Genomic DNA, 72,089 nt, shown 5'->3' with positions numbered 1-72,089 from the left:
CACAGTGCGGGACACAGTGGGACACAGTGGGACACATCAGGGGACACAGCACGACACAGCGCAACAAAGCTGGACACAGCGGGGACACAGCGGGACAGAGCGGGACACAGTGGGAATATAGAGGGGACACAGCGGGACACAGCGGGACACAGCGGGAAACAGGGGGGACACAGCAGGGACACAGCGGGGGACACAGCGGGACACATTCTACACAGCGGGAAACACCGCGAGGACACAGCGGGACACAGCGGAATACACAGCTGTGGCCACAAAGGGAAACATTGGAGACACAGCAGGACACTGCGTGACACGTCGTGGACACAGCAGGACACAGCGGGACACAGCGGAGACACTGCGAGGACACAGCGGGGGACACAGCGAGGACACAGCGGGACAGAGCGGAGACACAGAAGGACACAGTGGGGACACAGCGGGGACACAGCAGGATACAGCAGGGATAAAGCGGGACACAGCGGGGACACAGAGGGGCACAAAGCGGGGGACACAGCGGGGGACACAGCGGGACACAGTGCTACACATCGGGGACAGAGCGGGAACACAGCGGGACACAGAGGGACACAGTGGGGACACAGCAGAGGACAGCTAGTACACAGCGGGACACATCGGGGGACAACAGGACAGGGCGGGTCACAGCGGGACACAGCGGGACACAGCGGGGTGACAGCTGGGACACAGTGGTTGACAGCGGGGACACAACGGGACACAGCGGGACACATCAGGGACACAGCAGGGTCACAGCGGGACACAGACGACACAGCGGCGACACAGCAGGAACACATCTGGACACCGCGGGATACACAGCGGGACACAGCGGGGACACAGCTAGGACACAGCAGGACACTGTGGGACACAGAGGGACAGAGCGGGGAACACAGCGAGACACAGCGAAGGACACAGCGTGACACAGCGTGTGACACAGCGGGACAAAGCTGGGGACACACCAAGGACACAGCGGGAAACATCGGGAACACAGCGGGGACACAGCGGGGGACACAGCGAATTAAAGCGGGGACACAGCGGGGACACAGTGGGGACACAGCAGGACACAGGGTGACACAGCGGGACACAGCGGGGACATAGCGGAGGACACAGCGAGGACACAGCGGGACACAGCAGGACACAGCGAGACACAGTGGAGACAGAGCGGGGACACTCCATGGGACAGCGGGGACACAGCGGGACACAGCGGGACACAGCGGGAACACAGCGGGAGAGAGCGGATAAACAGCGGGATACAGAGGGGACACAGCAGGGACATAGCGTGGACAAAGCGGGACACAGCCGGGACACAGCGGTGGACACAGCGGGGAACACAGCGGGGGACACAGCGGGACACAGCGGGGGATACAGAGGGACACAGCGGGGCACTCAGTGAGTACACAAAAGGACACAGTGGGACGCATTGGGGACACAGCGGGGAAACAGCAGGACACAGCGGGACACAGCGGGGATACAGCGGGGACAATGCGGGACACAGCGGGGACGGAGCGGGGGACACAGCGGGGATCACAGCGGGGGACACAGAGGGAAACAGCGGGGGACACAGAGGGTGTAACATTGGGACTCAACGGGGGACAAAGTGGGACAAAACGGGGACACAGCGGGACTCAGCAGGACACAGCGGGGACACAGCGGAGGACACAGTGGGGGACACAGCGGGACACTGCGTCGACACAGCGGGGACACAGCAGGACAGAGCAAGGTACACAGCTGGGGACACAAAGGGAAACAGTGGGGACACAGCAAGACACTGCGTGACACATCATGGACACAGCGGGACACAGAGGGGGACAGAGCGAAGACACAGCGGGACACAGCGGGACACAGTGGGGACACAGCGGGACACAGAGTAACACACAGCGGGACACAGCGGGACACAGCGGGGACAAAGCGGGAGACAGCGGGGGACACAGCGGGACACAGCGGGGGAAACAGGGAGGACACAGCCGGACACAGCAGGGACTCAGCGGGGGACATAGCGGGGGACAAAGCAGGAAACCACGGGATACAGCGGAACACAGCGGAACACAGTGGGGACACTGCGGGGACACAGTGGGACACAGCTGGGGACACAGCGGGACTCATCGGTGAACACAACGGAACACAGCGGGGGACAGAGCGGGGGACACAGCGGGACACAGCGGGGACTCAGCTGGACAGAGCGTGGTATACAGCGTGACACAGCGGGGACACAGTGGGGACACAGCCGGACACTGTGTGACACATCGCGGACATAGCGGGACACAGCGGGACACAGCGGGGGACACAGCGCTACACAGTGGGAAACACAGCGATGACACAGCGGGACACAGCGTGGTACACAGCTCGGGACACAAAGGGAAAAAGCGGAGACACAGCAGGACACTGCGTGACACATGGTGGACACAGCAGGACACAGCGGGACACTGCGGAGACACAGCAAGGACACAGCGGGGGACACAGTGCTACACAGTGGGGAACACAGCGAGGACACAGCGGGACACAGCGGGGGACACAGTGCTACACAGCGGGGAACACAGCGAGGACACAGCGGGACACAGCGGGGGACACAGTGAGAACACAGGGGGACACAGCGGAACAAAGCGTGGACACAGAGGGATACCGCGGGGGACAAAGCGGGAAACAGCGAGGACACAGCGGAACACAGCGGGACACAGCGGGGGACACAGCGGAACACAGCGGGATACAGCGGGGACACAGCGGGACCCAGCGTGGACACAGCGGGACACAGCGGCGCACAGCGGAGACACAGCGGGACACAGCGGGACACAGCGGGGGAAACAGTGGGACACAGCGGGGACATAGTGAGGGACACAGTGGGGACACAGCGGGACACAGCGGGGGACACAGCGAGGACACAGCGGAATACAGCGGGACACAGCGGGGGACACAGTTGGGGACGCTGCGGGGACACAGCGGGTACACAGCGGGACACAGCGGGGACACAGCGGGAAACAGCGGGGACACAGCGAGTCACAGCGGGACACAGCGGGGTAACAGCAGAGACACAGCGGGACACAGTGGGACACAGCGGGGACAGAGCGTGACACAGCGAGAGACACATCAGGACACAGCGGGGACACAGTGGGACACAGTGGGGACACAGCGTGACACAGCGGGGGACACAGCAGGACACAGCGGGAAGCACAGCGGGACACAGTGGGGGATATAGCGGGGACACAGCTGGGACACAGCGGGACACAGCGGGGTCACAGCGGGACACAGCGGGGGACACAGTGAGGACACAGCAGGACACAGCGGGAGAAAGCGGGGACACAGCGGGGACACAGCGGGACAGAGCAGGACACAGCGGGGACACAGAGGGGACACAGCGTGACACAGTTGGTGACACAGTGGGTCACAGCGGGACACATCAGGGGACACAGCACGACACTGTGCGACACTGGTGGACACAGCGGGGACACAGCGGGACAGAGCGGGACACAGCGCGGACACAGAGGGGACACAGCAGTACACAGTTGGACACAGCGTGACACGGGGGGACATAGCAGGGACACAGCGGTGGACACAGCGGGACACAGCGTGACACAGCGGGGGACACAGCAGGACACAGCGCAAAGCACAGCAGGACACAGTGGGGGACATAGCGGGGACACAGCTGGGACACAGCGGGATACAGCGGGGTCACAGCGGGACACAGCGGGGGACACAGCGAGGACACAGCAGGACACAGCGGGACACAGCGGGGACACAGCGGGACACAGCGGGACACAGCAGGACACAGCAGGGACACAGAGGGGACACAGCGTGACACAGAGGGGGACACAGTGGGACATAGTGGGACACATAAGGGGACACAGCACGACACACCGCGACACTGGTGGACACAGCGGGGACACAGCGGAACAGAGCGGGACAAAGCGGGGACACAGAGGGGACACAGCAGGACACAGTGTGACACAGCGGGACACAGGGGGGACACAGCAGGGACACAGCGGGGGACACAGCGCTACACAGCGGGAAACACCGCGAGGACACAGCGGGACACAGCGAGAGACACATCGGGACACAGCTGGGATACAGTGGGACACAGTGGGGACAGCGTGACACAGCGGGGGACACAGCAGGACACAGCGGGGAGCACAGCGGGACAAGTGGGGGACATAGCGGGGACACAGCTGGGACACAGCGGGGACCCAGCGGGACCCAGCGGGACACTGCATCGGTACAGCGGGGACACAGCGGGACAGAGCGGGGTACACAGCTGGGGACACAAAGGGAAACAGCGGGGACACAGCAGGACACTGCGTGACACATCATGGACACAGCGGGACACAGAGGGGGACAGAGCGAAGACACAGCGGGACACAGCGGGGGTCACAGCCGGGGACACTGCAGGACACAGAGGGGGACACAGCCGGGGACACTGCAGGACACAGCGGGGGACACAGCGAGGACACAGCGGGACACAGCGGGGACACAGCAGGGACACAGCGGGGACACAGCGGGTGACACAGGGGGACACAGCGGGACACAGTGGCACACAGCGCGGACACACCAGGGACACAGCAGGGGACACAACCGGACACAGCGGGACACAGCGGGGGAAAAAGTGGGACAGAGCGGGGACATAGCGAGGGACACAGTGGGACACAGCGAGGGACACAGCGCTACACAGCGGGACCCAGCGGGACACAGCGTCGATAAAGCGGGGACAGAGCGGTACACAGCAGGGTACACAACTGGGGACACAAGGGGACATAGCGGGGAACACAGCGGGTCACAGCGGGACACAGCAAGGACAAAGCGGGGACTCTGCGGTGGATACAGCGGGGGACAAAGTGGGACACCACGGGACACAGCGGGACACAGCGGGGACACTGTGGAGACACAGCGGGACACAGCTGGGGACACAGCGGGGAAACAGCGGGACATGGTGGGACACAGCGGGGGACAGCGGGACGCAACGGAGGACACAGAGGGGAAACAGCGGGACACAGTGGGACAAAGAGGGGGACACTGCGAGACAGAGCAGGGAACACAGTGGGGGAAACAGGGAGGACACAGCAGGACACAGCGGGGACACAGTGGGGACTCAGCGGGGGACATAGCGGGGGACAAAGCAGCACACCACGTGACACACCGGAAAACAGTGGAACACAGTGGGGGACACAGCGAGGTACACAGCAGGACACAGAGGGACACAGCGAGGACACAGCAGAACACAGGGGGACACAGCGGTGACACAGCGAGGGACGGAGCGGGGGACACAGCGGGACACAGCAGGGATACAGTGGGGACTCAGCGGGGGACATAGCGGGGGACAAAGCAGGACACCACGGGACACAACGGAACACAGCGGAACACAGAGGGGGACAAAGCGAGGTACACAGCGGGACACAGCGGGACACAGCGAGAACACAGAGGAACACAGGGAGACAGAGCGGTGACACAGCGGGACACAGCGGGACACAGCAGGGTCACAGCCGGAAACAGCGGGGGACACAACGGGACACAGCAGGACACAGCAGGACAAAGCGGGGACACAGCGGGTCAAGGCGGGACAAGCGGGACACAGCGGGGACACAGCTCTACACAGCGGTTTACACAGCTGGGGACACAACGGGATACAGAGTGGGACACAGCAGGACACAGCGGGGCCAAAAAGGGAGACACAGCGGGGGACAGATCGGGACACAGTGGGGGACACAGGGAGGACACAGCGGGACACAGCGGGGACACAGCGTGGACTCAGCGGTTGATATTGTGGGGGACAAAGCAGGACACCACGGGACACAGCACAACACAGCGGAACACAGTGGGGACACAGTGGGACAAAGCAGTGTACACATCTGAGGACACAAAGGGACACAGTGTGGGACACAGCACGAGACAGCGGGAGACAGCAGGGACAAAGCGAGAGACACAGCGGGGGACAGAGCGGGACACAGCGGGGGACACAAGGAGAACACAGCAGGACACAGCGTGGACACAGCGGGGACTAAGCGGGGGACATAGCGGGGGACAAAGCAGGACACCACCGGACACAGCGGAACACAGCGGAACTCAGTGTGGACACTGCGGGGACACAGCGGGACACAGCGGGGGATACAGTGGGACTCATCCGTAAACAAAACGGAACACAGCGGGGGACAGAGCGGGGGACACAGCGGGACACAGCGGGGTCTCAGCTGGACACAGCGTGGTATACAGCGTGACACAGCGGGGACACAACGGGGACACAGCGGGACACTGCGTGACACATCCCGGACACAATGGGACACAGCGGGACACAGCGGGGGACACAGCGCTACACAGCGGGAAACACAGCGAGGACACAGCGGGACACAGCGCAGTACACAGCTGGGGACACAAAGGGAAACAGCGGGAACACAGCAGGACACTGCGTGACACATGGTGGACACAGCAGGACACAGTGGGACACAGCGGAGACACAGCGAGGACACAGCGGGGGACACAGCGGGACACAACGAGACACAGCGCGGGACACAGCGCTACACAGCGGGGAACACAGTGAGGACACAGCGGGACAAAGCGGGGGACACAGCGAGAACACAGCGGGACACAGCAGAACACAGCGAGGACACAACGGGACACTGCGGGGACACAGCGGGGGACACAGCGGGACACAGAGGGGGAAACAGCAAGGACACAGCGGGACACAGCGGGACACAGCGGGACACCGCGTGGGACACAACGGAACATAGCGGGACACAGCGGGAACACAGCGGGACACAGCAGGGACACAGCGGGACATAGGGGGGACACAGCGGGGACACAGCGGTACACAGCGGGACACAGCGAGAGACACAGCGGGGATACAGCGGGGAGCACAGTGGGACACAGCGGCGGACATAGCGGGGACACAGCTGGGACACAGCGGGACATAGCAGGGTCACAGCTAGACTCAGCGGAGGACACAGCGGGACACATCAGGACACAGCGGGACAAAGCGGGGGACACAGCGGGTCACAGCGGGACACAATGTGGACACAGCGGGACACAGCGGTGTACACAGCTGGGGACACAACGGGACATAGAGTGGCACACAGCGGTACACAGCGGGGACAAAGCGGGAGACACAGCGGGGGACACAGCGGGACACAGCGGGGCACACAGGGAGGACACAGCGGGACACAGCGTGGACACAGCGGGGACTCAGCGGGGGACATAGCGGGGGACAAAGCAGGACACCATGGGACACAGCGGAACACAGCGGAACACAGTGGGGACACTGCGGGGACACAGCGGGACACAGCGGGGGACACAGCGGGACTCATCGGTGAACACAACGGAACACAGCGTGGGACAGAGCGGGGACAACAGGAGGACACAGCGGGACATAGCGAGGACACAGCAGGACACAGCAGGGAAACAATGGGACACAGCGGGGGACACAGCAGGAAACAGCGAGACACAGAGAGACACAGCGGGGACACAGCAGGGACACAGCAAGATCACAGCGGGGAGCACAGCGGGACACAGCGGGGGACACAGCAAGGACACAGCGGGACACAGCGGGACACAGCGGGGGACAAAGCGGGAGAGAGCGGGGGACACAGCGTGACAGAGAGGGGGACACAGCGGGACACAGCGGGACATAGCGGGACACAGGGGTGACACAGCAGGGACACAGCGGGGGACACAGCGGGACACAGCGGGGGACACAGCGGGGACACAGCGGGACACAGCGGGGACACAGCCCGGACACAGCGGGACAGAGCATGACACAGCGGGGACACAGAGCGGACACAGCGGGATACAGCGGGAAACAGCGGGACACAGTGGGGACACAGCAGGGACACAGGGGGGACACAACGGGGACACAGCGGGACACAGAGGGACACAGCGGGGGACACAGCGGAGGACACAGTGGGACTCAGCGGGGTCACAGCGAGGACAAAGCGGGACCCAGCGGGACACAGCGTCGATACAGTGGGGACTCAGCCGGACACAGCGGGGTACACCGCTGGGGAAACAAGGAGACACAGAGAGGGACACAGGGGACACAGCGGGACACAGCGGGGACACAGCGGGACACAGCAGAACACAGCGGGGGACGCATCCAGGACACAGAGGGACACAGTGGGACACAGCGGCGGACAAAGCGGGAATCACAGCGGGGGATAGAGCGGGACACAGCGGGGGACACAGCGAGAACACAGCGGGACACAGCGGAACAAAGCGAGGACACAGCGGGACACCGTGGGGACACAGCTGGGGACACAGCGCGACACAACGGGGGAAACAGCGAGGACACAGCGGGACACAGCGGGACACAGCGGGGGACACAGCGAAACACTGTGGGACTCAGCGGGGACACAGCGGGACACAGCAGAACACAGCGGGGGTCTCATCCAGGACACAGAGGGACACAGTGGGACACAGCGGGGGACAAAGCAGGAGATAGCGGGGGACACAGTAGGAGATACAGGGGGGACAGAGCGGGGACACAGCGGGAACACAGAGGGGACCCAGCGGGACCCAGCGTGGACACAGTGGGACACAGCGAGACACAGCGGGGGATACAGTGGGACACAGGGGGGACATAGCAGGGACACAGCGGGTACACAACGGGGGACAAAGCGCGGACAGAGCGGGGACACAGGGGGACACAGTGGGGACACAGCGGGACACAGCGGGGACACATCAGGACACAGCAGGACACAGCGGGGACACAACGGGACACAGTGGGACACAGCGTGACACAGCAGGACACAGCGGGGACACAGCGGGACACAGTGGGGGACACAGCGGGACACAGCGGGGACAAAGCGGGAATCACAGCCGGGGATATAGCGGGACACCACGGGACACCGCGGGACACAGCGAGGGTACAGCGGGACACAGTGGGGACACAGCGGGGGACACAGCGGGACACAACTGGGGAAACAGCGAGGACAAAGCGTGACACAGTGGGGACACAGCAGGGATACAGCGGGGGACACAGCGAGACACAGCAGGACAGAGCGGGGGACACAGCCAGAAACAGCGAGGACACAGCGGGACACAGCAGAGAACACAGCGGGGAAACAGCGGGACACATTGGGATAGAGCGGGGGACACTGCTGGACAGAGCGGGGGACACAGCGGGGGACACAGAGGGACACAGTGGGGACACTGCGGGGACACTGCAGGACACAGCGGGGGACACAGCGGGACAAAGCGGGACACAGCGCGGAACACAGCGTGACACAGCGGGGACACAGCGGGACACTCCGTGACACATCGGGGACACAGTGGGACACAGCAGGACACAGCGGGACACAGCGGGGGACACAGTGCTACACAGCGGGGACACAGCGAGGACACAGCGGGACACAGCGGGGGACACAGCGAGGTACACAGCGGGACACAGCGGGAAAAGCCGGATACAGCGAGGGACACAGTGGGACACAGCGGGGGACATAGCCGAGGACACTCCATGACACAGCGGGGGACACAGCCAGGGACACTGCAGGACACAGTGGGGGACACAGCGAGGACACAGCGGGAGACAGCGGGGAAACAGCAGGGAAACAGCGGGGGACACAGCGGGTGACACAGCGGGACACAGCGGGACACAGTAGGACACAGCGGGTCACAGCAGGGACACAGCAGGGGACACAGCCGGACACAGCGGGACAAAGCGGGGGAAACAGCTAAACACAGCTGGGACACAGACGGACACAGTGGGGACACAGCGGAACGTAGTGGGACACAGCAGGGGACACAGCAGGACACAACGGGGGCACAGCGGGGGACACAGCGAGGACACAGCGGCACACAGCGGAGGACACAGCGGGGAAACAGCGAGACACAGTGGGACACAGCGGGGGACACTGCGGGACAGAGCGGGGGCCACAGTGGGGGACACAGGGAGGACACAGCGGGACACAGCGGGGACACAGCGGGGACTCAGCGGGGGAAATAGAGGGGGACAAAGCAGGACACCACGGGACACAGCGGAACACAGCGGAACACAGTGGGGGACACAGCGAGGTACACAGCGGGACACAGGGGGAAACAGCGGTGACACAGGGAGGGACACAGCGGGGGACACAGCGGGACACAGCGGGACACAGCAGGGTCACAGCCGGACACAGTGGGGGACACAGCGGGACACGACAGGACACAGCAGGACAAAGCGGGGGACACAGCGGGACACAGCGGGACAAGCCGGACACAGCGGGGACACAGCGCTACACAGCGGTGTACACAGCTGGGGACACAACGAGACACAAAGTGGGACACAGCGGGACACAGGGGGACACAGCAGGGACAAAGCGGGAGACACAGCGGGAGACAGATCAGGACACAGCGGGGGACACAAGGAGGACACAGCGGGACACAGCGGGGACACAGCAGGGACTCAGCTGGGGACATACCAGGGGACAAAGCAGGATACCACGGGACACAGCAGAACACAGCGGAACACAGTGGGGACACTGCGGGGACACAGCGGGACACAGCGGGGGACACAACGGAACACAGCGGGACTCATCGGGGAACACTATGGAACACAGCGGGGGACAGAGCGGGGGACACAGCGAGACACAGCGGGGACACAGCAGGGACAAAGCGGGACACAACGGGACACAGAGTAGGACACAGCGGGACACAGCGGGGACAAAGCAGGAGACACAGTGGGGGACAGAGCGGGACACAGCGGGGGACACAGGGAGGACACAGCGGGACACATCGGGAAACACAGCGAGGACTCAGCGGGGGACATAGCGGGGGACAAAGCAGGACACCACGGGACACAGCGGAACACAGCGGAACACAGTGGGGACACTGTGGGGACACAGCGGGACTCATCGGTGAACACCACGGAACACAGCGTGGGACATAGCGGTGGATACAGCGGGATACAGAGGGGACTCAGCTGGACACAGCGTGGTATACAGCGTGACACTGCTTGGACACAGCGGGACACTGCGTGTCACATCGGGGACACAGCAGGACACAGCGGGACACAGTGGAGGACACAGCGCTACACATCGGGAAACACAGTGAGGACACAGTGGGACACAGCGGGACACAGAGGGGTACACAGCTGGGGACACAAAGGTAAACAGCGGAGACACAGCAGGACACTGCGTGACACATCGTGTACACAGCGAGGACACAGCAGGACACAGCGGGGTACACAGCTGGGGACACAAAGAGAAACAGCGCAGACACAGCAGGACACTGCGTGACACATCGTGGACACAGCTGGACATAGCGGGATACCGCAGATACACAGCGGGGACACAGCGGGAGACACAGCGGGGGACACAGAGAGGACACAGCGAGACACAGCGGGACACAGCGGGACACAGCGTGGGACACAGCGCTACACAGCGGGGAACACAGCGAGGACACAGCGGGACACAGCGCGGGACACAGCGAGAACACAGCGGGACACAGCGGAACACAGCTTGCACACAGTGGGACACCGAGGGGACTCAGTGGGGGACACAGCGGTACACAGCGGGGGAAACAGCGAGGACACTGCGGGATACAGCGGGACACAGCGCGGGACACAGTGGGACACAGCGGGACACAGCGGGGACACAGCGGGGACACAGCGGGGCACAGCGGGACACAGCGGAACACAGCAGGACACAGCGGGGGACACAGCAGTAGACACAGCGGGACACAGCGTGGGACACAGCGAGAACACAGCGGGACCCAGCGGGACACAGCGTCGATACAGCGGGGATACAGCGGGACAAAGCAGGGTACACAACTGGGGACACAAGGGGACATAGCGGGGAACACAGCGGGACACAGCGGGACACAGCAAGGACAAAGCGGGGACACTACAGGGACACAGCGGGATACAGCTGGGGACACAGCGGGTACACAGCGGGACACTGCGTGACACAGCGGAGGACACAGCGGGGAAACAGCGGGAAACGGTGGGACACAGCGGGGGACAGCGGGACACAGCGGAGGACACAGCGGGGAAACAGCGGGACAAAGTGGGACACAGCGGGGGACACTGCGGGACAGAGCAGGGAACACAGCGGGGGACACAGGGACGACACAGCGGGACACAGCGGGGACACAGTGGGGACTCAGCGGGGGACATAGCGGGGGACAAAGCAGGACACCACGCGACACAACGGAACACAGCGGAACACAGAGGGGGTCACAGCGAGGTACACAGCAGTACACAGGGGGACACAGCGGAACACAAGTGTACACAGCGGTAACACAGCGAGGGAAACATCGCGGGACACAGCGGGACACAGTGGGAATACAGTGGGGACTCAGCGGGGGACATAGTGGGGGACAAAGCAGGACACCACGGGACACAAGGGAACACAGCTGAACACAGAGGGGGACACAGCGAGGTACACAGCGGGACACAGCGGGACACAGCGAGGACACAGCGGAACACAGGGGGAAACAGCGGTGACACAGCGGGACACAGCAGGGTCACAGCCGGACACAGCGGGGGACACAGCGGGACACAGCAGGACACAGTGGGACAAAGCGCGGAACACAGCGGGACACAGCGGGAGAAGCGGGACACAGTGGGGACACAGCGCTACACAGCGATGTACACAGCTGGGGACACAACAGGATACAGAGTGGGACACAGCGGGGACACAGCGGGGACTCAGCGGGGGACATAGCGGGGGACAAAGCAGGACACCACGGGACACAGCACAACACAGCGTAATACAGTGGGGACACTGCGGGGACACAGCGGGACACAGCAGGGGACACAGCGAGGTACACAGCGGGACACAGCTGGACTCAGCGGGGGACACAGCGGGAAACAGCGGGACACAGCAGTGACACAGAGGGGACACAGCGGGGCACAGCTGGGACACAGTGGGGATACAGCGAGGACACAGCGTAACACAGTGGGACACAGCGGGGGACACAGCGGGGGACAGCGGGGACACACCAGGGAACAGGGTGACTCAGCGGGACACAGCGGAACACAGCGGGGGACAGCATGGACACAGCGGGACACAGCGAGGACACAGCGGAACACAGGGAGACAGAGCGGTGACACAGCAGGACACAGCGGGACACAGAGGGATCACAGCCGGACACAGCGGGGGACAAAGCAGGGGACACAGCGGGACACGGCGGGACACAGTGGGGGACAAAGCGGGAGAGAGCAGGGACACAGCGTGACACAGTGGGGGACACAGCGGGTCACAGCGTTACATAGCGTGACACAGGGCGGACACAGCATTGACACAGCGGTGGACACAGCGGGACACAGCGGGAAACAGCGGGGGACACAGCGGGACACAGTGCGGACACATCGGGACACAGCGGGGGACACAGCGGGGACAAAGCGAGACACAGAGGGACACAGCGGGGAACACAGTGGGACCCAGCGGGGTCACAGCGAGGACAAAGCTGGAACCAGCAGGACACAGCGTCGATACAACGGGGACACAGAGGGGTACACAGCTGGGGACACAACGGGACACAGAGGGGGACACAGCGGGACACAGCGGGACACAGCGGGACAAAGCAGTGACATAGCGGGAATCACAGCGGGTTATAGAGCGGGATACAGCGGGGGACACAGGGAGGACACAGTGGGACACAGCGGGGACACAGCGGGACACTTCGTGACACATTGGGGACACAGCGGGACACAGCGGGACACAGCGGGTGACACAGTGCTACACAGTGGGGAACACAGCGAGGACACAGCGGGACACAGCGGGGACACAGCGGGACACAGCAGGACACAGCAGGACACAGCAGGACACAGCGGGGACACAACGGGAAACAGTGAGGGACAGCGGGGACACAGCAGGACACAGCGGGGACACAGCGGGACACAGTGGGGGACACCGCGGGGGACAAAGCAGGACACCACGGGAAACACCCTAACACAGCGGGACACAGCAGAGGACACAGCGGGACACAGGGGGACTCAGTGGGGAACACAGCGGAACACAGCGGGGGACAGAGCGGGGGACACATCGGGGACTGTTTTGGACACAGCGGGGGACACAGTGTGACACAGCGGGGACACAGCGGGGACACAGCGGGACATTTCATGACACATTGGGGACACAGCGGGACACAGTGGGACACAGAGGGTGACACAGCGCTACACAGCGGGGAACACAGCAAGGACACAGCGGGACACAGCGGGACACAGCGGGGGACACAGCGAGAACACAGTGGGACTCAGCGGGATACAGTGAGGACACAGCGGGACACCGCTTGGACACAGCGGGGTCACAGCGGGACACAACGGGGGAAACAGCGAGGACACAGCGGGACACAGGGGGAACACAGCAGGGATACAGCGGGGGACACAGCGGGGGACACAGCGGGACACAGCAGGACAGAGCGGGGGACACAGTGAGAAACAGCTAGGACACAGCGGTACACAGCGGAAGACACAGCGGGGAAACCGCGGGACACAGTGGGACAGAGCGGGGGACACTAAGTGACAGAGCGGGGGACACAGCCGGGGACACAGCGAGAGCAAAGTGGGATAGAGCGTGACACAGCGGGACACAGCGGGACACAGCAGGAGACACAGCGGGGACACAACGGGACACAGCGCCAGACAAGCGGGACACAACGGCAACACAGCGGGACACATTAAGACACAGCGGAGACACAGTGGGACACAGCGGGGGCCACAGCGGGACATAATGGGACACAGCGGGGGACACAGCGGGACACAGCGGGGGACACAGCGGGACACAGCAGGGTCACAGTGGGACACAGTGGGACGCAGCGGGACAGAGCGGGACACAGCGGGGACACCGCAGGTGACATCGTGGAAAAAGCGGGGCACAGCGGGGTACACAGCGGGACACATCGGGGAAACAGCTGGCACACAGCGTGGGACACAGCAGGGACACAGTGGGACAATGCGGGGACACAGCTGGGACACAGCGTGAGACATAGCGGGACACAGCGAGGGACACACAAAGGACACAGAGGGACACAGCGGGACACAGCAATAAGACAGAGGGGACACAGCGGGGCACAGCGGGGACACAGTGGGGATACAGCGAGGACACAGCTGGACACAGCGGGGGCCACAGCGGGGGACAGCGGGGACACACCAGGGGACAGGGGACTCAGCGGGACACAGCAGAACACAGCGGGGGACAGCGTGGACACAGTGGAACACAGCGGGACACAGCGGGGACACAGCGGGGGACATCGGGGTAAAAGCGGGGCACAGCGGGGGACACAGCGGGACACAGCGGGGACACAGCTCGGACACAGTGTGGGACAGAGCAGGGACACAGCGGGACACAGCTGGGGACACAGCAGTGACACAGCTGGGGACACAAAGGGAAACAGCGCAGACACAGCGGGACACTGCGTGACACATCGTGGACACAGCGAAGACACAGCGGGGGACACAGCGGGGGACACAGCGAGAACACAGCGGGACACAGCGGGACACAGCGGGGGACACAGCGCTACACAGCGGGGAACACAGCGAGGACACAGCGGGACACAGCGGGGGACACAGTGAGGACACAGCAGGACACAATGGGACACAGCGGGGACACAGCAGGACACAGCGGTGGACACAGCGTGACACAGCGGGGACACAGCGGGTACACAGCGGGACACTGCGTGACACAGCGGAGGACACTGCGGGGAAACAGCGGGACACAGTGGGACACAGCGGGACACAGCGGATGACACAGCGGGGAAACAGCGGGACACAGTGGGACACAGCGGGGGACACTGCGGGACAGAGCAGGGAACACTTCGGGGGACACAGGGAGGACACAGCGGGACACAGCGGGGACACAGCGGGGACTCAGCGGAGGACATAGCGGGGGACAAAGCAGGACACCAAGGGACACAGCGGAACACAGTGGGGGACACAGCGAGGTACACAGCCGGAAATAGCAGGACACAGCGAGGACACAGCGGAACACAGAGGGACACAGCAGTGACACAGCGGGGACACAGCAGGACACTGCGTGACACATCGTGGACCCAGCGGGATAGAGCGGAGACACAGCGGGGACACAGCGGGGGACACAGCGTAGGACACAGCGAGGACACAGAGGGACACAGCGGGACACAGCTGGGGACACAGCGCAACACAGCGGGAAACACAGCGAGGACACAGCGGGACATAGAGAGGGACACAGCGAGAACACAGCGGGACGCAGCGGAACACATCGAGGACACAGCCGGACACCGCAGGGACACAGAGGGGGACACAGCGGGACACAGTGGGGGAAACAGCAAGGACACAGCGGGACACAGCGGGGACACAGCAGGACACAGCGGGGACACAGCGGGACACTGTTGGGGACACAGCGGGACACAGTGGTGGACACAGTAGGACACAGCGGGTCACAGCGGGACACAGCGGGGACACAGCGGGGACACAGGAGGATACAGTGGGACACAGCGGAATACAGCGGGGGAAAAAGCGAGGACACAGCGGGACACAGCGGGACAAAGCGGGGGACACAGCGGGACACAGTGGGGACACAGCAGGACAAAGCGGTGTACACAGCTGAGGACACAACGGGACACACTGTGGGACAAAGCGGGACACAGCGGGGACAAAGCGGGAGACACAGCTGGGGACAGAGCGGGACACAGCGGGAAACAGCGTGGACACAGTGGGGACACTGCGGGGACACAGCGGGACATAGCGGGGGACACAGCGGGTCTCATTGGTGAACACAACGGAACACAGCGGGGGAGAGAGCGGGTGACACAGCGGGACACAGCGGGGACTCAGCTGGACACAGCGTGGTATACAGCGTGACACAACGGGGACACAGCGGGGACACAGCTGGACACAGCGGAGGACACAGCACTACACAGCGGGAAACACAGCGAGGACACAGCGGGACACAGCGGGGTACACAGCTGGTGACACAAAGGGAAATAGCGGAGACACAACAGGACACTGCGTGACACATCGTGGACACAGCAGGAAACAGCGGGACACAGCGGAGACACAGCGAGGACACAGTGGGGGACACAGCGAGGACACAGCGGGACACAGCGGGACACAGCGGGACACCGTGGGGACACAGCAGGGGACACAGCGGGACACAGTGGGACACAGTGGGGGACACAGCCGTGGACATATCAGGACACAGCGGGACATAGCGGGGACACAGCGGGGACACAGCAGGGAACACAGCGGGTGACACAAAGGGACACAGATGGACACAGCGGGACACAGCGTGGAAAGAGCAGGGACACAGCGGGACACAACGGGACACAGCAGGGGACACAGCGGGACAGTGCCGGTACACAGCTGTGGACACAAAGGGAAACAGCGGAGACACAGCAGGACACTGTGTGACACATCGTGAACACAGCGGGACACGGCGGGACACAGAGGGGGACACAGTGAGGACACAGTGGGACACAGCGGGGGACACAGCCGGGGACACTGCAGGACACAGCGGGGGACACAGCCGGGGACACTGCAGGACACAGCGGGGGACACAGCGAGGACACAACGTGACACAGCGGGGAAACAGCAGGGAAACAGCGGGGGACACAGCGGGTGACACAGCTGGACACAGCGGGACACAGCGGTCACAGCAGGGACACAGAAGGGGACACAGCCGGACACAGCGGGACACAGCAGGGGACACAGCGGGGGACACAGCGAGGACACAGCGGGACACAGCGGAGGACACAGGGGGAAACAGTGAGACACATTGGGACACAGCGGGGGACACAGCAGGGGACACAGCGGGGGACACAGCGGGACACAGCGGGGACACAGCGGGGACTCAGAAGGGGACATAGCGGGGGACAAATCAGGACACCACGGGACACAGAGGAACACAGCGCTACCCAGTGGGGGACACAGCGAGGTACACAGCGGGAAATAGCGGGACACAGCGAGGGAACAGCAGAACACAGGGGGAAACAGCGGTGACACAGCGAGGGACACAGCGGGGTACAGCGGGACACAGCAGGGGACACAGCGGAACACAGCGGGGGACACAGCGGGGAACACAGCGGGACACAGTGGGGGACACACCAAGGACACAGCGGGACACAGGGGGACACAGCAGTGACACAGAGGGGACACAACGGGGCACAGCGGGGACACAGTTGAGATACAGCGAGGACACAGCGGGACACAGCGAGACACAGTGGGGGCCACAGTGGGGGACAGCGGAGACACACCATGGGACAGGGTGACTCAGAGGGACACAGCGGAACCAGCGGGACACAGCGGGGACTCAGCGGAGGACATAGCGTTTGACAAAGCAGGACACCACTGGACACAGCGGCACACAGCGAGCACAGTTGGGGACACAGCGAGGTACACAGTGGGACACAGCGGGACACAGCGAGGACACAGCCGAACACAGGGGGATACATCGGTGACACAGTGAGCGACACAGAGGGAGACACAGCGGCACACAGCGGGGACACAGCGGGGACTCAGCGCGGGAGATAGCGGGGGACAAAGCAGGACACCACGGGACACAGCAGAACACAGGGGAACACAGTGGGGACACTGCGGGGACACAGCGCGGACACAGCGGGGGACACAGCGGGACTCATCGGTGAAGACAACGGAACACAGCGGGGGACATAGCGGGGGACACAGGGAGGACACAGCGGGACACAGCGGGGACACAGCTGGACACAGCGGGATGCAGAAGGAGACACAGCGGTTACACAACGGGACACAGCGCGGGACACAGCGGGACACAGCAGGGACACAGCGGGACACAGAGGGGACACAGCGGAGACACAGCGGGACACAGCAGGGGCCACAGCGGGACACATGGGGACAGAGCGGGGGACACAATGGGGACATAGAAGGGGACCCAGGGAGGACACAACGGGACACAGCGGGACACAGCGGGACACAGTGGGGAACATAGCGGGGAACAGCAGGGACACACCGGGGACAGCGGGGACACAGCTGAACCTAGCGGGACACAGCAGGACACAGCAGGGGACACAGCTGGGGACACAGTGGGACACAGTGGGGGATACAGAGAGGACACAGAGGGACACAGTGGGACACAGCGGGACACAGCGGGACACAGTGGGGGACACAGCGAGGACACAGCGGTACACAGCGGGGGACACAGCGAGGACACAGCGGGAAACAACGGGACACAGCGGGGACAAAGAGGGACACTGCGGGGGACACAGCGCTACACAGCGGGAAACACAGCGAGGACACAGCGGGACACAGCGGGGTGCACAGCTGTGGACACAAAGGGAAACAGCGGAGACACAGCAGGACACTGCGTGATACACCGTGGACACAGCGAGACACAACGGGACACAGCAGAGACACAGCGGGACACAGCGGAGACACAGCAGGATCCTGCGGGGACACAGCGGAACACAGCGGGACACAGCGAAAGACACAGTGGGACACAGTGAAAGACACAGCGGGGACACAGCGGGACACAGCGTGGGACATAGTGGGGACACAGCTGGGACACAGCGGGACACAGCGGGGTCACAGCGGGACACAGCAGGGGGCAAAGCGGGACACAGCAGGACACAGCGGGACAAAGCGGGGGACAGAGCGGGACACAGCGGGACACAGCGCGGACACAGCGGGAAACAGCAGTGTACACAGCTGGGGACACAGCGGGACACAGAGTAGGACACAGCGGGACACAGCGGGAACAAAGCGGGAGACACAGTGGGGGACAGACCGGGACACAGCGGGGGACACAGGGAGGACACAGCGGGACACAGCAGGGACATAGCGGGGACTCAGCATGGGACATAGCGGGGGACAAAGCAGGACACCACGGGACACAGCGGAACACAGCGGAAAAAAGTGGGGACACTGCGGGGACACAGCGGGACTCATCGGTGAACACAACGGAACACAGCGGGAGACATAGTGTGGGACACAGCGGGACAAAGCGGGGACTAAGCTGGACACAGCATGGTATACAGCGTGACACAGCGGGGACACAGCGGGACAATGCGTGACACATCGAGGACACAGCGGGACACAGCGGGACACAGTGGGGGACACAGCGCTACACAGTGGGAAACACAGCGAGGACACAGTAGGACACAGCGGAGCACACAGCTGGGGACACAAAGGGAAACAGCGGAGACACAGCAGGACACTGCGTGACACATCGTGGACACAGGGGGACACAGCGGGATACCGCAGAGACACAGCGGGGACACAGCAGGGGACACAGCGGGGGACACAGCGAGGACACAGCGGGACACAGCGGGACACAGCGGGGGACACAGCACTTCACAGCGGGGAACACAGCGAGGACACAGCGGGACACAGCGGAACACAGCGTGCAGAAAGAGGGACACCGAGGGGACACAGTGGGGGACACAGCGGGACACAGCGGGGGAAACAGCGAGGACACAGCAGGATACAGTGGGACACAGCGGGGGACACAGTGGGACACAGCGGAACACAGCGCTACACAGCGCTACACAGCGAGAACACAGCGGGACACAGTGGGAAACACAGCGAGGACACAATGGGACATAGCAAGCGACACAGCGAGAACACAGTGGGACACAGCGGAACACAGCGAGGACACAGCGGGAAACTGCGGGACTCAGCAGGGGACACAGCGGGAAACAGCGGGGACACAGCGAGGACACAGCGGGGACAGAGCGGGACAGAGCGGGACACAGCGGGGACACAGCAGGACACAGCGGGGACACAGCGGGACACAGTGGGGTATACAGCGGGACACAGAGGGACACAGTGGGGGACACAGCGAGGTACACAGCAGGACACAGCGGGACACAGCGAGGACACAGCGGAACAAAGGGGGACACAGCGGTGACACAGCCAGCGACACAGCGGGGGAAACAGCGGCACACAGCGGGGACAAAGCGGGGACTCAGCGGGGGACATAGCGGGGGACAAAGCAGGACACCACGGGACACAGCAGAACACAGTGGAACACAGTGGGGACACTGCGGGGACACAGCGGGACACAGCGGGGAACACAGCGGGACACAGCGGGGGACAGCGCGGGGGACACAGCGGGGACACAGCGGGGACACTGCGTGACACATCGTAGACACAGCGGGACACAGCGTAGACACAGCAGGACACTGCGTGACACATCGGGGACACAGCGGGACACAGCGGGACAAAGCGGGACACAGCGTGGGACACAGCGCTACACAACGGGAAACACCGCGAGGACACAGCGGAACACAGCGGGAACACAACGTGACACAGCGTTGTACACAGCTGGGGACACAACGGGACACAGAGTAGGACACAGCGGGACACAGCGGGACACAGCGGGACACAGCGGGACAAAGCGGGAGACACAGCGGGGGACAGAGTGGGACACAGCAGGGACACAGCGGGGACACAGCAGCACACAGCGGGACACAGTGGAACACAGCGGGACACAGCGGGCACACAGCGGAGACACAGCGGGACACAACATGGGACTCAGTTGGGACACAGCGGGGGACACAGTGAGGACACAGCGGTACACAGCGGGACACAGCGGGAACACAGCGGAACACAGCGGGACAAAGCGGGCACACAGCGGAGACACAGCGGGACACAACATGGGACTCAGTTGGGACACAGCGGAGGACACAGCGGGACACAGCGGGACTCAGCGGGTAACACAGCGGAACACAGCGGGGGACAGAGCGGGGGACAGAGCGGGGACTGTGTTGGACACAGTGGGGGACACAGTGTGACACAGCGGGGACACAGCGGGGACACAGCGGGACATTGCATGACACATTGGTACACATTGGGGACAAAGCGGGACACAGCGGGTGACACAGCGCTACACAGCAGGGAACACAGTGAGGACACAGCGGGACACAGCGGGGGACACAGCGAGAACACAGTGGGACTCAGCGGGACATAGTGAGGACACAGCGGGACACCACTTGGATACAGCGGGGTCACAGCGGGACACAACGGGGAAAACAGCGAGGACACAGCGGGACACGGGGGGAACACAGCAGGGACACAGCGGGGGACACAGCGGGACACAGCAGGACAGAGCGGGGGACACAGCGGGGAAACCGCGGGACAGAGTGGGACAGAGCGGGGGACACTGAGGGACAGAGCGGGGGACACAGCCGGGGACAAGCGAGAGCAAAGTGGGATAGAGCGTGACATAGCGGGACACAGCAGGACACAGCAGGGGACACAGCTGGGGACACAGCGGGACACAGTGCGGGATACAGCGAGGACACAGAGGGACACAGTGGGACACAGCGGGACACAGCGGGACACAGTGGGGGACACAGCCAGGACACAGCGGGACACAGCAGGACACAGCGGGGACACAGCTGGACACAGCGGGACACAGTGGGACACAGCAGAAGACACAGCGGGGACACAACGGGACACAGCGCCAGACACAGCGGGACACAACGGCAACACAGCGGGACACATGAAGACACAGCGGAGACACAGCGGGACATAACGGGACACAGCGGGGGACACAGCGGGACACAGCGGGGGACACAGTGGGACACAGCAGGGTCACAGCGGGACACAGTGTGACGCAGCGGGACAAAGCGGGACACAGTGGGGACACAGCGGGTGACATCGTGGAAAAAGCGGGGCACAGCGGGGGACACAGCGGGACACAGCGGGGACACAGCTGGGACACAGAGGGACACAGCGGGACACAGCAATAAGACAGAGGGGACACAGCGGGGCACAGTGGGGACACAGTGGGGATACAGCGAGGACACAGCGGGACACAGCGCGACACAGCAGGGGCCACAGCGGGGGACAGCGGGGACACACCAGGGGACAGGGGGACTCAGCGGGACACAGCGGAACACAGCGGGGGACAGCGTGGACACAGCGCAACACAGCGGGACACAGCAGGGACACAGGGGGACACAGCGGAGACACAGCGGGACACTGCGTGACACATCAGGGACACAGCGGGACACAGCGGGACACAGCGGGACACAGCGGGGGACACAGCGCTACACAGCGGGAAACACCGCGAGGACACAGCGGGATACAGCGGGGTACATAGCTGGGGACACAAAGGGAAACAGCGGGGACACAGCAGGACACTGCATGACACATCGTGGACACAGCGGGATACAGCGGAGACACAGCGGGGACACAGCAGGGGACACAGCGGGGGACATAGCGAGGACACAGAGGGACACAGCGGGACACAGCTGGGGACACAGTGATACACAGCGGGAAACACAGCGAGGACACAATGGGACATAGCGAGCGACACAGTGAGAACACAGCGAGACACAGCGGGACACAGCGGGGACATAGCAGGACACAGCGGGGACACAGAGGGACACATGGGGGACACAGCGGGACACAGTGGGGGACACAGCAGGACACAGCGGGTCACAGCGGGACACAGCAGGGACACAGCGGGGACACAGGGGGATACAGTAGGACACAGCGGAATACAGCGGGGCAAAAACGAGGACACATAGGGACACAGCGAGGACACAGCTGGGTCACAGCGTGGGACACAGCGGGGGACACACCAAGGACACAGAGGGACACAGCGGGACACATCAATAAGACAGAGGGCACACAGCGGGGCACCGCGGGGACACAGTGGGGATACAGCGAGGACACAGCGGGACACAACGCGACACAGCGGGGGCCACAGCGGGGGACAGCGGGGACACACCAGGGGACAGGGGTACTCAGCGGGACACAGCGGAACACAGCGGAGGACAGCGTGGACACAGCGGAACACAGCGGGACACAGCGGGGACACAGCGGAGGACATCGGGGTAAAAGCGGGGCACAGCAGGGGACACAGCGGGACACAGCGGGGAGACAGCTCGGACACAGCGTGGGACAGAGCAGGGACACAGCTGGACACAGCTGGGGACACAGCGGTGACACAGCTGGGGACAGCGTGGGGACACAGCGGGACACAGCGGGGAGAGAGCGGGGGGATACAGCGGGACACAGCAGGGGACACAGCGGGGACACAGTGTGACTCAGCTGGGGACAGCACGATGACACATTGGGACACAACGGGGGACACAGCGGGGATACAGCGGGACACAGTGGGGGATACAGCGAGGACACAGAGGGACACATTGGGACACAGCGGGACACAGCGGGACACAGTGGGGGACACAGCGAGGACATAGCGGGACACAGCGGGGGACACAGCGAGGACACAGCGGGACACAGCGGGACACAGCGGGGACACAGCTGGACACAGCTGGACACAGCGCGACACAGCGGGACACAGCGGGACACAGCAGGAGACACAGCGGGGACACAACGGGACACAGCGCCGGACACAGCGGGACACAACGGGAACACAGCAGGACACATGAAGACACAGCGGAGACACAGCGTGACACAGCGGGGGCCACAGCGGTACACAACGGGACACAGCGGGGGACACAGCGGGACACACCGGGGGACACAGCGGGACACAGTAGGGACACAGCGGGACACAACGGGACAGAGCGGGGGACACACCAAGGACACAGCGGAACACAGCGGGACACAGCAGTGACACAGAGGGGACACAGCGGGGCACAGTCGGGACACAGTGGGGATACAGCGAGGACACAGAGCGACACAGTGGGACACAGCGGAGGACACAGCGGGGGACAGCGGGGACACACCAGGGGACAGGGTGACTCAGCGGGACACAGCGGGACACAGCGGAGCCACAGCGGGGAATCAGGGGGGACATAGAGGGGGACAAAGCAGGACACCACGGGACACAGCACAACACAGCGGAACACAGTGGGGACACAGCGGGACACAGCGGGGGACACAGAGGGACACAGCGGGACTCATCGGTGAACACAAAGAAGTCAGCGGGGGACAGAGCGGGGGACACAGCTGGACACAGTGGGGACACAGCGGGGACACAGCGGGACACTGCGGGACACAATGTGGACACAGGGGGACACAGCGGGACACAGCGGAGACACAGCGGGACACTGCGTGACACATCAGGGACACAGCGGTACACAGCGGGACACAGCAGGACACAGCGGGAGACACAGCGCTACACAGCGGGAAACACCGCGAGGACACAGCAGGACACAGTGGGGTACATAGCTGGGGACACAAAGGGAAACAACGGGGACACAGCAGGACACTGTGTGACACATCGTGGACAGAGCGGGATACAGCGGCGACACAGCGGGGACACAGCGGGGGACATAGCGAGGACACAGAGGGACACAGCGGGACACAGGTGGGGACACAGTGCTACACAGCGGGAAACACAGCGAGTACACAACGGGACATAGCGAGCGACACAGCGAGAACACAGCGGGACACAGCGGGACACAGCGGGGACATAGCAGGACACAGCGGGGACACAGCGGGACACATTGGTGGACACAGCGGGACACAGCGGGACACAGTGGGGGACACAGCAGGACACAGCGGGTCACAGCGGGACACAGCAGGGACACAGCGGGGACACAGGGGGATACAGTGGGACACAGCGGAATACAGCGGGGCGAAAACGAGGACACATAGGGACACAGCAGGACAAAGCGGGGGACACAGCGGGACACAGCGGAACACAGTGGGAACACAGCGGGACAAAGCGGTGTACACAGCTGAGGACACAACGGGACACACTGTGGGACACAGCGGGACACAGCCGGACACAGCGGGGACAAAGCGGGAGACACACCTGGGGACAGAGCGGGACACAGCGGGGGACACAGGGAGGACACAGTGGGACACAGCGTGGACACAGCAGGACACAGCGGGGGACATAGCGGGGGACAAAGCTGGACACCACGGGACACAGCAGAACACAGCGTAACACAGTGGGGACACTGCGGGGACACAGCGGGACACAGCGGGGGACAGAGCGGGACTCATTGGTGAACACAACGGAACACAGCGGGGGACAGAACGGGGGGCACAGCGGGACACAGCGGGGACTCAGCTGGACACAGCGTGGTATACAGCTTGACACAACGGGGACACAGCAGGGACAAAAGCGGGACACAGCGGGGGACACAGTGCTACACAGCAGGAAACAAAGCGAGGACACAGCGGGACACAGCGGGGTACACAGCTGATGACACAAAGGGAAATAGCGGAGACACAGCAGGACACTGCGTGACACATGGTAGACACAGCAGGACACAGCGGGACACAGTGGAGACACAGCGAGGACTCAGCGGGGGACACAGCGAGGACACAGCGGGACACAGCGGGACACAGCGGGGGACACAGCGCGACACAGCAGGGAACACAGCGAGGACACAGCGGGACCCAGCGGGTCACACAGAGAGAACACATCGGGACACAGCGGAACACAGCGAGGACACAGCGGGACACCGTGGGGACACAGCGGGGGACACAGCGGGACACAGTGGTGGACACAGCCGTGGACACATCAGGACACAGCGGGACATAGCGGGGACACAGCCAGGAACACAGCGGGTGACACAAAGGGACACAGATGGACACAGTGGGACAAAGCGCGGCCACAGCAGGGACACAGCGGGAGATACAGCGGGAAACAATGGGATACAGCAGGGGACACAGCGGGAAAGTGCGGGGTACACAGCTAGGGAAACAAAGGGAAACAGCGGGGACACAGCAGGACACTGTGTGACACATCGTGGACACAGCGGGACACAGCGGGACACAGAGAGGGACACAGTGAGGACACAGTGGGACACAGCGGGGGACACAGCCGGGGACACTGCAGACACAGCGGGGGACACAGCCGGGGACACTGCAGGACACAGCGGGGGACACAGCGAGGACACAACGGGACACAGCGGGGAAACAGCGGGGGACACAGCGGGTGACACAGCTGGACACAGCGGGACACAGCGGGAGACACAGCAAAACACAGCTGGGACACAGAGGGACACAGTGGGGGCAAAGCGGGGACACAGCGGGACACAGCGGGGGACACAGCGGGGGACACAGCGAGGACACAGCGGGACACAGCGGAGGACACAGGGGGAAACAGCGAGACACAGTGGGACACAGCGGGGGACCCTGCGGGACAGAGCAGGGGACACAGCGGGGGACACAGGGAGGACACAGCGGGACACAGCGGGGACACAGCAGGGAATCAGCAGGGGACATAGCGGGGGACAAATCAGGACACCACGGGACACAGCGGAACACAGAGCGGGGGACACAGCGGGGGACATAGGGGGGACACCGCAGGGACACAGCGCGGGACACGCGGGACACAGTGAGACACATCGGGACACAGTGGAACACAGCGCGGGACACAGCGGGACACAGCGGGACACAGCGGGGACACAGCGGAGACACAGCAGGACACAGAGGGGGCCACAGCGGGACACAAGGGGACACAGCGGGGGACACAGTGGGGACATAGAGGAGGACCCAGCGAGGACACAACGGGACACAGCGGCACACAGCGGGACTCAGTGGGGTACATAGCAGGGAACAGCAGGGACACACTGGGTACAGCGGGGACACAGCTGAATATAGCCGGACACAGCGGGACACAGCAGGGGACACAGCTGGGGACACAGCGGGACACAGTGGGTGATACAGCGAGGACACAGACGGACACAGTGGGACACAGCGGGACACAGCGAGGACACAGCCGAACACAGGGGGATACATCGGTGACACAGTGACGCAGCGGGACACAGCGGAACACAGTGGGACACAGCTGGGACAAAGCGGGTGACATCCTGGAAAAAGCGGGGCACAGCGGGGGACACAGCGGGACACATCTGGGGACACAGCGGGGACACAGGTGGGGACAGCGCGGGGAAACAGCGGGACAGAGTGGGGAGAGAGCGGGGGACACAGCGGGATACAGCGGGGACACAGCGGGGACACAGCATTACTCAGCTGGGGACAGCGCGATGACACATTGGGACACAGCGGGGGACACAGCGGGGATACAGCGGGGCACAGTGGGTGATACAGCGAGGACACAGAGAGACACAGTGTGACACAGCGGGACACAGTGGGGCACATTGGGGTACACAGCGAGGACACAGCGGGACACAGCGGGGGACACAATAAGGACAAAGCAGGACACAGCGGGACACAGCAAGGACACAGCAGGACACAGCGGAGGACACAGCGTGACACAGCGGGGACACAGCGGGTACACAGCGGGACACTGCGTGACACAGCGGAGGACACTGCGGGGAAACAGCGAGACACAGTGGGACACAGCGGGGACACTGCGGGACACAGCGGGGAACACTTCGGGGGACACAGGGAGGACACAGCGGGACACAGCGGGGACACAGCGGGGACTAAGCGGGGGACATAGCGGGGGACAAAGCAGGACACCAAGGGACACAGAGGAAGACAGCGGAACACAGTGGGGGACACAGCGAGGTACACAGCGGGACACAGCGGGACACAGCGAGGACACAGCAGAACACAGGGGAAAACAGCGGTGATACAGCCAGCGACACAGCAGGGGAAACAGCGGCACACAGCGGGGACAAAGCAGGGACTCAGCGGGGGACATAGCGGGGGACAAAGCAGGACACCACGGGACACAGCAGAACACAGCGGAACACAGTGGGGACACTGCGGGGACACAGCGGGACACAGCGGGGGACAAAGCGGGACACCACGGGATACAGCGGGACACAGCGGAACACAGCTGGGGACACAGTGGGGAAACAGCGGGACATGGTGGGACACAGCGGGGGACAGCGGGACACAGCGGGAATACAGTGGGGACTCAGCGGGGGACATAGCGGGGGACAAAGCAGGACACCATGGGACACAACGGAACACAGCTAGGACACAGCGGGACACAGCTAGACTCAGCGGGGGACACAGAGGGAAACAGCGGGACACAGCGGGACACAGCGAGAACAAAGCGGGACACAGCTGTACATCTTGGAGACACAGTGGGGGACACAGCAGGACATAGCAGGGGAAACAGCGAGGACACAGCGGGACACAGCTGGACTCAGCGGGGGACAAAACGGGAAACAGCCGGACACAGCAGTGACACAGATGGGACACAGCGGGACACAGCGGGGACACAGTGGGGATACAGCGAGGACACAGCGGGACACAGTGAGACACAGCGGGGTACACAGCGGGGGAAAGCGGGGACAACCCAGGGGACAGGGTGACTCAGCGGGACACAGCGGAACACAGCGGGGGACAGCATGGACACAGCGGGACACAGCGATGACACAGCGGAACACAGGGAGACAGAGCGGTGACACAGCGGGACACAGCGGGACACAGCGGGGTCACAGCCGGACACAGCAGGAGACACAGCGGGACACAGCAGGTCACAGCGGGACAAAGCCAGGGACACAGCGGGACAAAGCGAGGGACACAGCGGGACACGGCGGGGACACAGCGCTACACAGCGGTGTACACAGCTGGGGACACAACGGTATACAGAGTGGGGCCCAGCGGGACACAGCGGGACACAGCGGGGACAGAAAGGGAGACACAGCGGGGGACAGATCGGGACACATTGGGGGACACAGGCAGGACACAGCGGGACACAGCGGGGACACAGCGGGGACTCAGCGGGGGACATAGCGGGGGACAAAGCAGGACACCAAGGGACACAGCGGAACACAGCGGAATACAGTGGGGACACTGTGGGGACAGAGCGGGACACAGCGGGGGACACAGCAGGACACAGCGGGACTCATCCGTGAACACAACCAAGACAGCGGGGGACAGAGCGGGGGACACAGCCGGACACAGTGCGGACACAACGGGGACACAACGGGACACTGCGTGACACATCAGGGACACAGCGGGACACAGCGGGACACAGCGGGACACAGCGGGGGACACAGCGCTACACAGCGGGAAACACCGCGAGGACACAGCGGGACACAGCGGGGTACCTAGCTGGGGACACAAAGGGAAACAGCGGGGACACAGCAGGACACTGCGTGACACATCGTGGACACAGCGGGATACAGCGGAGACACAGCGGGGACACAGCGGGGGCCACAGCGGGGGACATAGCGAAGAAACAGAGGGACACAGCGGGACACAGCTAGGGACACAGTGCTACACAGCGGGAAACACAGCGAGGACACAACGGGTCATAGCGAGTGACACAGCAAGAAGACAGCGGGACACAGCAGAACACAGCGAGGACACAGCGGGACACCGCGGGGACACAGCGGGGGACACAGCGGGACACAGCGGGGGAAACAGCGCGGACACAGCTGGACACAGCTGGACTCAGCGGGGTACACATTGGGACACAGCGGGACACAGTGGGGGACACAGCAGGAAACAGCGGGACACAGCGGGACACAGTGGGGACACAGCGGGGACACAGCGGGGAGCACAGCGGGACACAGTGGGGGACATAGCGGGGACACAGCTGGGACACAGCCTGACAGCGGGGTCACAGCGGGACACAGCGTGGGACAAAGCGGGAGAGAGCAGGGACACAGCGTTACACAGTGGGGGACACAGCGGGTCACAGCGGGACATAGAGGGACACAGGGCGGACACAGCAGTGACACAGCGGTGGACACAGCGGGACACAGCGGGAAACAGCGGGGGACAAAGCGGGACACAGTGCGGACACATCGGGACACAGCGGGGGACACAGCGGGGACACAGCGGGACACACAAGGACACAGCGGGAGACACAGTCGGACCCAGCGGGGTCACAGCGAGGACAAAGCTGGACCCAGCGGGACACAGCGTCGATACAGCGGGGACACAGTGGGACACAGCGGGGTACACAGCTGGGGACACAACGGGACACAGAGGGGGACACAGCGGGTCACAGCGGGACACAGCAGTGACAAAGCGGGAATCACAGCGGGGTATAGAGCAGGACACAGCGGGGGACACAGGGAGGACACAGCGGGACACAGCGTGGACACAGCGGGGACTCAGCGGAGGACAAAGCGGGGACATAGCGCGGACACAGGGGGACACAGCGGGACACAGCGGGACACAGCAGGACACAGCAGGACACAGCGGGGACACAACGGGAAACAGTGAGGGACAGCGGGGACACAGCAGGACACAGTGGGGGACACAGCGGGACACAGCGGGACACAGCTGGGACAAAGAGGGAATCACAGTGGGGGATAGAGCGGGACACAGCGGGGACACAGCTGGACACAGCGGGATACAGAAGGAGACACAGCGGGGACACAATGGGACACAGCGTGGGACACAGCGGGACAGAGCAGGGACACAGCGGGACACCGAGGGGACACAGCGGAGACACAGCGGGACACAGCAGGGGCCACAGCGGGACACATGGGGACAGAGCGGGGGACACAATGGGGACATAGAGGGGGACCCAGCGAGGACACAACGGGACACAGCGGGACACAGCGGGACACAGTGGGGTACATAGCGGGGAACAGCAGGGACACACCAGGGACAGTGGGGACACAGCTGAACATAGCGGGACACAGCGGGACACAGCAGGGGACACAGCTGGGGACACAGCGGGACACAGTGGGGGATACAGCGAGGACACAGAGGGACACAGTGGGACACAGCGAGGACACAACGGGAAACAGCGGGACACAGCTGGGACAAAGATGGACACAGCGGGACAGAGCGGGACACAGCGGGACACAGCAGGAGACACAGCGGGGACACAGCGGGACACAGCGGGACACAGTGGGGACTCAGCTGGACACAGCGTGGTATACAGCGTGACACAGCGGGGAAACAGCGGGAAAACAGCGGGACACTGCGTGACACATCGGGGACACAGCGGGACACACAGCGAGGACACAGCGGGACACAGCGGGGTACACAGCTGGGGACACAAAGGGAAACAGCGGAGACACAGCAGGACACTGCGTGATACATCGTGGACACAGCGGGACACAGCGGGACACAGCAGAGACACAGCGGGACACAGCGCGGACACAGCAGGAACCAGCGTGGACACAGAGGAACACAACGGGACACAGCGGGGACAGAGAGGGACACAGCGAAAGACACAGCGGGGACACAGCGGGACACAGCGTGGGACATAGTGGGGACACAGCTGGGACACAGCGGGACACAGCGGGGGACAAAGCGGGACACAGCAGGACACAGCGGGACAAAGCGGGGGACAGAGCGGGACACAGCAGGACACAGCGGGGACACAGCGGGAAACAGCAGTGTACACAGCTGGGGACACAGCGGGACACAGAGTAGGACACAGCGGGACACAGCGGGACACAGCGGGAACAAAGCGGGAGACACAGTGGGGGACAGACCGGGACACAGCGGGGGACACAGGGAGGACACAGCGGGACACAGCGGGGACACAGCGGGGACTCAGCGTGGGACATAGCGGGGGACAAAGCAGGAAACCACGGGACACAGCGGAACACAGCGGAACACAGTGGGGACACTGCGGGGGGGACGCAGCGGGACTCATCGGTGATCACAACGGAACACAGCGGGGGACATAGCGGGGGACACAGCGGGACACAGCGGGGACTCAGCTGGACACAGCGTGGTATACAGCGTGACACAGCCAGGACACAGCGGGACAATGCGTGACACATCGGGGACACAGTGGAACACAGCGGGACACAGTGGGGGACACAGCGCTACACAGCCGGAAACACAGCGAGGACACAGTAGGACACAGCGGAGTACACAGCTGGGGACACAAACGGAAACAGAGGAGACACAGCAGGACACTGCGTGACACATCGTGGACACAGCGAGGACACAGCGGGACACAGCGGGGTACACAGCTGGGGACACAAAGGAAACAGCGCAGACACAGCAGAACACTGCGTGACACATCGTGGACACAGGGGGACACAGCGGGATACAGCAGAGACACAGCGGGGACACAGCAGTGGACACAGCGGGGGACACAGCGAGGACACAGTGGGACACAGCGGGACACAGCGGGGGACACAGCGCTACACAGCGAGGACACATCGGGACACAGCGGCGACACAGCGAGAACACAGTGGGACACAGCAGAACACAGCGTGCACACTGGGACACCGAGGGGACACAGTGGGAGACACAGCGGGACAAAGCGGGGGAAACAGCGACGACACAGCGGGACACAGCGGGGACACAGCAGCACACAGCGGGGACACAGCGGAACACAGCGGGACACAGCGGGCACACAGCGGAGACACAGCGGGACACAACGTGGGACTCAGTTTGGACACAGCGGGGGACACAGTGAGGACACGGCGGTACACAGCGGGACACAGCGGGACACAGCGGGGACACAACGGGGACACAGCAGCACACAGCGAGGACACAGCGGAACACAGCGGGACACAGCGGGCACACAGCGGAGACACAGCAGGACACAATGTGGGACTCAGTTGGGACACAGCGGAGGACACAGCGGTACAGCGGGACTCAGCGGGGAACACAGCGGAACACAGAGGGGAACAGAGCGGGGGACACAGCGGGGACTGTGTTGGACACAGCGGGGGACACAGTGTGACACAGCGAGGACACAGCGGGGACAGAGCGGGACATTGCATGACACATTGAGGACACAGCGGGACACAGCGGGACACAGCGGGACACAGTGCGGGATACAGCGAGGACACAAAGGGACACAGTGGGACACAGCGGGACACAGCGGGACACAGTGGGGGACACAGCGAGGACACAGCGGGACACAGCTGGACACAGCGGGGACACAGCTGGACACAGCGGGACACAGTGGGACACAGCAGAAGACACAGCGGGGACACAACGGGACACAGCGCCAGACACAGCGGGACACAACGGCAACACAGCGGGACACATGAAGACACAGCGGAGACACAGCGGGACATAACGGGACACAGCGGGGGACACAGCGGGACACAGCGGGGGACACAGCGGGACAGAGCAGGACACAGCGGGGACACAGCGGGTGACATCGTGGAAAAAGCGGGGCACAGCGGGGGACACAGCGGGACAAATCGGGGACACAGCTGGGACACAGCGGGGGACACACCAAGGACACAGAGGGACACAGCGGGGACACAGCTGGGACACAGCGTGGGACACAGCGGGGGACACACCAAGGACACAGAGGGACACAGCGGGACACAGCAATAAGACAGAGGGGACACAGCGGGGCACAGCGGGGACACAGTGGGGATACAGCGAGGACACAGCGGGACACAGCGCGACACAGCGGGGGCCACAGCGGGGGACAGCGGGGATACACCAGGGGACAGGGGGACTCAGCGGGACACAGTGGAACACAGCGGGGGACAGCATGGACACAGCACAACAGAGCGGGAAACAGCGGGGACACAGCGGGGGACATCGGGGTAAAAGGGGGCACAGCAGGGGACACAGCGGGACACAGCTCAGACACAGCTCAGACACAGCGTGGGACAGAGCAGGGACACAGCTGGACACAGCTGGGGACACAGTGGTGACACAGCTGGGGACAGCGTGGGGACACAGCGGGACACAGCGGGGAGAGAGCGGGGGATACAGCGGGACACAGCAGGGGACACAGCGTGACTCAGCTGGGGACAGCGCGATGACACATTGGGACACAGCGGGGGACACAGCGGGGATACAGCGGGACACAGTGGGGGATACAGCGAGGACACAGAGGGACACAGTGGGACACAGCGGGACACAGCGAGACACAGTGGGGGACACAGCGAGGACACAGCGGGACACAGCGGGGGACACAGCGAGGACACAGCGGGACAAAGCGGGGACACAGCTGGACATAGCGAGACACAGTGGGACACAGCGAGACACAGTGGGACACAGCGGGACACAGCAGGAGACACAGCGGGGACACAATGGGACACAGCGCCGGACACAGCGGGATACAACGGGAACACAGCAGGACACATGAAGACACAGCGGAGACACAGCGTGACACAGCGGGGGCCACAGCGGTACACAACGGGACACAGCGGGGGACACAGCGGGACACACCGGGGGACACAGCGGGACACAGCAGGGACACAGCGGGACAAAACGGGACAGAGCGGGACACAGTGGAGACACAGCGGGGGACACAGCGGGATACAGCGGGACACAGCAGGGGACACTGCGGAACACAGTGGGGGACACAGCGGCGGACACAGCGGGACACAGCGGGGGACACACCAAGGACACAGCGGAACACAGCGGGACACAGCAGTGACACAGAGGGGACACAGCGGGGCACAGCGGGTGACACAGCGGGAGACAGCGGGGACACACCAGGGGACAGGGTGACTCAGCGGGACACAGCGGAACACAGCGGGGGACAGCATGGACACAGCGGGACGCATCGGGACACAGCGGGGACACAGTGGGGGACATCGGGGAAAAAGCGGGGCACAGCGAGGGACACAGCGGGACACAGCGGGGTCTCAGCTCGGACACAGCGTGGGACACAGCAGGGACACAGCGGGACACAGCTGGGGACACAGCGGGGACACAGCTGGGGACAGCGCGGGGACACAGCGGGACACAGCTGGGAGTGAGCAGGGGACAGAGCGGGACACAGCGGGGGACACAGCGGGGACACAGCATGACTCAGCTGGGGACAGTGCGATGACACATTGGGACACAGCGGGGGACACAGCGGGGATACAGCGGGCGACACAGCGGGACACAGCGGGGACACAGCCGAGACACAGCAGGGACACAGCGGGGGACACAGCTGGACACAGTAGGACACAGCGGGGTCACAGCGGGGACAAAGCGGGACACAGCAGGATACAGCGGAGACACAGCTGGGGACAGCGGGGACACAGCGGGAGACAGCGGAGACACAGCGGGAGACAGCGGAGACACAGCGGGGACACATCGGGACATAGCGGAGGACACAGCGGGGGACACAGCAGGATACAGTGGAGCACAGAGCGGGAGACACAGCGGGGGACACAGCAAGGACACAGAAGGACACAGCGGGGACACAGCGGGACACAGCGGGGACACAGCGGGACACAGCGGGACTCAGCTGGACACAGCGGGGACACAGCAGCACACAGCGGAGACACAGAGGGACACAACGTGGGACTCAGTTGGGACACAGCGGTGGACACAGTGAGGACACAGCGGTACACAGCGGGACACAGCGGGACACATCGGGACATAGCGGAGTACACAGCTGGGGACAGTGGTGACAAAACGGGGAACAGCGGGGACACAGCGGGACACAGCAGGGGACAGCGGGGACACAGTGGGACATATCGTGGGACACAGCGTGGGACACAGCGGGAGACACAGCGTTAAACAGCGGGGAAACAGCAGCTTCCCCATGGGACACAGCGGCAACACAGCTGGGGCCATTGGGGAAACAGGGGGACACAGCGTGGGACACAGGTGGACATAGCGGGGGACAGAGGGGACACAGCGGGACACAGCGGGGGACACAGCTAGGACACAGAGGGACACAGCGGGACACAGCTGGGGACACAGCGCTACACAGCGGGGAACACAGCGAGGACACAGCGGGACATAGCGGAGGACACAGGGAGAACACAGCGGGACACAGCGGAACACAGCGAGGACACAGCGGGACACCGCGGGGACACAGCGGGGACACAGTGGGACACAGGGGGGAAACAGCGAGGACATAGCGGGACACAGCGGGACACATCGGGGGACACAGCGGGACACAGCCGGGACACAGCGGGACACAGCGGGGACACAGCGGGACACAGTGGGACACAGCGGGATCACAGCAGGACACAGCGGGGACACAGCAGGACACAATGGGGGACACAGCGGGACACAGCGGGACACAGCGGGGGACACAGTGGGACTCAGTGGGGTCACAGCTAGGACAAAGCGGTACCCAGAGGGACACAGCGTCGATACAGCGGGGACACAAAGGGACACAGCGGGGTACACAGCTGGGGACACAAAGGGACACAGAGTGGGACACAGCGGGACACAGCGGGACACAACGGGACACAGTGGGGACATAGAGAGGGACCCAGCGAGGACACAACGGGACACAGCGGGACACAGTGGGGTACATAGCGGGGAACAGCAGGGACACACCGGGGACAGCGGGGACACAGCTGAAGATAGCGGAACACAGCGGGACACAGCGGGGACTCAGCTGGACACAGCGTGGTATACAGCGTGACACAGCGGGGACACAGCGGGGAAACAGCGGGACACTGCATGACACATCGGGGACACAGCGGGACACAGCGGGACACAGCGGGGTACACAGCTGGGGACACAAAGGGAAACAGCGGAGACACAGCAGGACACTGTGTGATACATCGTGGACACAGCGGGACACAGCGGGACACAGCAGAGACACAGCGGGACACAGCGGGGACACAGCAGGACCCAGCAGGGACACAGCGGGATACAGCGGGACACAGCGGGGACACAGCGGGACACAGCGAAAGACACAGCGGGGACACAGCGGGGAGCAGAGCGGGACACAGCGGGGTAACAGCGGTACACAGCGGGGGGCAAAGCGGGACACAGCAGGACACAGCGGGACAAAGCGGGGGACAGAGCGGGACACAGCGGGACACAGCGCGGACACAGCAGGAAACAGCAGTGTACACAGCTGGGGACACAGCGGGATCCCCCGCTGTGTCCTGCTGTGTCCCCAGCTGTGTACCCCGCTGTGTCCCTGCTGTGTCCCCGCAGTGTCCCGCTGTGTCCTCGCTGTGTCCCCCGCTGTGTCCTGCAGTGTCCCCGGCTGTGTCCCCCGCTGTGTCCTGAAGTGTCCCCGGCTGTGTCCCCCGCTGTGTCCTGCTTTGTCCCGCTGTGCCCACGATGTGTCACACAGTGTCCCGCTGTGTCCTCGCTGTGTCCCACGCTGTGTCCCGCTTTGACCCCACTGTGTCCCTCTGTGTCCCAGCTGTGTCCCCGCTATGTCCCACACTGTGTCCCGCTGTGCTCCCCGCTGTGTCCCCGCTGTGTCCCGCTGTGTCGTGCTGTTTCCAGCCGTGTCCCCCGCTGTGTCCCGCTGTGTCCCCCACTGTGTCCCGCTGTGTCCCCGGTGTGTCCTACTGTGTCCCCGCTGTGTCCCCACTGTGTCCCGCTGTGTACCCGCTGTGTCCCCGCTGTGTCCCCAACTTTGTCCCCCGCTGTGTCCCGCTGTATCACGCTGTGTCCTCGCTGTGTCCCCCGCTGTGTCCTGCTGTTTCCCTGCTGTGTCCCTCTGTGTCCCGATGTGTCCCCGCTGTGTCCCGCTGTGTCCCTCTGTGTCCCCCGCTGTGTCCCGCTGTTTCCTCGCTGTTTCCACCGCTGTGTAGCGCTGTGTTCCCCGCTGTGTAGCGCTGTGTCCCCCGCTGTGTCCCGCTGTGTCCCACTGTGTCCTCACTGTGTCCCCTGCCGTGTCCCCCGCTGTGTCCGCGCTGTGTTTCCGCTGTGTCCCGCTGTGTCCCGCTGTGTCCACGATTTGTCACGCAGTGTCCTTCTGTGTCCCCGCTTTTTCCCTTTGTGTCCCCAGCTGTGTACCCCGCTGTGTCCAGCTGAATCCCCGCTGTGTCCCGCTATGTCCCCCGCTCTGTTCCCCGCTGTGTTCAGTTGTGTTCACCGATGAGTCCCGCTGTGTCCCGCTGTGTCCCCCGCTGTGTCACCCTCTGCGTCCCGCTTTTTCCCCAGCTGTGTCCCGCGGTGTCCCCGCTGTGTCCCGCTGTGTCCCCGCTGTGTCCCCCCTGTGTCCCGCTGTGTCCCTCTGTGTCCCACGCTGTGTCCTGCTGTGTCCCGCTGTGTCCTCGCTGTTTCCCCGGCTGTGTCCAGCTGTGTCCCCCGCTGTGTCCTCGCGGTGTTCCGCTGTGCCCCCCTGTGTTCTCGCTGTGTCCCCCCCTGTGTCCCGCTGTGTCCCCCGCTGTGTCCTGCTGTGTCCCCAGCTGTGTACCCCGCTGTGTCCCTTCTGTGTCCCCGCTGTGTCCCGCTGTGTCCTCGCTGTGTCCGCCGCTATGTCATGCAGTGTCCCCGGCTGTGTCCCCCGCTGTGTCCTGAAGTGTCTCCGGCTGTGTCCCCCGCTGTGTCCCGCTGTGTCCCCCGTGGTGTCCCGCTGTGTCCCGCTCTGTCCCCCGCTGTGTCCCCCTGTGTCCCGCTGTGTCCCTGCTGTGTCCCGCTGTGTCCCCCTGTGTACCGCTGTGTCCCCGCTGAACCCCGCTGTGTCTGAGCTGTGTCCCGCTGTGTCCCGCTGTGTCCTGCTGTGTACACGCTATCCTCTGCTGTGCCCCGCTGTGTCCCCGCTGTCCGCCGGAGTGTCCCCGCTATGTCCCCGCTGTGTCCTGCTGTGTCCCGCTGTGTCCCGCTGTGTCCCGAGCTTTGTTTCGCTTTGTCCTGCTATGTTTCCCGCTGTGTCTCCCGCTTTGTCCCCCACTGTGTGCAGCTGTGGCCCCCGCTGTGTCCTGCTGTGTCCCGCTGTGTCCAATGCTGTGTTCAGCTGTGTCCTCGCTGTGTCCCACGCTGTGTCCCGCTGTGTCCCCGCTGTGTCCCCAATGTATCCCGCTGTGTCCCCCTGTGTCCCGCTGTGTCCCGTTGTGTATCCCGCTGTGTCCAGCTGTGTCCCCGCTGTGTCCCGCTGTGTCCCCCGCTGTGTCTCCCGCTGTGTCCCGCTGTGTCCCTCTGTGTCCCCTTCTGTGTCCCCGCTGTGTCCCCGCTTTGTCCCACTTTATCCCTCTGTGTCCTCGCTATGTCCCCCGCTGTGTCCCCCGCTGTGTCCCCGCTGTATCCCATTGTGTCCCTCGCTGTGTCCCCCACTGTGTCCCCTGCTGTGGACCCGCTGATTCCCACTGTGTCCTCGTTGCGTCCCCGCTGTGTACAGCTTTGTCCCGCTGTGTCCCGCTGTGTCCCGAGCTTTGTTTCGCTTTGTCCTGCTATGTTTCCCGCTGTGTCTCCCGCTTTGTCCCCCACTGTGTGCAGCTGTGGCCCCCGCTGTGTCCTGCTGTGTCCCGCTGTGTCCAATGCTGTGTTCAGCTGTGTCCTCGCTGTGTCCCACGCTGTGTCCCGCTGTGTCCCCGCTGTGTCCCCAATGTATCCCGCTGTGTCCCCCTGTGTCCCGCTGTGTCCCGTTGTGTATCCCGCTGTGTCCAGCTGTGTCCCCGCTGTGTCCCGCTGTGTCCCCCGCTGTGTCTCCCGCTGTGTCCCGCTGTGTCCCTCTGTGTCCCCTTCTGTGTCCCCGCTGTGTCCCCGCTTTGTCCCACTTTATCCCTCTGTGTCCTGGCTATGTCCCCCGCTGTGTCCCCCGCTGTGTCCCCGCTGTATCCCATTGTGTCCCTCGCTGTGTCCCCCACTGTGTCCCCTGCTGTGGACCCGCTGATTCCCACTGTGTCCTCGTTGCGTCCCCGCTGTGTACAGCTTTGTCCCGCTGTGTCCCACTGTGTCCCCCGCTGTGTCCCCCGATGTGTCCCGCAGTGTCCCCCGCTGTGTCATCGCTGTGTCCAGCTGTGTCCCTGCTGTGTCCCGCTGTGTCAACGGCTGTGTCCCGCTGTTTCCTGGTGTGTCCCCGTCTGTGTCCTGCTGTGTCCCGCTGTGTCCCCGCTTTGTACCCGCTGTGTCCCGCTTTTTTCCCGCTGTGTCCCGCTGTGTCCCCCTCTGTGTCCCGCTGTGTCCCCGCGTTGTCCCCCGCTGTGTCCCCGCTGTGTCCCCGCTGTGTCCCACTGTGTCCCGCTGTTTTCCCTCTGTGTCCCACTGTGTCGGGCTGTGTCCCACACTGTGTCCCGCTGTGTCCCCCGCTGTGTCCCCCTGTGTCCCCTCTGTATCCCGCTGTGTCATCGCTGTGTCCCCACTGTGTCCTGTTGTGTCGCTGCTGTGTCCCGCTGTGTCCTCTGCTGTGTCCCCCGCTGTGTCCCGCTGTGTCTTGCTGTGTCCCGCTGTGTCCTCTGCTGTGTCCCCGCTGTGTTCCCGCTCTTTTCCGCTATGTCCTGCTGTGTCCCGAAGTGTCCCGCTGTGTCCTTGCTCTGTCCCCGCTGTGTCCCGCTGTGTTCCCGCTTTCCCCCGGTGTGTCCCCGCGGTCCCCCGCTGTGTCCCCCGCTGTCCCGCTGTTCCTGCTGTGTCCCGCTGTGTTCTCGCTGTTTCCACAGATGTGTCCCTGCTGTTCTCTGCTTTGTCCCGTTGTGTCCCCGCTGTCCCATGGAGTGTCTCCGCTGTCCCCGGATGTGTTCCCCGCTGTGTCCCACTGTTTCCCGCTGTGTCCTCGCTGTGTCCCCCGCTGTGTCCCCCGTTGTATCCCGCTGTGTCCCGTGGTATCCCGCTTTGTCCCCTACTTTGTCCCCTGCTGTGTCCCCTCTGTGTCCCGCTGTGTCTCCCGCTGTGTCCCCGCTGTGTCCCCGCTGTGTCCCGCTGTGTCCCGCTGTGACCCGCTGTGTCCCCCGCTGTGTCCCCGCTGTGTCCTGCATTGTACCCAATGTGTCGCACTGTGTCCCCTGCCTTGTCACTGCTGTGTCCCGCTGTGTCCGCAGCTGTGTCCCTCTGTGTCCCCCGCTGTGTCCCGCTGTGTCCCCGCTGTGTCCCACTGTGTACCCAGCTGTGTCCCGCTGTGTCCCCTGCTGTGTCCCCTGCTGTGTCCCCTGCTGTGTCCCCGCTGTGTCGATGCTGTGTCCTGCTGTGTCCCGCTTTGTCCTGCTGTGTCCCCCGCTGTGTCCCCCGGTGGGTCTGCTGTGTCCCCGCTCTGTCCCGCTTTGTCCCCAGCAGTGTCCCGGTGTGTCCACCCCTGTGTCTCCCGCTGTGTCCCCTGCTGTGTCCCGCTGTGTCCCCGCTGTGTCGCACTGTGTCCCCCGCTGTGTCGCCTGCTGTGCCCCGCTGTGTCCCTGCTAGTTCCCGCAGTGTCCTCGCTGTGTCCCACTGTGTCCCCCGCTGTGTTACCCACTGTGTCCTCGTTGTGTCTCCCGTTGTGTCCCGCTGTGTCCCCACTGTCCCCTGGTGTGTCACCGCTGTCCCCCGCTGTGTCACCTGCTGTGTCCCGCTGTGTCCCGCTGGTTCCCCCTGTGTCCCGCTGTGTCCTCTCTGTGTCCCCTCCTATGTACCTGCTGTGTCCTGCTGTGTCCCGCTCTGTCCCGCTGTGTCCCCCGTTGTGTCCCGCTGTGTCCACTGCTGTGTCACCAGCTATGTCCTGCTGTGTCCCCGCTTTGTCGACACTGTGTCCCGCTGTGTCCCGCTGTGTCTCCTCCCGCGGTGTGCTGCTGTGATCCCCTTTGTCCCGCTATGTCAGCACTGTGTCCCCACTGTGTCCCGGTGTGTCCTGCTTTGTCCCCGCTGTGTCCCTGTTGTGTCCCCGCTGTGTCCTCCCTGTGTCCCACTGTGTCCACCACTGTGTCCTGCTGTGTCCCGCTGGGTATCCCGCTGTGTTCCTCCCTGTGTCCCGCTGTGTCCCGCTGTGTCCTCGCTGTGTCCCCGCTGTGTCCTTCTGTCTCACGCTGTGTCCCTCTTTGTCCCCATTGTCCCCCACTGTGTCCCGCTCTGTCCCCATTGTCCTCCGGTGTGTCCACACTGTCTCCCACTGTGACCCTCGCTGTGTCGCGCTGTGTCCCGCAGTGTCCCGCTGTGTCCTGCTGTGTCCAAGCTGTGACCCTGCTGTGTCCCGCTGTGTCCCCGCTGTCCCCTGGTGTGTCTCCGCTGTCCCCCGATGTGTCCCCCGCTGTGTCCTCGCTGTGTCCCCTGTTGTATCCCACTGGTTCCCGCTGGTTCCCGCTGTGTTCCCGCTATGTCCCCCTGTGTCCCTCTGTGTCCCGCTATTTCCGCCGCTGTGTCCCGCTGTGTCACGTTGTGTCCCCTCGGTGTTCCGCTGTGTCCCCCGCTGTGTCCCCCCTCTCCTCCTCTGTGTCCCGCTGGGTTCCTCCTGTCCCACGGAGTTTCCCCGCTGTGTCACGCTGTGTGCCTCGTTCTGTCCCCGCTGTGTCTCCCGCTGTGTCCCGCTGTGTCCTCGCTGTGTCCCCCGCTGTGTCCCCGCTGTGTCCCGCTGTGTCCCGCTGTGTCTCCGCTGTCCCACGGAGTGTCCCCGCTGTCACCCGTTATGTCCCCCGCTGTGTGCCTGCTGTATCCCGCTGTGTCCCCCCTGTGTCCCGCTGTGTCCTCGCTGTGTCCAGGCTTTTACCCTGCTGTGTCCCCGCTGTGTCCCGCTGTGTCCCCCACTGTGACCCCGCTGTGTCCCCGCTTTGTCCTGCTGTGTGCCCCGCTGTGTCCCGCTATATCTCCGCTGTGTCCCCGCTGTGTCCCCCACTGTGTCCCGCTGTGTCCCTGCTGTGTCCCGCTTTGTCACGCGGTGTCCCCCGCTCTGTCCCCTCTGTATCCTGATGTGTCCCAGCTCTGTCTCCGCTGTGCTTGCGCTATGTCCCGCTGTGTTCCCCGCTGTGTCCCGCTGTGTCCCCCGTGGTGTCCCGCTGTGTCCCGCTCTGTCCCCCGCTGTGTCCCCCTGTGTCCCGCTGTGTCCCTGCTGTGTCCCGCTGTGTCCCCCTGTGTACCGCTGTGTCCCCGCTGAACCCCGCTGTGTCCGAGCTGTGTCCCGCTGTGTCCCGCTGTGTCCTGCTGTGTACACGCTATCCTCTGCTGTGCCCCGCTGTGTCCCCGCTGTCCGCCGGAGTGTCCCCGCTATGTCCCCGCTGTGTCCTGCTGTGTCCCGCTGTGTCCCGCTGTGTCCCGAGCTTTGTTTCGCTTTGTCCTGCTATGTTTCCCGCTGTGTCTCCCGCTTTGTCCCCCACTGTGTGCAGCTGTGGCCCCCGCTGTGTCCTGCTGTGTCCCGCTGTGTCCAATGCTGTGTTCAGCTGTGTCCTCGCTGTGTCCCACGCTGTGTCCCGCTGTGTCCCCGCTGTGTCCCCAATGTATCCCGCTGTGTCCCCCTGTGTCCCGCTGTGTCCCGTTGTGTATCCCGCTGTGTCCAGCTGTGTCCCCGCTGTGTCCCGCTGTGTCCCCCGCTGTGTCTCCCGCTGTGTCCCGCTGTGTCCCTCTGTGTCCCCTTCTGTGTCCCCGCTGTGTCCCCGCTTTGTCCCACTTTATCCCTCTGTGTCCTCGCTATGTCCCCCGCTGTGTCCCCCGCTGTGTCCCCGCTGTATCCCATTGTGTCCCTCGCTGTGTCCCCCACTGTGTCCCCTGCTGTGGACCCGCTGATTCCCACTGTGTCCTCGTTGCGTCCCCGCTGTGTACAGCTTTGTCCCGCTGTGTCCCACTGTGTCCCCCGCTGTGTCCCCCGATGTGTCCCGCAGTGTCCCCCGCTGTGTCATCGCTGTGTCCAGCTGTGTCCCTGCTGTGTCCCGCTGTGTCAACGGCTGTGTCCCGCTGTTTCCTGGTGTGTCCCCGTCTGTGTCCTGCTGTGTCCCGCTGTGTCCCCGCTTTGTACCCGCTGTGTCCCGCTTTTTTCCCGCTGTGTCCCGCTGTGTCCCCCTCTGTGTCCCGCTGTGTCCCCGCGTTGTCCCCCGCTGTGTCCCCGCTGTGTCCCCGCTGTGTCCCACTGTGTCCCGCTGTTTTCCCTCTGTGTCCCACTGTGTCGGGCTGTGTCCCACACTGTGTCCCGCTGTGTCCCCCGCTGTGTCCCCCTGTGTCCCCTCTGTATCCCGCTGTGTCATCGCTGTGTCCCCACTGTGTCCTGTTGTGTCGCTGCTGTGTCCCGCTGTGTCCTCTGCTGTGTCCCCCGCTGTGTCCCGCTGTGTCTTGCTGTGTCCCGCTGTGTCCTCTGCTGTGTCCCCGCTGTGTTCCCGCTCTTTTCCGCTATGTCCTGCTGTGTCCCGAAGTGTCCCGCTGTGTCCTTGCTCTGTCCCCGCTGTGTCTCGCTGTATATCTCGCTGTGTCCAGCTGTGTCCCCGCTGTGTCCCGCTGTGTTCCCCTCTATGTCCCCCACTGTTTCCCCCGCTGTGGCCCCCGCTGTGTCCCCGCTGTGTCCCGCAGTGTCCCCGCTGTATCCCGCTGTGTCCCAGCTGTTTCCCCACTGTGTCATGCTGTGTCCCCGCTGTGTCCCGCTGTGTTCTCCGCTTTGTTCCCTGTGTCCCCCGCTGTGTCCCACTGTGCCCCGCTATGTCCCGCTGTGTCCGCTGTTGTGTCCCCGCTGTGTCCCCGCTCTGTCCCTTTGTGTCCCGTTTTGTCCCGCTGTGTCCCGCTGTGTCTTTGTTGTGTCCTCGCTGTGTCCCCGATGTGTCCCGCTGTGTATCCTGCTGTGTCCAACTGTGTCCCCGTTGTGTCCCGCTATGTTCCCCACTTTTTCCCGCGTTGTGTCCCCCGCTGTGTCCCTGGTGTGTCCCCGCTGAGTCCCTCGCTGTGTACCGTTGTGTCCCCTGCTGTGTCCCCCGCTGTGTCCCCGCGGTGTCCCCACTGTTTCCTGCTGTGTCCCGCTGTGTCCTCCTCTGTGTCCCATTGTGTACCCGGCTCTGTCCCGCTGTGTCTCGCTGTGTCCCGATGTGTCTGCTGCTGTGTCCCCGCTGTGTGCCTGTCATGTCTCGCTGTGTCCCACTTTGTCCCGCTGTGTCCCGCTGTGTCCTCGCTGTCCTTGCTTTGTCCACCATTGTGTCCCGCCGGGTCCCTGGCTGTTTCCCCCGCTGTGTACCGCTGTGTCCTTGCTGTGTCCCCAATGTGTCCTTCTGTGGCCCGGCTGTGTTCCGCTGTGTCCTCCGCTGTGTCCTGCTGTGTCCCCCGCTGTGTCACGCTGTGTCTCGCTGTGTCCCGATGTGGCTGCTGCTGTATCCCCGTTTTGTCCCCGCTGTGTCCCGCTTAGTCCCACTGTGTCCCTCTGTGTCCTCGCTGTGTCCCTGATGTGTCCCGCTTTGTCCTCGCTGTGTCCCCCGCTGTGTCCCCACTGTGTCCTGCTGTGTCACCATATGTCCTGCTGTGTCCCCGCTTTGTCCCGCTGTGTTCCCCACTGATTCCACCGCTGTGTCCCCCGCTGTGTCCCCGCTGTGTCCCCTCTGTGTCTCGCTGTGTTCCATTGTGTCCGCGCTGTCACCCACTGTGTCCGCGCTGTGTCCCGCTGTGTCCCCTCTGTGTCTCCTATGTGTCCCGCTGTTTCCCCGCTGTCCCCCGCTGTGTCCCCGCTGTGCCCCGCTTTGTCCCGCTATGTCCCCGCTTTCCCAGGGAGTGTCCCTGCTCTGTCCCCGCTGTGTCTCGCAGTGTCCTCTCTGTGACCTCCGCTGTGTCCCCGCTGTTTCCCCGCTGTCCCCCGCTGTGTCCCCGCTGTGACCCACTCTGTAGCCGCTGTGTCCCCGCTTTGATCCGCTGTGTCCCCCGCTGTGTCCCATCTGTGTTCCCGATGTGTACCGCTGTGTCCTCGCTGTGTCCCCAGCTGTGGCCCGCTGTGGCCCCCGCTGTGTCATGCTGTGTCCCCCGCTGTGTCCCGCTGTGTCCCGCTGAGTCCCGCTGGGTCCCCCGCTCTGTCCCTCTGTGTCCCGCTGTGTCCCGCTGTGTCCTCGCTGTCTCCCCGCTGTGTCCCGCTGTCTATGCCGCTGTGTCCAGCTGTGTCGCCGCTGTGTCGTCTGTGTCCCGCTGTGACCCTGCTGTGTCCCCGATGTGTCCCGCTGTGTCCCATTGTGTCCCCGCTGTCACCCACTGTGTCCCCGCTGTGTCCCGCTGTGTCCCCGCTGTCCCACCGCTGTGTCCCGCTTTGTTCCGCTGTGACACACCCTGTCCCTGCTGTCCCTCGTTGTGTCCCACTGTGTCCCCGCTGTCCCCCACTGTGTTCCCCGCTTTGTGCCCCGCTGTGTCCCGGCTGTGTCCCGCTGTTTCCCCGCTGTATCCTGCTGTGTCCCCGCTGTGTCTCCACTGTGTCCTTCTGTGTCCCCGCTATGTCCCGCTGTGTACTCCACTGTGCCCCGCTGGGTCCCGCTGCGTTCCCCACTGTATCCCGCTGTGTCTCGCTGTGTCCCGATGTGTCCACTGCTGTGTCCCCTCTGTGTGCCACTGTTTCCCGCTTTGTCCCGCTGTGTCCCGCTGTGTCCTCGCTGTGTCCCTGATCTGTCCCGCTGTGTATCTCGCTGTGTCCAACTGTGTCCCCACTGTGTCCCGCTGTGTTCCCCACTGATTCCCCCGCTTTGTCCCCCGCTGTGTCCCTGCTGTGTCTCGCTGTGTCCCCGCTGTGTCCCCGCAGTGTCCCGCTGTTTCCCGTGGTGTCCCGGTTTGTCCCAATTTCTGTCCCCCACTGAGTCCCCGCTGTGTCCCCCTCTGTGTCCCGCTGTGTACCGGTCTATGTCCCCGCTGTGTCCCCGATGTGTCCCGCTGTTTCCCGCTGTGTCCTCGCTGTGTCCCCCGCTGTGTTCCGCTGTGTATCCCGCTGTGTCCAGCTGTGTTCCCGCTGTGTCGCCGCTGTGTCGTCTGTGTCCCTCGGTGACACTGCTCTGTCCCCGCTGTGTCCCGCTGTGTCCCGTTGTGTCCCCGCTGTCCCACCGCTGTGTCCCGCTGTGTCCCGCTGTGACCCACCCTGTCCCTGCTGTCCCCCGTTGTGTCCCTCTGTGTCCCCGCTGTCCCCGCTGTGTTCCCCGCTTTGTGCCCCGCTGTGTCCCCGCTGTGTCCCGCTGTATCCTGCTGTGTCCCCGCTGTGTCTCCACTGTGTCCTTCTGTGTCCCCGCTATGTCCTGCTGTGTCCCGCTGTGTTCCCCTCTGTATCAGGCTGTGTCTCGCTGTGTCTCGCTGTGTTCCGATGTGTCCACTGCTGTGTCCCCGCTGTGTCCCGGCTGTGTGCCGCTGTGTCCCGCTTTGTCCCGCTGTGTCCCGCTGTGTCCTCGCTGTGTCCCCCGCTGTGTACCGCTGTGTCCCCCACTTTGTCTCCGTTGTGTCCCCGCTGTGTCCCGGTGTGTCTCGTTGTTTCCCTTGGTGTCCCGGTTTGTCCCCCGCTGTGTTACCTGCTGAGTACCCGCTGTGTCCCCGCTGTGTCCCGCTGTGTCCTCGCTGTGTCCCCCGTTGTGTCCCGCTGTGTCCCCCGCTGTGCCCCCGGCTGTGTCCCCGGCTTTGTCCCCCGCTGTGTCCTGCTGTGTCCCTGCTGTGTCCCGCTATGTCTTGCTGGGTCCCCCTCTCTGTCCCTGCTGTGTCCTGCTGTGTCCTCGCTCTGTACACGCTGTGTCCCGCTATATCCTTGCTATGTCCCTCGCTGTTCCCCGCTGTGTCCCACTGTGTCCTCGCTGTTTCCCCGCTGTGGCCCGTTGTGAATCCGCCTGTGTCCAGCTGTGTCCCTGCTGTGTACCTGCTGTGTTCTCACTGTGTCGCATTGTGTCCCCCACTGTGTCACCGCTGTGTCTCTGATGTGTCCCGCTGTGTCCCATTGTGTCCTCGCTGTGTCCCCCGCTGTGTCCCCCTGTGTCCTGCTGTGTCCCGTTGTGTCCCACGCTCTGTCCCGCTGTGTCCTGCTGTGTCCTGCTGTGTCATAGCTGTGTCCCCGCTATATCCCGCTCTGTATCCCCCTGTGTCCAGCTGTGTCCCCGCTGTCCCCTTGAGTGTCCCCGCTGTGTCTCGCTGTTTCCTGCTGTGTCCCGCTGTGTCCTCGCTGTGTCCCCCGCTGTGTCCCTGCTATATCCAGCTGTGTCACCTGCTGTGTCCACGCTGTGTCCCCGCTGTGTCCTGCTCTGTCCCGCTGTGTCCCGCTGTGTCCTCGCTGTGTCCCGGCTGTGTCCCGCTCTGTCCGCGCTGTGTCCCCCTCTGTGTCCCCGCTGTGTCACGCTGTGTCCCACTGTGTCCCGCTGTGTCCTCAGTTTGGTCCTGCTGTGTCCCAGGCTGTGTCCCCGGCTGTGACCTGCTGTGTCCCTGCTGTGTCCCGCTATGTCTTGCTGTGTCCCCTTCTCTGTCCCTGCTGTGTCCTGCTGTGTCCTCGCTCTGTACCCGCTGTGTCCCTCTGTGTCCTCGCTGTGTCCCACGCAGTCCCCCGCTGTGCCTCGCTGTGTCCCGCTGTGTCCTCGCTGTGTCCCCGCTGTGGCCCGTTGTGAATGCGCCTGTGTCCAGCTGTGTCCCCGCTGTGTACCTGCTGTGTCACCGCTGTGTCCCGCTGTGTCCCCCGCTGTGTCGCCACTTTGTCTCCAATGTGTCCCGCTGTGTCCCGCTGTGTCCTCGCTGTGTCCCCCGCTGTGTCTTGCTTTGTCCCCCGCTGTGTCCTGTTGTTTCTCCCGCTGTGTGCCACTGTGTCCCACTGTGTCCCACTGTGTCCCTCGCTCTGTCCCGCAGTGTCATGCTGTGTCCCACTGTGTCCTCGCTGTTTCCCCTGCTGTGACCCGGTGTGTCCCACTGTGTCCCGCTGTGTCCCTCTCTGTCCCTGCTGTGTCCTGCCGTGTCCCCCGCTGTGTCCCCACTTTGTTCCGCTGTGTCCCGAGGTGTACCCCTATGTCCCGCTGTGTCCCACGCTGTGTCCCCCGCTTTGTCCCACGCTGAGTCCCCCGCTGTGTCCGGATGTGTCCCCCGCTGTGTCCCGTTTTGTCCACAGCTGTGTCCCCGCTGTGTCCCTCTGTGTCTCTGCTATGTCCCACTGTGTCCTGCTGTGTCCTCGCTTTATCCCCCGCTGTGTCCACCACTGTGTCCCCCGCTGTTTCACGCTGTGTCCCGCTGTGTCCCGGTGTGTCCCCCGTTGTGTCCCACTGTGTCCCTCCCTGTGTACCCCTCTGTGTCCCACTGTGTCCCCACTGTGTCCCACTGTGTACGACTGTTTCCCCGCTGTCCCCCGCTGTGTCCCCGCTGTGTCCCGCTGTGACCCCCTGTGTCCCTGCTGTCCCCCGCTGTGTCCCGCTGTGTCCCTACTGTCCCCTGGAGTGTCCGCGCTGTGTCCGGCTCTGTCCCGCTGTGTCCTCGCTGTGTCCCTGCTGTGTCCTGCTGTGTATCATGCTGTGTCCAGCTGTGTCCCCGCTGTGTCCCCGCTGTGTCCCCGCTGTGTCTCGCTGTGTCCCGGGCCGTGTCCCCGCTGTGTCCCTGATGTGTCCCGCTGTGTCCCGCTGTGTCCTTGCTGTGTCCCCCTCTGTGACCCTCTGTGTCCCGGGCTGTGTTCCCGCTGTGTCCCCGATATGTCCCCCGGTGTCCCGCTGTGTCCCCTGCTGTGTCCTGGGCTGTGTCCCCGCTGTGTCCCCAATGTGTCCCGCTGTGTCCAGCTGTGTCCTCGCTGTGTCCCCCGCTGTGTCCCGCTGTGTACCCCGCTGTGTCCCCGCTGTGTCACTGCTGTGTCCCACTGTGTCCCCTGTTGTGTCCCTGCTGTGTCCCCACTGTGTCCCCGCTGTGTCTCGCTGTGTCCCGGGCTGTGTCCCCGCTGTGTTCCAGATGTATCCCGCTGTGTTCCCCAGCTTGGTCCCCGCTGTTTCCCCGCTGTGTCCCGGTGTGTCCCGCTGTTTCTCATGGTGTCCCGGTTTGTCCCCCTTTGGGTCCCCCGCTGAGTCCCCGCTGTATCCGCGGCGTGTCCCGCTGTGTCCCCGCTGTGTCCCCGATGTGTCCCCGCTGTGTCCCCTGCTGTGTGCTGCTGTGTCATCGCTGTGTCCCCGATCTGTCCCGCTTTGTATCCCGCTGTGTCCAACTGTGTCCCCGCTGTGTCCCGCTGTGTTCCCCACTGATTCCCCTGCTGTGTCCCCGCTCTGTCCCGCTGTGTCCCCTCTGTGTCCCCTCTGTGTCCTGCTGTTTCCCCGCTGTCCCCCGCTGTGTCCCCGCTGTGCCCCGCTTTGTCCCGCTGTGTCCCCGCTTTCCCAGGTAGTGTCCCCGCTCTGTCCCCGCTGTGTCTCGCAGTGTCCTGCTGTGACCCGCTGTGTCCTCTCTGTGACCTCCTATGTGTCCCCGCTGTTTCCCCGCTGTCCCCCGCTGTGTCCCCGCTGTGACCCACTCTGTAGCCGCTGTGTCCCCGCTTTGATCCGCTGTGTCCCCCGCTGTGTCCCATCTGTGTTCCCGATGTGTACCGCTGTGTCCTCGCTGTGTCCCCAGCTGTGGCCCGCTGTGTCCCCCGCTGTGTCATGCTGTGTCCCCCGCTGTGTCCCGCTGTGTCCGGCTGTGTCCCGCTGGGTCCCCCGCTCTGTCCCTCTGTGTCCCGCTGTGTCCCGCTGTGTCCTCGCTGTCTCCCCGCTGTGTCCCGATGTCTATGCCGCTGTGTCCAGCTGTGTTCCCGCTGTGTCGCCGCTGTGTCGTCTGTGTCCCGCTGTGACCCTGCTGTGTCCCCGATGTGTCCCGCTGTGTCCCATTATGTCCCCGCTGTCACCCACTGTGTCCCCGCTGTGTCCCGCTGTGTCCCCGCTGTCCCACTGCTGTGTCCCGCTTTGTTCCGCTGTGACACACCCTGTCCCTGCTGTCCCCCGTTGTGTCCCGCTGTGTCCCCGCTGTCCCCCACTGTGTTCCCTGCTTTGTGTCCCGCTGTGTCCCGGCTGTGTCCCGCTGTTTCCCCGCTGTATCCTGCTGTGTCCCCGCTGTGTCTCCACTGTGTCCTTCTGTGTCCCAGCTATGTCCCGCTGTGTACTCCGCTGTGTCCCGCTGGGTTCCCCGCTGTATCCCGCTGTGTCCCCGCTGTGTCCTGCTGTTTCCCCGTTGTATCCTGCTGTGTCCCCGCTGTTTCTCCACTGTGTCCTTCTGTGTCCCCGCTATGTCCCGCTGTGTCCCGCTGTGTTCCCCTCTGTATCCGCTGTGTCTCGCTGTGTCCCGATGTGTCCACTGCTGTGTCCCCGCTGTGTCCTGGCTGTGTGACGCTGTGTCCCGCTTTGTCCCGCTGTGTCCCGCTGTGTCCTCGCTGTGTCCCCGATCTGTCCTGCTGTGTATCTCGCTGTGTCCAACTGTGTCCCCGCTGTGTCCCGCTGTGTTCCCCAATGATTCCCCCGCTGTGTCCCCCGCTGTGTCCCTGCTGTGTCTCGCTGTGTCCCCGCTGTGTCCCCGCTGTGTCCCGGTGTGTCCCGCTGTTTCCCGTGGTGTCACGGTTTGTCCCACTTTGTGTCCCCCGCTGAGTCCCGGCTGTGTCCCCGACGTGTACCGCTGTGTCCCCCTCTGTGTCACGCTGTGTACCGGTCTGTGTCCCCGCTGTGTCCCCGCTGTGTCCCGCTGTGTCCCGCTGTGTCCTCGCTGTGTCCCCTGCTGTGTCCCGCTGTGTCCCCCACTTTGTCTCCGCTGTGGCCCCGCTGTGTCTCGGTGTGTCCCGCTGTTTCCCTTGGTGTCCCGGTTTGTCCCCTGCTGTGTCCCCGCTGTGTCCTGGTGTGTCCCGCTGTTTCCCTTGGTGTCCCGGTTTGTCCCCCGCTGTCTCACCAGCTGAGTCCCCGCTGTGTCCCCAATGTGTCCCGCTGTGTCCTCGCTGTGTCCCCCGTTGTGTCTCGCTGTGTCCCCCGTTGTGTCCCCGGCTGTGTCCCCGGCTGTGTCCCCCGCTGTGTCCTGCTGTGTCCCTGCTGTGTCCCGCTATGTCTTGCTGTGTCCCCCTCTCTGTCCCTGCTGTGTCCTCGCTCTGTACACGCTGTGTACTGCTATGTCCTCGCTATGTCCCTCGCTGTTCCCCGCTGTCTCCCGCTGTGTCCTCGCTGTGTCCCCGCTGTGGCCCGTTGTGAATCCGCCTGTGTCCAGCTGTGTCCCTGCTGTGTACCTGCTGTGTTCCCGCTGTGTCCCGTTGTGTCCCCAACTGTGTCACCGCTGTGTCTCTTATGTGTCCCGCTATGTCCCATTGTGTCGTCGCTGTGTCCCCCGCTGTGTCTTGCTTTGTCCCCCGCTGTGTCCTCCTGTGTCTCCCGCTGTGTCCCGGTTTGTCCCGCTGTGTCCCACTGTGTCCCCCGCTCTGTCGCGCTGTCACGCTGTGTCCTGCTGTGTCCTCACTGTTTCCCCTGCTGTGACCCGGTGTGTCCCGCTGTGTCCCGCTCTGTCCCCGCTGTGTCCTGCTGTGTGCCCCGCTGTGTCCCCTCTTTGTCCCGCTGTATCCCGCTGTGTACCACTATGTCCCGCTGTGTCCCACGCTGTGTCCCGCGCTGTGTCCCACGCTGTGTCCCAGTATGTGTTCGGATGGGTCCCCCGCGGTGTCCCGCTGTGTATCGGTCTGTGTCCCGGCTGTGTCCCCGATGTGTCCCGCTGTGACCTCGCTGTGTCCCCCGCTGTGTCCCGCTGTGTCCCCCACTGTGTCCCCACTATGTCCCCGCTGTGTCCCGCTGTGTCCCGCTGTTTCCCGTGGTGTCCCGGTTTGTCCCCCGCTGAGTCCCCGCTGTGTCCCCGCTGTGTCCTCCTGTGTCCTCCCTTTGTCCCCCGTTGTGTCCCGCTGTGTCCCCCGCTGTGTCCACGCTTTGTCCCGCTGTTTCCTGCTGTGCCCTGCTGTGTCTCCCATTGTTTCCGGCTGTGTCCCCGGCTGTGGCCCCCACTGTGTCCTGCTGTGTCTCTGCTGTGTCCCGCTATGTCTTGCTGTGTCCCCCTCTCTGTCCCTGCTGTGTCCTGCTGTGTCCTCGCTCTGTACCCGCTGTGTCCCGCTGTGTCCTCGCTGTGTCCCCCGCTGGCCCCCGCTGTGTCCCGGTGTGTCCCGCTGTGTCCTCGCTGTGTCCCCGCTGTGGCCCGTTGTGAATCCGCCTGTGTCCAGCTGTGTCCCCGATGTGTCCCTCTGTGTCCCGCTGTGTTCTCGCTGTGTCTTGCTTTGTCCCCCACTGTGTCCTGCTGTTTCTCCCGCTGTGTCCCGCTGTGTTCCGCAGTGTCCCACTGTGTCCCCCGCTATGTCCCGCTATGTCCCGCTGTGTCCCCCTCTTTCCCCGCTTTGTCCCGCTGTGTCTCACTGTGTACCGCTATGTCCCGCTGTGTCCCCCGCTCTGTCCCCCGCTGTGTCCCAAGCTATGTCCCCCGCTGTGTCCGGATGTGTCCCCCGCTGTGTCCCGCTGTGTCCACAGCTGTGTCCCCGCTGTGTCCCTCTGTGTCCCTGCTATGTCCCGCTGTGTCCTGCTGTGTCCTCGCTGTGTCCCCCTCTGTGTCCACTACTGTGTCCCCCGCTGTATCTCGCTGTGTCCCGCTGTGTCCCGGTATGACCCCAGTTGTGTCCCGCTGTGTCCCCCCTGTGGCCGCCGCTGTGTCACGCTGTGTCTCGCTGTGTCCCGCTGTGTTCCGCTGTGTCCCCCGTTGAGTCCCAATGTGACACCCTCTCTGTCCCGCGCTGTGTCCCGCTGTGTCCCCTGCTGTGTTCCCTGCTGTGTCCCCCGCTTTGTCCCCACTGTGTCCCGCTTTGTCCCTGCTGTATCCCCGCTGTGTCCCGCTGTGTCCCCCTGTGTCCCCGCTGTGTCCTGCGGTGTCGCGCTGTGTCCCTGCTGTGTTGCCGCTATGTCCCGCTGTGTCTCCCGTTGTTTCCCGCTGTGACCCCCGCTGTTTCCCCCGCTGTGACCCACTGTATAATAAGCTGTGTCCAGCTGTGTCCCCGCTGTGTCCCGGTGTGTCCCACGCTGTGCCCCGCTGTGTCCCGCTGTGTCCCACTGTGTCAACTGCTGTGTCCACGCTGTGTCCCAGCTGTGTCCTACTCTGTCCCGCTGTGTCCCGCTGTGTCCCGTTGTGTCCCGGCTGTGTCACGGCTGTGTCCCCGCTGTATCCTGCTGTGTCCCGCTGTGTCCCCACTGGGTCCTTCTGTGTCCCCGCAGTGTCCTGCTCTGTACTCCGCTGTGTCCCGCTGTGTCCCCCGCTGTGTCCCGCTGTGTCCCTCACTGAGTCCCGCTGTGTCCCGCTGTGTCCCTGCTGTGTCCCACTGAGTCCCGCTGTGTCCCTGCTGTGTCCCCGCTGTGTCCTTCTATGTCCCGCTGAGTCCCTGCTGTGTCCCTGCTGTGTCCCGCTCTGTCCCCCGCTGTGTCTCCCGCTTTGTCCCCACTGTGTACCGCTGTGTTCCGCTGTGTCCCTCTGTGTCCTCGCTGTGTCCCAGCTATGTCCCGCCGTGTATCCCGCTGTGTCAAGCTGTGTCCCCTGATGTGTCCCGCTGTGTCCCCCTGTGTTCCCCGCTGTGTCCCGCTGTGTCCCGCTGTGTCCACCGCTGTGTCCCGATGTGTCCCTGCTGTGTCCTGCTGTGTCCCAACTGTGTCCCGCTGTGTCCCCTGCTGTGTCCCGATGTGTCCCCGCTGTGTCCCACTGTGTCCCCGCTGTGTCCCTGCTGTGTCCCGCTGTGTCCCCGCTGTGTCCCGTTGTGTATCTCTCTGTGTCAGGCTGTGTCCCCCGATGTGTTCCGCTGTGTCCCCGCTGTGTCCTGCTGTGTCCCGGTGTGTCTCGCTGTGTCCCCCCGAGTACCGCTGTGTCCCCGCTGGATCTCGCTATGTCCTCCGCTGTGTCATTTTGTGTCCCCGCTCTGTCCTCGCTGTGTTCCCGCTGTGTCCCCCGCTGTGTCCCGCTGTGTCCCTCTGTGTCCCGCTGTGACCCTGTGTCCTCGCTGTTTCCCCGCTGTGTCTTGCTGTGTCCCCCACTGTGTCCGCGCAGTGTCCCGCTATGTTCCGCTGTGTCCCCGCTGTGTCCCGCTGTGTCCCGCTGTGTCCCCTGTGTCCCCGCTGTGTCCTGCTGTGTCCCGATGTGTCCCGCGGTGTCCCGCTGTGTCCTCGCTGTGTCCCCGCTGTGTCCCTCCGTGTATCCTGCTGTGTCAAGCTGTGTCCCCCGATGTGTGCCGCTATGTCCCGATGTGTCCCCACTCTGTCCCCCGCTGTGTATCGCTGTGTCCCCCGCTGAGTCCCGCTGTGTCCCCCGCTGTGTACCGATGTGTCCCCGCTGTGTACTGCTGTGTCCCCCACTGTGTCCCGATGTGTCCCCGCTGTGCCACGCTGTGTCCCGCTGTGTCCCCTGCTGTGTCCATATGTGTCCCAGCTGTGTCCCGCTGTGTCCCGCTGTGTCCCCCACTGTGTCCCCACTGTGTCCCGCAGTGTCCCTGCTGTGTCCCGCTGTGTACCGCTATGTCCCGCTGTGTCCAACGCTGTGTCCCGCGCTGTGTCCCAAGCTGTGTTCCCCGCTGTGTCCGGATGTGTCCCCCGCTGTGTCCCGCTGTCTACCGGTCTGTGTCCCCGCTGTGTCCCCGATGTGTCTTTCTGTGTCCCGCTGTGACCACGCTGTGTCCCCTGCTGTGTCCCGCTGTGTCCCCCACTGTGTCCCCGCTGTGTCCCCACGGTGTCCCGCTGTTTCCCGTGGTGTCCCGGTTTGTCCCCCGCTCTGTCCCCTGCTGAGTCCCCGCTGTGTCCTCCCTGTATCCCCCGTTGTGTCCCGCTGTGTCCCCGGCTGTGTCCCCCGCTGTGTCCTGCTGTGTCTCTGCTGTGTCCCGCTATGTTTTGCTGTGTCCCCCTCTCTGTCCCTGCTGTGTCCTGCTGTGTCCTCGCTCTGTACCCGCTGTGTCCCGCTGTGACCTCGCTGTGTCCCCCGCTGTCCCCCGCTGTGTCCCAGTGTGTCCCGCTGTGTCCTCGCTGTGTCCCCGCTGTGGCCAGTTTTGAATCCGCCTGTGTCCAGCTGTGTCCCCGCTGTGTACCTGTGTGTCCCCGATGTGACCCGCTGTGTCCCGCTGTGTCCTCCCTTTGCCCCCGCTGTGTCTTGCTTTGTCCCCCTCTGTGTCCCGCTGTGTCCAGCTGTGTCCCACTGTGTCCCCCGCTCTGTCCCGCTGTGTCCCGCTGTGTCCCTCTGTGTCCTTCTGTGTCCTCGCTGTGTCTCCCGCAGTGTCACGCTGTGTCCTCACTGTGTCCCTCGCTGTGTCCCGCTGTGTCCCCCGCTGTGTGCCGCTGTGTCCCGCTGTGTCCCCGCTGTGTCCCAGTGTGTCCCCGCTGTGTCCCAGAGTGTCCCCGCTGTGTCCCGATGTGGCCCCGCTGTGTCCCCGCTGTGTCCCCTGCTGTGTCCCTCGCTGTGTCCCCGCTGTGTCCCCCGTTGTGTCTCTCGCTGTGTCCCTCTCTGTCCCTGCTGTGTCCCGCTGAGTCCCGCTGTGTCCCCGCTCTGTCCCACGCTGTGTCCCTCTGTGTCCATGCTGTGTCCTGCTGTGTCCCCCGCTGTGTCCCGCTGTGTCCCGCTGTGTCCCCCGCTGTGTCCCTACTGTGTCCCCGCTGTGTCCCGCTGTGTCCCGCTGTGTGACTCTGTCCCTGCTGTGTCCCGCTGTGTCCCGCTTTGTCCCCGCTGTGTCCCACTGTGTCCCCCGCTCTGTCCTCCGCTTTGTCTGGCTGTGTCACCCGCTGTGTCCCGCTGTGTCCCGCTGTGTCCTCGCTGTGTCCCCCGCTGTGTCCCGCTGTGACCCCGCTGTGTCCCGGTGTCCCAGCTGTGTCCGCGCTATATCCCCCACTGTGGCCCGCTGCGCTCCCCGCTGTGTCCCCGCTGTGTCGCGCTGTGGCCTGCTGTTTTCCCCGCTGTGTCCCCCACTGTGTCCCGCTGTGTCCCCGCTGTGCCTGCTGTGTCCCCGCTGTGTCCCACTGTGTCCCGCTATGTCCCCGCTGTGTCCCGCTATGTCCCTGCTGTGTCCCGCTGTGTCCCTCTTTGTCCCAGCTGTGTCCCACTGTGTCCCCGCTGTGACCCGCTGTGTCCCACTGTGTCCCCCGCTGTGTCCTGCTGTGTCCCGCTGTGTCCCCGCTGTTTCCCGCTGTGTCCCGCTGTGTCCCGCTGTGTCCCTCGCTGAGTCCCGCTGTGTCCTGCTGTGTCCCACTGTGTCCCCAGCTATGTCCTGCTGTGACCGTGCTGTGTCCCACTGTGTCCCAGCTCTGTCCCTGCTCTGTCCCCCGCTGTGTCCCGCTCTACTCCTCGCTGTGTCCCTGCTGTGTCCCACTGAGTCCCGCTGTGTCCCTGCTGTGTCCCCGCAGTGTCCTTCTATGTCCCGCTGAGTCCCTGCTGTGTCCCTGCTGTGTCCCGCTCTGTCCCCCGCTGTGTCTCCCGCTTTGTCCCCACTGTGTCCCGCTGTGTTCCGCTGTGTCCCTCTGTGTCCTCGCTGTGTCCCAGCTGTGTCCCGCCGTGTATCCCGCTGTGTCAAGCTGTGTCCCCTGATGTGTCCCGCTGTGTCCCCCTGTGTTCCCCGCTGTGTCCCGCTGTGTCCACCGCTGTGTCCCGATGTGTCCCTGCTGTGTCCTGCTGTGTCCCAACTGTGTCCCGCTGTGTCCCCCGCTGTGTCCCGATGTGTCCCTGCTGTGTCCCACTGTGTCCCCGCTGTGTCCCTGCTGTGTCCCGCTGTGTCCCCGCTGTGTCCCGTTGTATCCTGATGTGTCCCGTTGTGTCCCGGTGTGTCCTCGCTGTGTCCCCGCTGTGTCCCGCCGTGTATCTCTCTGTGTCAGGCTGTGTCCCCCGTTGTGTTCCGCTGTGTCCGGCTGTGTCCCCCCTGTGTCCTCGCTGTGTCCTGCTGTGTCCCGGTGTGTCTCGCTGTGTCCCCCCTGAGTACTGCTGTGTCCCTGCTGGACCTCGCTATGTCCTCCGCTGTGTCACTTTGTGTCCCCGCTCTGTCCTCGCTGTGTTCCCGCTGTGTCCCCCGCTGTGTCCCGCTGTGTCCCTCTGTGTCCCGCTGTGACCCTGTGTCCTCGCTGTTTCCCCGCTGTGTCTTGCTGTGTCCCCCACTGTGTCCGCACAGTGTCCCGTTATGTCCCGCTGTGTCCCAGCTGTGTCCCGCTGTGTCCCCTGTGTCCCCGCTGTGTCCTGCTGTGTCCCGATGTGTCCCGTGGTGTCCCGCTGTGTCCTCGCTGTGTCCCCGCTGTGTCCCTCCGTGTATCCTGCTGTGTCAAGCTGTGTCCCCCGATGTGTGCCGCTTTGTCCCGATGTGTCCCCACTCTGTCCCCCACTGTGTATCGCTATGTCCCCCGCTGAGTCCCGCTGTGTCCCACGCTGTGTCCCACGTTGTGTCCCGCTGTGTGCCGCTGTGTCCCGCTGTGTCCCCCGCTGTGTACCAATGTGTCCCCGCTGTGTACTGCTGTGTCCCCCGCTGTGTCCCGATGTGTCCCCGCTGTGTCCCGCTGTGTCCCGCTGTGTCCCACGCTGTGTCCATATGTGTCCCAGCTGTGTCCCGCTGTGTCCCCCACTGTGTCCGACTGTGTCCTGCTGTTTTTCCCTGTGTCCCCCGCTGTGTCCCGCTGTGTCCGGCTGTGTCCCCGCTGTGTCCCCGCTGTGTCCCGCTGTGTCCCCGCTGTGTCCCCACTGTGTCCCCGCTGTGTCCCGCTGTGTCCCCGCTGTGTCCCCACTGTGTCCCCGCTGTGTCCTGCTGTGTCACCCGCTGTGTCTCCCGCTGTGTCCTGCTGTGTCCTGCTGTGTCCCCTGTGTCCCCGCTTGTCCCCCTGTGTCCCGCTGTGTCCCGCTGTGTCCCGCTGTGTCCTCGCTTTGTCCCCGCTGTGTCCCGCTGTGTCCCCTGCTGTGTCCCCCGCTGTGTCCCGCTGTGTCCAGTTGTGTCCCGCTGTGTCCCCTTTGTCCCTGCTGTGTCACGCTGTGTCCTGATGTGTCCCGCTGTGTCCCGCTGTGTCCTCGCTTTGTCCCCGCTGTGTCCCGCTGTGTCCCCCGCTGTGTCCCCCGCTGTGTCCCGCTGTGTCCAGTTGTGTCCCGCTGTGTCCCATTTGTCCCTGCTGTGTCACGCTGTGTCCTGATGTGTCCCGCTGTGTCCCGCTGTGTCCTCGCTTTGTCCCAGCTGTGTCCCACCGTGTATCCCGCTGTGTCAAGCTGTGTCCCCCGCTGTGTCCTCGCTGTGTCCCACGCTGTGTCTCTCGCTGTTTCCCGCTGTGTCCACGCTGTGTCCCACTGTTTCCGGCTGTGTCCCCACTGTGTCCCCACTGTGTCCCGCTGTGACCCGCTGTGTCCCCGCTCTGTCCCGCTGTGTACCCGCTGTGTCCCGCTGTGTCCCGCTGTTTCCCCCACTGTGTCCCGCTGTGTCCCGCTGTGTCCTCGCTGTGTCCCCCGCTGTGTCCCGCTGTGTCCTCACTGTGTCCCCCGCTGTGTCCCGCTGTGATCAGCTGTGTCCCTCTGTGTCCCCAATGTGTCACACAGTGTCCCGCTGTGTCCCCGCTGTGTCCCCGCTGTGTCCAGCTGAGTCCAAGCTGTGTCCCGCTGTTTCCCCCGCTGTGTCCCCCCTCTGTGTTCCGTTGTGTTCACCGATGAGTCCCGCTGTGTCCCGCTGTGTCCCCCGATGTGTCCGGCTGTGTCCCCGCAATGTCCCCACTGTGTTCCGCTGTGTCCTGTGGTGTCCTGCTTTGTCCCCCGCTATGTCCCCAGCTGGGTCCTCACTGTGTACACCGCTGTGTCCCGCTCTGTCCCTCGCTGTGTCTCCCACTTTGTCCCCACTGTGTCTCGCTGTGTCCCGCTGTGTCCCACTCTGTGTCCTGTTGTGTCCCCAGCTGTGTAAACCGCTGAGTCCTGCTGTGTCCCCGCTGTGTCCCCGCTGTGTCCTGCTGTGTCCTGCTGTGTCCCGGTGTGTCTCGCTGTGTCCCCCCTGAGTACCGCTGTGTCCCCGCTGGATCTCGCTATGTCCTCCGCTGTGTCACTTTGTGTCCCCGCTCTGTCCTCGCTGTGTTCCTGCTGTGTCCCCCGCTGTGTCCCACTGTGTCCCTCTGTGTCCCGCTGTGACCCTCTGTCCTCGCTGTTTCCCTGCTGTGTCTTGCTGTGTCCCCCACTGTGTCCGCGCAGTGTCCCGCTATGTCCCGCTGTGTCCCCGCTGTGTCCCGCTGTGTCCCCTGTGTCCCCGCTGTGTCCTGCTGTGTCCCGATGTGTCCCGCTGTGTCCTCTCTGTGTCCCCGCTGTGTCCCTCCGTGTATCCTGCTGTGTCAAGCTGTGTCCCCCGATGTGTGCCGCTTTGTCCCGATGTGTCCCCACTCTGTCCCCCGCTGTGTATCGCTGTGTCCCCCGCTGAGTCCCGCTGTGTCCCACGCTGTGTCCCACGTTGTGTCCCGCTGTGTGCCGCTGTGTCATGCTGTGTCCCCCGCTGTGTACCGATGTGTCCCCGCTGTGTACTGCTGTGTCCCCCGCTGTGTCCCGATGTGTCCCCGCTGTGTCACGCTGTGTCCCGCTGTGTCCCCCGCTGTGTCCAGATGTGTCCCAGCTGTGTCCCGCTGTGTCCCGCTGTGTCCTCCACTGTGTCCCGCTGTGTCCTGCTGTTTTTCCCTGTGTCCCCCGCTGTGTCCCCGCTGTGTCCCGCTGTGTCCCCGCTGTGTCCCCACTGTGTCCTGCTGTGTCCCCGCTGTGTCCCCACTGTGTCCCCGCTGTGTCCTGCTGTGTCCCCACTGTGTCCCCACTGTGTCCCCGCTGTGTCCTGCTGTGTCACCCGCTGTGTCCCCCGCTGTGTCCCGCTGTGACCCCGCTGTGTCCTGCTGTGTCCCAGCTGTGTCCGCGCTATGTCCCCCACTGTGTCCTGCTGTACTCTCCGCTGTGTCCCCGCTGTGTCCCGCTGTGTCGCGCTGTGTCCTGCTGTGTCCCCAGCTGTGTCCCCTGCTGTGTCCCGCTGTGTCCCGCTATGTCCCGCTGTGTGCCCCGCTGTGTCCCGCTGTGTCCCTGCTGTGTCCCGCTGTGTCCCGCTGTGTCCCCCTCTGTGTCCCGTTGTGTCCCTCTGTATCCTCGCTGTATCCCCCACTGTGTCTCCCTGTTTCTCTGCTCTGTCCCGCTGTGTCCCGCGCTGTGTCCCGCTGTGTCCCCCTGTTTCTCCTACTGTATCCCGCTATGTCCAGCTGTGTCCCCGCTGTGTCCCGCTGTGTCCACTGTGTCCTCGTTGTGTCCCCCGCTGTGTCCCGCTGTGTCCTGGCTGTGTCCCTTGCTTTGTCCCGCTGTGTCCCCCCTGTGTCACCTGCTGTCTCCCGCTTTGTCCCCCGCTGTGTCCCGCTGTTTCCCACTGTGTCCCCGCTGTGTCCCTGCTGTGACCCGCTGTGTCCCCGCAGTGTGCCCGCTGTGTCCCGCTGTGTCCCGTGGTGTCGCGCTTTGTCCCCCGCTATATCCACCGCTAAGTCCCTGCTTTGTCCCTACTGTGTCCCTCTGTGTCCCGCTGTGTCCCGCTGTGTCCCCCTCGGTGTCCCGTTGTGTCACTCTGTGTCCTCGCTCTATCCCCCACTGTGTCCCGCTTTGTCCCCAGCTTTGTCCCCTGCTGTGTCCCGCTCTGTCCCGCTGTGTCCCTCTGTGTTCCCCGCTGTGTACCCGCTGTGTCTCTCGCTGTGACCCGCTGTGTCCCCGCTGTGTCCTGCTGTGTCCCCGCTGTGTCCCCCGCTGTGTCCTGCTCTGTCCCCGCTGTGTCTTGCTGTGTCCCCGCTGTCCCCCGGTGTGACCCTGCTATTCCCCGCTATGTACCCCAGTGTGTCCCGCTGAGTCCCGCTGTGTCCCGTTGTGTCCCGCTGTGGCCCCCGCTGTCTCCCGCTGTGTCTCCGCTGTGTCCCTGCTGTGTCCCGCTGTGTCCCTGTTGTGTCCCGCTGTGTCCCCGCAGATTCCCCACTGTGTCCTGCTGTGTTCTGCTGTGTTTCATGGTGTCCTGCTTTGTTCCCCGCTGTGTCCCCCGCTGAGTCCCCGCTGTGTTCCGCTGTGTCCCCCACTGTGTCACGCTCTATCCCCCGCTGTGATTCCTGCTTTGTTACCGCTGTGTCCCGCTGTGTCCCGCTGTGTCCCCCACTGTGTCCCGCTGTGTCCCGCTTTGTCCTGCTTTGTCCCCGCTATGTCCTACTGTGTCCCGTTGTGTCCCTCTGTGTCCTGCTTTGTACCGCTGTGTCCCTGCTGTGTCCCGCTGTGTCCCCGGTGTGTCACCCTGTGTTACTGCTCTGTCCCCGCTGTGTCCCACGCTGTGTCCCCCGCTGAGTCGCCTCTGTGTCCCCTCTGTGTCCCGCTGTGTCCCTGTGTCGCCCGCTGTGTCCCGCTCTATCCCCCGCTGTGATTCCCGCTTTGTCCCTGCTGTGTCCCGCTGTGTCCCACTGTGAACCCCTCTGTGTCCCATTGTGTCCCTCTGTGTCCTCTCTGTATCCACCACTGTGTCCCGCTGTGTCCCCTGCTGTGTCCTCCTGTGTCCCTCTATGTCCCGCTGTGTGCCCCGCTGTGTCCCGCTGTGTCCCCGCTCTGTCCGGCTGTGTCTCGCTGTGTCCCGCTGTGTACCCACTGTGTCTCTCGCTGTGCCCCGCTGTGTCACCGCTGTGTCCCGCTGTGTCCCCGCTGTGTCCCCCGCTGTGTCCTGCTCTGTCCCCGCTGTGTCCTGCTGTGTCCCCGCTCTCCCCCGGTGTGTCCCAGCTGTTCCCCCGCAATGTACCCCACTGTGTCCCGCTGTGTCCCGTTGTGTCCTCACTGGGTCCACCTCTATGTCCCCACTGTGTCCCACGCTGTGTCCAGTTGTGTCCCGCTGTGGCCCCCGCTGTGTCCCGCTGTGTTTCTGCTGTGTCCCCGCTGTGTCCCGCTGTGTCCCTGCTTGTCCCGCTGTGTCCCCCCAGTTTCCCCACTGTGTCCCGCTATGTTCTGCTGTGTCCCATGGTGTCCTGCTTTGTCCCCCGCTGTGTCCGCCGCTGAGTCCTCGCTGTGTCCTGCTGTGTCCCCCACTGTGTCACGCTGTATCCTCGCTGTGTCCCCCGCTCTCTCCGGCTTTGTCCCGCGCTGTGTCCCGCTGTGTCCCGCTATGTCCTCGCTGTGCCCCCGCTGTGTCCCGCAGTGACCCCGTTGTGTCCCGCTGTGTCCCAGCTGTGTCCGCGCTATGTCCCCCACTGTGTCCTGCTGTGCTCCCCGCTGTGTCACCGCTGTTTCGCGCTGTGTCCTGCTGTGTCCCCCACTGTGCCCCGCTGTGTCCCGCTGTGTCCCCTCTGTGTCCCTCCTGTGTCCATGATGTGTCCCTCTGTGTCCCCGCTGTGTCACTCTGTGTCCCGATCGGTCCCCGCTGTGTCCCCCGCTCTCTCCCCCGCTGTGTCCAGCTTTGTCCCCCGCTGTGTCTAGCTGTGTCCCGCTGTGTCCCCCGACTTGTCCCGCTGTGTCCCCGCAGTGTCCCCACTGTGTCCTGCTGTGTTCTGCTGTGTCCCATGGTGTCCTGCTTTTTCCCCCACTGTGTCCCCCTTTAGCCCCGCTGTGTCCCGCTGTGTCCCCCTCTGTGTCCCGCTCTATCCCCCGCTGTGATTCCTGCTTTGTCACCGCTGTGTCCTGCTTTGTCCCCGTTGTGTCCTACTGTGTCCCGTTGTGTCCCGCTGTGTCCTGCTGTGTTCCGCTGTGTCCCCGCTTTGTCCCGCTGTGACCCCGCTGTGTCCCCCTGTGTTCCTGCTCTGTACCCGCTGTGTCACACGCTGTGTCCCCCGCTGAGTCCCCGCTGTGTCCCCGCTGTGTCCCGCTGTGTCCTCCCTGTGTCCCCCACTGTGTCCCGCTCTATCCCCCGCTGTGATTCCCGCTTTGTCCCTCCTGTGTCCCGCTGTGTCCCGCTGTGTCCCGCTGTGTCCCCCTCGGTGTCCCCTTGTGTCCCTCTGTGTCCTCGCTGTATCCCCCACTGTGTCCCGCTGTGTCTCCAGGTGTGTCCCCTGCTGTGTCCCGCTGTGTCCCCGCTCTGTCCCATGTGTCCCGCTGTGTTCCCCGCTGTGTACCCGCTGTGTCTCTCGCTGTGTCCCACTGTGTCACCGCTGTGTCCCGCTGTGTCCCGTTGTGTCCTCCCTGGGTCCCCCTCTATGTCCCCACTGTGTCCCCCGCTGTGTCCAGTTGTGTCCCGCTGGGGCCCCCGCTGTGCCCCGCTGTGTGTCCACTGTGTCCCCGCTGTGTCCCGCTGTTTCCCTGCTGTGTCCTGCTGTGTCCCGTGCTGTGTCCCGTTGTGTCCCCGCTGTGTCTCCTGCTGTATCCCGCTGTGTCCAGCTGTGTCCCCTCTATGTCCCGCTGTGTCCGCTGTGTCCTCGTTGTGTCCCCCGCTGTGTCCTGGCTGTGTCCCCAGCTTTGTCCCGGTGTGTCCCCGCTGTGTCCCCTGCTGTCTCCCGCTTTGTTCACCGCTGTGTCCCGCTGTTTCACACAGTGTCCCCGCTTTGTCCCGCTGTGTCCCGTGGTGTCGCGCTTTGTCCCCCGCTGTATCCACCGCTAAGTCCCTGCTTTGTCCCTGCTGTGTCCCCTGTGTCCCGCTGAGTACCCCTAGGTGTCCCGTTGTGTCACTCTGTGTCCTCGCTGTATCCCCTACTGTGTCCCGCTGTGTCCCCAGCTGTGTCCCCTGCTGTGTCCCGCTCTGTCCCGCTGTGTACCGCTGTGTACCGCTGTGTCCCCGCTCTGTCCCGCTTTGTTCCGCTGTGTTCCCTGCTGTGTCCTCCCTGTGTCCCCGGCTGTGTCCCGCTCTGTCCCCCGCTTTGTCTCCCGCTTTGTCCCCGCTGTGTCCCGCTGTGTCCCTCTGTGTCCCACTCTGTGTCCCGTGGTGTCCCCAGCTGTGTACACCACTGTATAGCGCTGTGTCCCCGCTGTGTCCTGCTGTGTCCCGCTGTGTCCCACTGTGTCCCCCGCTTTGTCCCGCTGTGTCCTGCTGTGTCCCGCTGTGTCCCGGGTGTCCTGCTTTTTCCCCCGCTATGTCCCCGGCTGAGTCCCCACTGTATCCCACCTGTGTCCCGCTGGGTCCTCCCTGTGTCCCCCGCTGTGTAACCCGCTCTGTCCCTCAGTGTCCCCCGCTGTGTCCCACTTTGTCCCGCTGTTTCCCCTCTGTGTCCTCCGCTGTGTCCCGCTGTGTCCTCGCTGTGTCCCTGCTGTGTCACCTCTGTGTCCCGCTTTGTCCTCGCTCTTTCCCCCGTTGTGGCATGCTGAGTCCCCCGCTGTGTCCCCCGCTGTGTCATCGCTGTGTCCCCCTGTGTTCCGCTCTGTCCTCGCTTTGTCCCGCTGTGTCCCGCTGTGTACCTCGCTGTGTCCCCTACTGTGTTCCGCTGTGATCCGCTCTGTCCCGTGGTGTCCTGCTTTTTCCCCCGCTATGTCCCCGGCTGAGTCCCCACTGTATCCCACCTGTGTCCCGCTGTGTCCTCCCTGTGTTCCCCGCTGTGTAACCCGCTCTGTCCCTCAGTGTCCCCCGCTTTGTCCCACTTTGTCCCGCTGTTTCCCCTCTGTGTCCTCCGCTGTGTCCTGCTGTGTCCTCGCTGTGTTCCTGCTGTGTCCCCTCTGTGTCCCGCTTTGTCCACGCTGTTTCCCCCGCTGTGTCACGCTGTGTCCCCCGCTGTGTCCCCGTGGTGTCCCGCTGTGTCCACGCTGTCCCTTTGTGTCCCACTGTGTCCTGGCTGTGTCCCCCGCTGTGTCCCGCTGTGACCCCGCTGTGTCCTGCTGTGTCCCAGCTGTGTCCGCGCTATGTCCCCCACTGTGTCCTGCTGTGCTCACTGCTGTGTCCCCGCTGTGTCCCCGCTGTGTCGCGCTGTGTCCTGCTGTGTCTCCCGCTGTGTCCCGCTGCGTCGCCCTGTGTCCTGCTGTGTCCCCAGCTGTGTCCCCTGCTGTGTCCCGCTCTGTCTCGCTATGTCCCGCTGTGTGCCCCGCTGTGTCCCGCTGTGTACCCGCTTTGTCCCGCTGTGTCCCGCTGTGTACCCCACTGTGTACCCGCTGTGTCTCTCGCTGTGTCCAGATGTGCCCCCACTGTGTCCCGCTGTGTCCCGCTGTGTCCCGTTGTGTCCTCGCTGAGTCCCCCTCTATGTCCCCACTGTGTCGCTGCTGTGTCCCGTTGTGTCCTCGCTGAGTCCCCCTCTATGTCCCCACTGTGTCCCCTGCTGTGTCCCGTTGTGTCCCCCTGTGTCTCCTGCTGTATCCCGCTGTGTCCAGCTGTGTCACCGTTGTGTCCCGCTGTGTCCGCTGTGTCCTCGCTTTGTCCCCCGCTGTGTCCTGTCTGTGTCCCCAGCTGTGTCCAGCTGTGTCCCGCTGTTTCCCGGCTGTGTCCCCTGCTGTGTCCCCCGCTGTGTCCCGCTGTTTCCCACTGTGTCCCCGCTGTGTCCCGCTGTGTCCCCGCTGTGTCACCTGCTGTGTCCCATTGTTTCCTGAGCTGTGTCCCCGCAGTGTCCCCGCTGTGTCCCGCTGTGTCCCGTGGTGTCCCTCTTTGTCCCCCGCTGTATCCACCGCAGAGTCCCCGCTTTGTCCCCGCTGTGTCCCGCTATGTCCTCCCTGTGTCCCCCGCTGTGTCCCGCTCTGTCCCTCGCTGTGTGCCCCGCTTTGTCCCTGCTGTGTCCCGCTGTGTCTCGCTGTGTCCGGCTGTGTTCCCCGCTATGTCCCGTTGTTTCCCCAGCTGTGTACCCTGCTGTATCCCGCTATGTCCCCGCTGTATTGACGCTGTGTCCCACTGGGTCCCTCTGAGTTCTCGCTGTGTCCCACGCTGTGTCCCGCTGTGTCCCCCGCTGTGTCCCGGTGTGTCCCCCGCTGTCCCCCGCTGTGTCCCGCTGTGTCCCCGCTCTGACCCACGCAGTGTTCCGCTGTGTCCATGCTGTGTCCTGCTGTGTCCCCCGCTGTGTCCCGCTGTGTCACGCTGTGTTCTCCGCTGTGTCCCAGTGTGTCCCGCTGTGTCCCCCGCTGTGTCCCGCACTGTCCCACGCTGTGTCCCCTCTGTGTCTCACTGTGTCCCCCGCGGTGTCCCGCGGTGTCCCCCGCTATGCCCCGCTGTATCCCGCTGTGTCCCCCGCTGTGTCCCGCTGTGTCCCGCTGTGTCCCCCAATTTGTCCGGCTGTGTCCCCCGCTGTGTCCCGGTGTGTCCCGCTGTGTCCTCTGTGTCCCCGCTGTGTATCGCTGTGTCCCGCTGTGTCCAGCTGTGTCCCGCTGTGTCCTCGCTGTGTCCCCACTGTGTCCCGCCTTGTATCCCGCTGTGTCAAGCAGTGACCCCCATGTGTCCTGCTGTGTCCCGCTGTGTCTCCCGCTGTGTTCCGCTGTGTCCCCGCTGTGTCCCTGCTGTGTCCCACTGTGTCCCGCTGTGTCCCCCGCTGTGTCCCGCACTGTCCCACGCAGTGTCCCCCGCTGTTTCTCACTGTGTCCCCCGCTGTGTCCCGCTGTGTCCCCCGCTGTGTCGCGCTGTGTCCCCCGCTGTGTCGCGCTGTGTCCCGCTGTGTCGCGCTGAGTCCTGCTGTGTCCCCAGCTGTGTCCCCAGCTGTGTCCCCTGCTGTGTCCCGCTATGTCCCGCTTTGTGCCCCGCTGTGTCCCTCTGTGTCCCCGCTTTGTCCCGCTGTGTCCCGCTGTGTAACCCGCTGTGTACCCGCTGTGTCTCTCGCTGTGTCCACATGTGCCCCGCTGTGTCCCGCTGTGTTCCCACTGTGTCCCCGCTGTGTCCCCCGCTGTGCCCGCTCTGTCCCCGCTGTGTCCTGCTGTGTCCCCGCTGTCCCCCGGTGTGTCACTGCTGTTCCCCGCTATGTACCCCACTGTGTCCCGCTGTGTCCCATTGTGTCCTCGCTGAGTCCCCCTCTATGTCCCCACTGTGTCCCCTGCTGTGTCCCGTTGTGTTCCCGCTGTGTCTCCTGCTGTATCCCGCTGTGTCCAGCTGTGTCACCGTTGTGTCCCGCTGTGTCCGCTGTGTCCTCGCTTTGTCCCCCGCTGTGTCCCGCTGTGTCCTGGCTGTGTCCCCAGCTGTGTACCGCTGTGTCCCGCTGTGTCCCGGCTGTGTACCGCTGTGTCCCGGCTGTGTCCCCTGCTGTGTCCCCCGCTGTCTCCCGCTTTGTCCCCCGCTGTGTCCCGCTGTTTCCCACTGTGTCCCATGTGTCCTCACTGTGTCCCGCTGTGTCCCCGCTGTGTCACATGCTGTGTCCCATTGTGTCCCCAGCTGTGTCCCCGCAGTGTCCCCGCTGTGTCCCGCTGTGTCCCGTGGTGTCCCGCTTTGTCTCCCGCTGTATCCACCGCAGAGTCCCCGCTTTGTCCCCGCTGTTTCCCGCTGTGTCCTCCCTGTGTCCCCCGCTCTGTCCCACTATGTCCCCTGCTGTGTGCCCCGCTTTGTCCCTGCTGTGTCCCGCTGTGTTCCCCGCTATGTCCCGTTGTTTCCCCAGCTCTGTACCCTGCTGTGTCCCGCTGTGTCCCCTCTGTATAGACGCTGTGTCCCACTGGGGCCATCTGTGTTCCCGCTGTGTCCCACGCTGTGTCCCGCTGTGTCCCCGCTGTGTCCCCCGCTGTGTCCCGGTGTGTCCCCCGCTGTGTCCCGCTGTGTCCCGTTGTGTCCCCGCTCTGACCCACGCTGTGTCCCGCTGTGTCCATGCTGTGACCTGCTGTGTCCACCGCTGTGTCCCGCTGTGTCACGCTGTGTCCTCCGCTGTGTCCCACTGTGTCCCGCTGTGTCCCCCGCTGTGTCCCGCACTGTCCCACGCTGTTTCCCCCGCTGTGTCTCACTGTGTCCCCTGCTGTGTCCCGCTGTGTCCCGCTGTGTCCCGCTGTGTCCCCCATATTTCCGGCTGTGTCCCCTGCTTTGTCCCGCTGTGTCCCGCTGTGTCCCCTGTGTCCCCGCTGTGTAACGCTGTGTCCTGCTGTGTCCAGCTGTGTCCCGCTGTGTCCTCGCTGTGTCCCCGCTGTGTCCCGCCTTGTATCCCGCTGTGTCAAGCAGTATCCCCCCATGTGTCCTGCTGTGTCCCGCTGTGTCTCCCGCTGTGTTCCGCTGTGTCCCCGCTGTGTCCCTGCTGTGTCCCACTGTGTCCCGCTGTGTCCCCCGCTGTGTCCCGCACTGTCCCACGCTGTGTCCCCCGCTGTTTCTCACTGTGTCCCCCGCTGTGTCCCGCTGTGTCCCCCGCTGTGTCCCGCTGTATCCCGCTGTGTCCCCCGCTGTGTCCCGCTGTGTCCCTGCTGTGTCCCCCGCTCTGTCCCCCGCTGAGTCCCACTGTGTCCTCTGCTGTGTCCGAGCTGTGTCCTCGTTGTGTCCCCGTTGTGTCCCGCTCTGTATCCCGCTGTGTCCCGCTGTGTCCCCGCTGTGTCCCGATGTGTTCCCCGCTTTGTCCCTCGCTGTGTCCCCCACTGTGTCCCCCGCTGTGTCGAAGATGTGTCCTGCTGTGTCCCCGCTGTGTCCCGCTGTGTCTCCGCTGTGTACCAGTGTGTCCTTGCTGTGTTCCCCACAGTGTTCCGGCGTGTCCCGTTGTGTCCCCGCTGTGTCACGCTGTGTCCCTGCTATGTCCCGCTGTGTCCCGCTTTGTCCCCGCTGTGTCCCGCTGTGACCTCCGCTCTGTCCCCCGCTGTGTCCGGCTGTGTCCCCCGCTGTGTCCCGCTCTGTCCCGCTCTGTCCCCCGATTTGTCCCGCTGTGTCCCGCTGTGGCCCCGCTGTGGCCCCGCTGTGTCACCCTGTATATCCCGCTGTGTCCAGCTGAGACCCCGCTGTGTCCTGCTGTGTCCCCCGCTGTGTCCCCCCTCTGTGTTCCGTTGTGTTCACAGATGAATACCGCTGTGTCCCGCTCTGTACCCGCTGTGTCCCCGCTTTGTACCGCTGTGTCATGCTGTGTCCCACTCTGTGTCCCGTTGTGTCCCGCTGTGTCCCGTTGTGTCCCGCTGTGTCCCACTATGTGTCCCGTTGTGTCCCCAGCTGTGTACACCGCTATGTCCCTCTGTGTCCCCTCTGTGTCCCGCTGTCCCGCTGTGTCCCACTGTGTCCCACGCTTTGTCCCGCTGTGTCCTCCTATGTCCCCCGCTGTGTCCCGATGTGTCCCCGCTGTGTCTCTCGCTGTGTACCACTTTGTCCCCGCTGTGTCCCGCTGTGTCCCGCTGTGTCACTGCTGTGTCCCCGCTGTGTCCCGCTGTGTCTCGCTGTGTCCCCGCTGGGTCCCACTGTGTCCCCGCTGTTTCCCGATGTAGCCCCGCTGTGTCCCCGCTGTGTCCCCTTCTGTGTCCCCCGCTGTGTCCCCGCTGTGTCCCACGCTGTGTCTCTCGCTGTGTCCTGCTGTGTCACTGCTGTGTCCCACTGTGTCCCGCTGTGTCCCCGCTGTGTCCCCGTTGATTCTCGCTGTTGCCCACTGTGTCCCCGCTGTGTCCCGCTGTGTCCCCGCTGTGTCCCGCTGTGTACCCGTTGTGTCCCCGCTGTGTCCCCAACTGAGTCCCCCGCTGTGTCCCGCTGTATCCCGCTGTGTCCTCGCTGTGTCCCCCGCTGTGTCCCGCTGTGTCCCCGCTGTGTCCCCGCGCTTTGACGCTGTATACCCCGCTGTGTCCAGCTGAGTCCCCGCTGTGTCCCGCTGTGTCCCCCGCTGTGTCCCCCCTCTGTGTTCCGTTGTGTTCACCGATGAGTCCCGCTGTGTCCCGCTGTGTCCCCCGATGTGTCCCGCTGTGTCCCCGCAGTATACCCACTGTGATCCGCTGTGTTCCGCTGTGTCCCGTGGTGTCCTGCTTTGTCCCCCGCTACGTCCCCCGCTGAGTCTCCGCTGTGTCCCCGCTATGTCCCGCTGTGTCCCCCGCTGTGTCCCCCGCTGTGTCCCCACTGTGTTCCCCTTTGTTCCGCTGTGTCCCGTGGTGCCCTGCTTTGTCCCCTGCTATGTCCCTTGCTGTGTCCCCGCTGTGTCCCCGCTGTGTCCCGCTTTGTCCTCCCCGTGTCCCCCGCTGTGTCCCGCTCTGTCCCCCGCTGTGTCTCCCGCTTTGTCCCCGCTCTGTCCCGCTGTGTCCCGCTGTGTCCCACTCTGTGTCCCGATGTGTCCCCAGCTGTGTACAACGCTGTGTAGCGCCGTGTCCCCGTTGTGTCCCGCTGTGTCCCGCTGTTTCCCGCAGTGTCCCCCGCTTTGTCCTGCTGTGTCCTGCTATGTACCGCTGTGTCCCCCGCTGTGTGCCGCTGTGACCCCGCTGTGTCCCGCTGTGTCCCGCTGTGTCCCCCGCTGTGTCCCCCACTGTGTCACCGTTGTGTTCCCCTGTGTTCCGCTGTGTCCTCGCTGTGTCCCGCTGTGTCCTGCTGTGTACCTCGCTGTGTCCCCCACTGTGTTCCGCTGTGTTCCGCTGTGTCCCACTCTGTGTCCCGTTGTGTCCCCAGCTGTGTACACCGCTGTGTAGCGCTGTGTCCCCGCTGTGTCCCGCTGTGTCCCGCTTTGTCCCGCTGTGGCCCGCTGTGTCCCCCGCTTTGTCCCGCTGTGTCCTGCTATGTACCGCTGTGTCCCCCGCTGTGTCCCGCTGTGACCCCGCTGTGACCCGCTGTGTCCCGCTGTGTCCTCCATGTTTCCCCCGCTGTGTCCCGCTGTGTCCCCCGCTGTGTCCCTGCGGTGTCCCGCTGTGTCCTCGCTATGTTCCGCTGTGTCCCGCTGTATTCTCGCTGTGTCCCCTGCTATGTCCCGCTGTGTCCTCGCTGAGTTCCCCGCTGTGTAGCGCTGTGTCCCCAGCTGCGTCCCGCTGTGTCCCTCTGTGTCCATGCTGTGTCCTCCGCTGTGTCCCCCGCTGTGTCCCCGCTGGATCGCCGTAGTGTCGCGCTGTGTCCCGCTGTGTCCACAATGTGTCACGCAGTGTCCTTCTGTGTCCCCGCTGTTTCCCTTTGTTTCCACAGCTCTGTTCCCCGCTGTGTCCCGCTGTGTCCTCGCTGTGTTTCCCACTGTGTAGCTTTGTGTCCCCCGCTGTATCCCGCTGTGTCCCGCTGTGTCCCCGGTGTGTCACGCAGTGTCCCGCTGTGTCCCCGCTGTGTCCCGCTGTGTCCCGCTGTGTCCACAATGTGTCCTGCAGTGTCCAGCTGTGTCCCCGCTGTGTCCCCGCTATG

The sequence above is a fragment of the Dipodomys merriami genome, unplaced genomic scaffold (genome assembly GCF_024711535.1).
Source record: "Dipodomys merriami isolate MVZ:Mamm:240054 unplaced genomic scaffold, mDipMer1.0.p SCAF_1448, whole genome shotgun sequence".
Lineage (NCBI taxonomy): Eukaryota > Metazoa > Chordata > Mammalia > Rodentia > Heteromyidae > Dipodomys > Dipodomys merriami.
The sequence above is the reverse complement of the archived record's forward strand: the minus strand, read 5'-3'. Positions refer to the sequence as shown.